Source organism: Saccostrea echinata, unplaced genomic scaffold (genome assembly GCF_033153115.1).
Source record: "Saccostrea echinata isolate AGI-Se365-2 ecotype Australia unplaced genomic scaffold, CSIRO_AGI_Sech_v1 ptg000027l, whole genome shotgun sequence".
In the NCBI taxonomy this organism is placed as follows: Eukaryota; Metazoa; Mollusca; class Bivalvia; order Ostreida; family Ostreidae; genus Saccostrea; species Saccostrea echinata.
The window spans coordinates 8,962,460-9,029,771 of record NW_026889776.1 but is presented as its reverse complement, the minus strand read 5'-3'; the positions used below and the strand labels follow the sequence as shown (position 1 = coordinate 9,029,771).

Below are 67,312 nucleotides of genomic sequence, written 5' to 3'. Positions count from 1 at the left end.
TTTGAAACCCCAAGCTCCAACTGTTCAGAAGTTATGGCAAGGTTAAAGTCTCATAAAATTTTGCAAAAGTGGGTCAAACTCCAAGGTCAAGGTCAAAAGGTCAAATATGATGGTACCCAAAGAAAGGTCTTGTCACAAGGAATACACATGTGAAATATGAAAGTCATAGCTCCAACCAATCAAAAGTTATGGGCAAGGTTAAAGTTGACAACAGACAGACAGACAAACGGACAAACAGACAAACAAACAGACAAACAGACAGACAGGATAAAAACAATATACCCCCGGGATCTTTCGATCCGGGGGCATAAAAAATCTTGATATAACTCATGTCAGGAGTGACATACCATAATGCCACAATTAGAATCTAGACCTTGATCTTTGACCTTAAAATTGGCAAAAGATATGCATTGACCTCATTAATAAGGCTGTTATACTGATTGTAATATTCCGTGTCTAGATAAAAATAATTAAGGATGGAGGTATTTAATTATAAGAGTAAATATCGCACCAAGCTTTGTTAATATCTTTTCTGATCATGCGCCACTTACTTTTTGTCAGAAAAAACTAATTTTTTAAATACAAGTGTCGTATACACTGAAAATATCCAAATATCAAACAGATCCAGGATTTTGTCTAAATCAGTCAAATAGAAGAAGGTTCTGAACTTGAAGCTATTAGTACAGTAAGAGAAAATCAGGATGTATTTCTGTCATATGTTCATAATTCATTTAATACACAAGAGGAGGTAGATATTTGTGTGGAAAATTTCAGTAAGATATTGTGTGATATTATGACCCCCTTTTGTAAGGTCACTGACGGTCTGATATATACAGAAAGGAAAATAAATTATGACAAACCCTGGTTTAATGATATCTGCAAGTCTAAATATCAAGATTACAAAGAAAGTCTACACATATTTAATACAAATAAATCTACTGTTAATAGAAACGCACTTTGTGACAAGAAATGTGATTACAAAAAATCCATAAAGAAGTTTAAGCACATTTATGAACGATACCAGAGAAATAACATGAAATATTTAAGAAAGTATAATCCAAGGCAATTCTTCAAGTTATTTAAGAATAAGAAAAAAAAATAGGTAATGATATAACAGCAGATCAATTTTTTGAACATTTTAAGAGTGTTTTTGAGAACAAGAACGAATCTAAAAATATTGATGACAGTGTTGAACAGCACGCAGTATCTTGCTATGAGGAATTAGATATTCGTATATCTGAATTAGAAGTAGAGAAAGCAATTTTGAAACTTAAGTGTAATAAGAGTAATGCAGATGATGGTGTAATTAACGAATTTTTTATTAAATGTAAAGAAGTTATGATTCCTATTCTATGTAAACTATTTAACAATATTTTTGATTCGGGTTTGTATCCAGATAGTTGGTCAAAGGGATGTATTGTACCAATCTTTAAAAAGGGCGAATTACATGACCCAAATAATTATAGAGGTATAACTTTGGTTAGTTGTTTAGCAAAATTGTTTACGTGTGTTCTGAATAAAAGATTGTTAGAATGGGACCAAAAATATAATATCATTACAGACGCTCAGTTTGGTTTTAAGCCAGGTGCAAGTACAATTGACGCTATATTTATTCTACAAAGTTTAATTAGCAGGACATTGAGAAACTAAAAGAGATTATACTGTTGCTTTGTAGATTATTCAAAGGCTTTTGATTTAATTGACAGATCTAAGTTATGGTACAAGATACAAACAGAGGGTATACAAGGAAAAATGTTATGTATTATTAAGTCTCTATATAAGAATGTTAGAGCCTGTATAAAACACCAAGGAATATTGACAGACACATTTTGTATTTCTGCCGGTGTTCTGCAAGGGGAAATATTATCACCTGTATTATTTTCCATGTATCTGAACGATTTTGAACGGCATTTTATTGAAAATAATTGTGCTTCAGTTGAACTCCAACTGATTAATTTGTTTCTAATTATGTACGCAGATGACACAGTCCTATAATAGCGGAATCAGTTGAAAGTTTACAAGAAATGTTAAACACTCTTTGTAGCTATACAAAAGAATGGAATTTAACTGTAAATGTACAAAAAACAAAAATTGTATTTTTTAGAAATGGAAAGTATGTAAAAAATGAAGAAAAATGGAAATATTATGGTAACAATGTGGAAGTTGTGAATCAATTTGACTATTTAGGAATGTTATTTAACTATAATGGTAAATTTTCATCCACACAGAAACATTGTGCAACACAAGGTAACAAGGCAATGTTTAGTATTTATAGTAAAATGAAAGATTTTAATTTCAATGTTGAGACTCAGATTAATGTGTTTGATACTTATGTTAAAAGTGTGTTATGTCATGGAGCTGAAATATGGGGGTTTCATAAAGGTCAAGATGTTGAAAGAGTGCATATTAATTTTTGTAAAAGAATACTTGGTGTAAGAAAAAATACTTGCAATAGTGCTGTTTATTATGAGTTAGGTAGAATACCACTAGATACATATAGAAAGCGCAGAATACTACAATATTGGTTAAAATTAAGAAAAAGTAATAATTGTATATTGAGTGCATGTTATCAAGATATGGAAAATAAAGACCCCTGGATTATGAGTATAAAAAATGAAATGTACACTCTAGGTTTGGGTGACTTGTACCATAGTAATCAAAAAGATAGTATTATATTAGACATAACATACATTAGAATGTGTGATGTTTTTAAAGAAAAAGCTGTATCTGATATATGTAGATCACCAAAATGCATGTTATATAAGCATTTAGTTGACTATTTTTGTTTGCAAGGTTATTTAAAGAAACCCATACATGTAAAATACAGAAAAGCAATTACATGTTTTAGACTCTCAGCACATAATTTAAAGATAGAAACGGGAAGGTATGATAAGTTAATAAGAAGTAATAGGAAATAAGATTTATGTAATTTAAATGATATTGAAGATGAATTTCATTTTTTATTCATTTGTCCAGTTTTTCATGATTTAAGAGACCAATTCATCAAACATTACTACTCCCGAAGACCAAGTGTCTTTAAACTAATACAACTATTTTGTAGTACAAATACCAAAGATGTAAATCAGTTAGGGAAATATATATATCATGCTAATAAATTACAATTAGAATGTTTAAAACAATTAGCTAAATAATAGAATGTATGTATCACAAGTTTGTAAGTGTATATCATGATATTGTACTATGTATGTAACTGATAAATATATTATATTGTACTGTAATGCCTATGGGATGTACGTCCCACGGAATAAAGAACTGAACTAGTCAAATGTTAAGGGGTAAAAATTTTAATTGTTTAATTATTTTTCTAAATTTTGACAAATTAAGTAAATAATTGACTCGAAAGTAGAATCAGTAACTTTTGGTTCTGTTGTCACTTTTGGGTTAATTGAGAAAAGATGTTACGGAATTTATATTTTTCTGTGGCTTGATATGATTCGTATGAAAAGGTTTATTTTCCCTTTAAAGAGTATATAGAAAAAAACAACATTTCAATAATCCATGCAATAAACTGGGATCTCCTATGAAAATTTAAAGGTTTGAATGCTATTAAACTTAATATATCAACAACATGTAGTTATTGTATACTTCTCACGTGTATGTATAAAGTGTGTATACCTCTAACTGGAAATTCCCATATGATAAGTCCTTTCCACGCATCACGATATGGCGGATACTTATATAATTAATTATGAAGAATTGCTACATAAAAATATTAACACCTTTATTCAATTCACGTTATTGACAATTACCATGTCGGCATACAGTCACGAACATTAATAATATAAAACAAATTAAAACGATTGATACATGCATGTACAAAGTGACAAATGTGAAGTAAACAAAATACTGTAGAGTATATTCACATATTTTTAAGTATTCATTGCTGACTTTTTTTGTGTGTTAAAACACTTTTTCAAGAAACAACGTATCCTTCTAGCAGTTGTAATATTTACAGGATTGACAATTTTTCTATAATGGGATTATCACTAGTATATGTGTTTACATTAAATATATCAGTATACTTGCGTCTATATTTGTCATACTTTGAACAGTATAGAACAAAATGTTTTAACACAGTAGAAACTTTAAATAGAAAATAAGAAGACAGAAAAAACCCATTTCGTTGAAGACATTCATTTCTAAGTGCCAGTCACACACTTTTTAAACATAATCCATACCAATTGTTAGGCCATTATTTATACACTGAACTGTCAACGGATTTCTCCGTTATTAACCGATCATGACAAGGAGCACACGGCGGGTGTGACCGGTCGGCAGGGGACGCTCGATCACTCCTCCATGGCACATGATCCCACCACTAAATTTTGAGGTCAGTGTTTGCTCTGCTTCAAATTTGTATCGTTTCATTGGACTTTCGAGATTGAATACTGTTCGTTATCTTCATATTTCATGCTATCGTGAAAGAATTATATTGAATATCTTACATAAACTCGCAAAATTGCTAAATTTTGCACAAAACAGAAAAGAAAAAAAAAAAATCTGCAGTGAAGCATGCGCGGATCTAGATGGAGGTGGAAAAGGGTGGGTACCGGACCCTCGGGTAAGATTTTCACATTTATAAAATTTGTGCAGTAAAGTACCAAAAAAGTCCATGGACACTCCCATCTCCAGAAAATATGAAAAGTAGCAACATTTCCTACAACGAAATTTAGATGATAAGAAACTGAAAGCAAACTCTCTACTGTCCACTACGTTCTTTCGGTTACAAAGGACAGAATAAAAGTTTTATTAAATTATTATTTTATTTTGTTTCTTTTAAAGAAACAACACAAACTATCATTTGATCTCGCATTCAATATATATTTACGGACATATTCTCCGTCTTTGTTTCAAGTTTTAATATTTTTTCACTTCCGGTTGTAAACAAAAGGCGGCTTGACAGAAGGAGTTTGAATGGAAATCATGTAACTTGGTATGCTTCATCATACGAAGATTTTGCAAGCTTGATAAACACTTTCATAAAGAAAATATCTTTGTAAAGAAATGTAAAAGAGTGCAATCCTCCATAAAGCACTAACCAGTCACAAAACATTTCACGTAATATTTTTTTCAACGAGCTCAGACATGATTTTGTGTCGGAATATTGTCAATGTAAATTTACACCTGTGTCTTCGTGAATAGTCGAGTTTGTGATTTATCCGTGTATTTAGGTTAACGGTACAAAGTTGCACGTACACTGTTTGCTTAAATGAAGGATTGAAGATTAATGCCACAGCAGTATCTAAACTCAAGAAATTAATAATATTATAGAGCCCCCATGATAATTTTGTTTCAGAAGAGCCTTTTTTGTCATGTGTGTAACTATATTAATTTTCATTCCCAGAGTTTTAAAATGTGTGAAATGAACAGATATAAAGAATTACATTTATAACACTTTAAAATTGTTGGTCCCTGGCCCCCTGCTATAAGTAGGGATGCACGATTTTATCGGTATACAGGGGTTCAAAATTTTTTTTATCATGGTCAAGTCCAGGACTTAAAGAGTAAATTTTAGGCAAGTCCGAGGAAGAAATTTCTGAGTCCATATTTTCATGATAGATAAAATTATATTTATTTAAACCATCATTAAATATCGGAAAACTTTGACAAAATGAACAAAACATCGTTTTCGTATCGTCATTGTAATCAAGCCACGGCCTATCATCATGCCAGTGGCTTTGGAATTCGTGAACTCTCTTCTTGTCATAGGTTCCGTCTTTGGAATTGTTATTTTGATCCCCATCTTCATGTTCCTCACGGGGTCTTTTATTTCTCGTTCCTTTACTGGTAAAACCAAAATTTAACAAACTCATGTCATATGGGAGGAAACATGAGAAATTGCGTAAAAGCAGGTGTCTAACCGCAACGGAACATAAAAAGACGGATTGTATTTTTGAGACGTTCGTAATGTTTTGTGGGTATATTAACGCCAAAAAATCCACATTTTCATTCAATACATTTGAGAATTTGCTTTAATTTTAATTTTACAAACTTTTTTCTTAACTTAAATAAAAGATAAACAAGAAACATTGCCAAGTCCCAGGACTTTTGGCGATTCTAAATGCCGAGTCCGGATCCGGAATTTGTTAGTCCGGGACGTCGGGCTTGAGGAATTTTGAACCCCTGGGTATACCAGTATATCATGATTTTTTATTGCGTGATACGTATCGTGATACGAAGACTAAAATACTGGTATTTGGTACATAACTATAAATATTCATTTGTTTGTTCAATCTATTGAACGACAATTACAGGAAGTGTAAAAACAGTTAAACAACTGCATCCAAACATTCTTTATATTAAATAAATAAATATTTAAACAGTAAAGTTATGTTTTTATAGCATATTTTTAGGAAATATTATGGAAATTCATATGAAATTGTAGTAAAAATTGTATGTAAAAATATCATGATTTATTCGTGATATTTTTGGGAAAAAATTGTGATATATCACGATACTAAATTTCAGCCGATACCCATCCCTAGTTATAAGCATGTTTTACTGTAGTATAGTTTTGATGTAGCAAAACGAAGTGGATCCACTCCAGCACAATTTCAGAGGAAACAAAGGGAGTTGCACTGAAAATAACCACTAAATTAATCAGTACAAACCCGTATGCCCTCTAATTCTGCCCCACTCCCTTTCAAATAATCCGTATGAAAAAATAAGCACATTTTCTTAACCTTTTTTTCTCACTTCCAATATTCACCCATTATGGATTCAGAACTAGTATACACATAAGTTAGAATTATCTACCCCTGTTTATTTTGCTACATTGCCAACACATGGAACAAATACTCTCATTAAACAGGGTCTGTAGAATAGTATCATTTTAACAATTGAATGCTCTAGCTGATGTATGGCCTTCCTATAAAGAAGTGATTTTCAAAAGGTGTTTTTTTTTTGTTGTTGTTGTTTTTTTTTTTGCTTATTTATGTTTTGTTTTAACCCAATTTTGATTTCTCTGAATCTAGTAGAACGTTCATGAATGCTGCAAATTAGGTGCTGCACAGGTAACAAGGCCTACTGTAACAACAGGAATACCTAAAATAATTGTACTTACAGAAACATTTGCAATAAGTCTTTTATTAGGTCACCTGAGTCACTCAGGTGACCTATTGCAATCCGTTTTCGCTCGTCATCGTGCATTAACATTTGAATATTTTTAGCTTCTTCTCTGAAACTGCTTGACCAAATTTTGCATATAGCATCTATGGGTGAAGGGGAACAAAAATTGTGAATTTGGTCCCTGCCCCCCCAGGGGCCTGAGGGGTGGGGCTAAAACCACCAAAATTAATGCAATCTTTTAAAAATCTTCTTCTTTACTCCTGGACATCAAGCAGTCAAACTGTTGGCATGATTGTAAGAAGCATTGAGCCCTTTACCAAAATTGTGAAATTCATGGCCCCAGGGTTAGGGGTTCTGGTCCTAGGGTGGGGCTATATAGATCATATAGTGAAAGTGCGTTATTCCTTTGAAAATCTTCTTCTCTGCTCCTGGGTATTAAATAAAGTAACTAAGTACATACTTATGATGAGCAAGAGTGCCTCTTCCAAAAATTGTGAATTTCATGGCCCCTGGGTCAGGGGTTCTGGTGTTAGGGTGGGGCTCTATTGATTATATAGTTAAAATGCATTAATTCATTGAAAATATTCTTCTCTGCTCCTGGGTATTAAATAAAGTAATTAAGTACATAGTTATGATGAACAAGAGTGCCTCTTCCAAAATTGTGAATTCCATGGCCCCTGGGTCAGGGGTTCTGGTGTTAGGGTGGGGCTCTATTGACTATATAGTGAAAATGCATTAATTCTTTGAAAATTTCTTCTCTGCTCTTGGGTATAAAATAAACTAACTAAGAACATAGTTATGATGAGCATGACTGCCTTTTCAGAAATTGTGTATTTTATGGCCCCTGGGTCAGGGGTTCAGGTTTTAGGGTGGGGCTCTATTGATTATATAGTAAAATTGCATTAATTCTTTGAAAATCTTCTTTTCTGCTCCTGGATATTAAATAAACTAAGTTCATAGTTATGATGAGCATGGTTGCCTCTTCCAAAATTGTGAAATTCATTGCCACTGGGTCAGGGGTTCTGGTGAAGTGGGGGGGGGGGGGGGGCTCTATTGATTATATAGTGAAAATGCATGATTTCTTTCAAAATATTTTTTCTACTACTGGTTATAAAGCAAAGAAACAAGTGTATAGTTATGATGAGCAAGGGTGCTTCTTCCAGAATTGTGAGTTCATGGCCAATGGGTCAGATGTTCTGGTGTAAGGGTGGGGCTTTATTTATTTAATAATATAGTGAAAACGCATTTCTTTGAAAATCTTCTATGCTTCTGGGCATATTCGAGGCAAACAGAGTAAAAGTTCTAATATGCAAAGGTATTTTTACCAGAATTTTGAACACCTGGACCATTTAGTCAAGTGTTCTGGTCCTGGCCAGGTATTAACTTGTATTCTGCTGAGGAGAGTTATTTCCCTTTACCATTCACCTTTGATAATTACTTAGTAATCACTGTAAACAATGTATTTGAAAGGTTAATAGAACAAGAGAAGTATGCAAGAATGTTTATTGTATAATACAAAAAGTACTTTCATAGTTATAATGATCAGGTAGACTTGGAAATAATAGCTGAATAAAAACAGGACAAAACTAACTTATCTTTTTAAATGTTCTTCAAAGGCCAAGAGAGGCCAATGTGAGAAGTAGTAATATGGGGTTAAAAAATAGACATTTTGTTAATAGTCTGCATGGTAATAGTGATAAGTGGGGGACAGATAGATACTAGACCAATTATTTTGTTGATGCTAATCATACTATTTTTCTTGATTTTGGGCAACAAAGCTTCATTTATCAATTTATGGATCCTCTAAATTGTTGTATTGTACTCAGGTGACTGTTAAGGCCCTTGGGTCTCTTGTTTCTATCACAGTGTTTTCCCTTTATTTCAAAGTAAAGGGTAGCAATCAATTGTAACAGGCTTTGGGTTGAGGTTTATGACAAATCTCTATGGACCCAACAACAATAAAATATTGATTTTTTTTTTAATTTCAAAGAGGCATTTTTATCAATTGAAGTGGTCAATTTGGCGGTAGCCAGTTCTTAGGGAAAACACTGTTATCAGATACAATTTTAATCATTAATACTTTCATTATAATTCGAGCAGGTGAATTTAAGAAATTAAAAAAAATCAAACAATGTTTTAAAGTTTAGTATATGTACAATTTTCAGGGTTATAAGCTTTGTCCAGTTTATGGTTCCACCATGGTGATAGAGAGTGTGCAGATACGGCAGCGTGGGGCATATGACTTTGAGAGTCACTATGACAACCTTTGTGCCATGCAGGACTCGTGTCCTCTTCCTGCTGTTAAAGCTCACCTGGCACAAGGTGTCCTTGACATAAATGGAGACAGGGTCAGGTTAGTACAAAGAGGTCATGTTTTGTTAACCTTTTCTGAAAGAGCAAGTAGGATAGTAACTTGTAACCTGGTAATGGTAATTTTAAAAGTTTTGAAGTTTCACTGTTTTAAGATAGAACAAAGGTCATGGTATGCATGTTAATTTTGAACATGTTGAAATAAGCATCACTTCATAGAGAGGTTTTTAATTATTTTATCATCCTGAAAATAATTTTTTGTGTGTCCCAATTCTTTCAGAAGAGAATTGTTAACCAAGTTTCTGGTAATGTTTTCATAGAAAATCTGACGTTATGGAAACACAAATATGTTACACACAATACAGTCATGTAGATTTGGAGATTTATACTACAAGGATGATTATGACATAATGATGTTTAAATTTTGTTCAGAGTGAATGACTGGGCTCCAATCTTGAATACAATAAAGATCAACAAAAGTCTGGAGTTTATCGCAATTCGGAGTTACTACACCCCACCATCAGAGGAGAATGGTTAGTGCTTATTGTGTACTGTAAGTCATATGTGACATGTGAAAGATACGAAATAATCTACAGAACTTCTGTACATTAAAATATAAAGTCAGGCAGTTCATGATAAAATTTATCTCCAAAAGTCAAGCTCACAACAGCCATGTTTTCTTGTTCCTACAGAGAAGAAAGCATTAATTGAGAAACGTAAGATGCCCTCCATCAGATCTAAGGAGATCACCTACAGACTGTGTAAGGCACTGAAGGAATGTCTGATGTGTACCCCTACCCTGGCCTGCCTGGAGCTTCAGGGACTGCCCCTCAGGGAACGGGATCTACAGACCCTCATCAAGGTAGGCCACTCTGTCCAAAATTACAAGGAAAAAAAATAGGTCTCTCTCTAAAACTACAAGAATTTCGCTTGGAAATTACACTCAGTAAACATAAAACAGTAAACGTAAAAATAGGTCTCTGTCTAAAATAAGGAGGATATTCCCCTAGGAATGTACACTCAGCAAACATTAAAAGATGTCTCTGTCTAAAATTACAAAGATTTTTCCCTAGGAATGTACACTCAGCAAGCATGAAAAATAGGTCTCTGTCTAAAATAACAGGTTTTTTTCTGAAGGAAAAACCTTGTTCCCAGACAGAGTGACTTAATATCTCCCATTTTCCTAGGGGAAATCTCTGTGAACAAAGTAAACAAAGACATCAATTCAGAATCTGTTTCTGATCACAGCTCCAATCCTCTAAAAACTCTGATGATCAGCAGTGAACAGTTTAAAGGGAAATAACTCTTGAGCTCTTCACAGTGTTTCATCTAGCAAGAAGATAAAAGAGTTTTACTGATACCAACATTGATATTGTTTTTTAGCTCACCTGAGCCGAAGGCTCAAGTGAGCTTTTCTGATCACATTTTGTCCGTCGTCCGTCCGTCCGTCTGTCTGTCCGTCTGTCTATCCGTCCGTCTGTAAACTTTTCACATTTTTGACTTCTCAAGAACCACTGGGCCAATTTTGACCAAACTTGGTACAAAGCATCCTTGGGTGAAGGGGAATTTAAATTGTTAAAATGAAGGGCCAAGTCCCCTCACAAGGGGAGATAATCAAGAGAAGACAAAAATAGGGTGGGGTCATTAAAAAATCTTCTTCTCAAGAACCACAGGGCCAGTAAAGCTGAAACTTATATGGAAGCATCCTGGGGTAGTGTAGATTCTAAATTGTTCAAATCATGACCCCCAGGGGTAGGGCGGGGCCACAATGTGGAATCAATGTTTTAAATAGAAATATATAGGAAAAATCTTTAAAAATCTTCTTCTCAAGAACCACTGGGCCAGAAAAGCTGAAACTTATGTGGAAGCATCCTGGGATAGTGTAGATTCTAAATTGTAAAAATCATGACCCCCGGGAGTAGGGCGGGGCCACAATAGGGAATCCAAGTTTTACATTGAAATATATAGGAAAAATCTTTAAAAATCTTCTTCGCAAGAACCACTGGGCCAGAAAAGCTGAAACTTATGTGGAAGCATCCTGGGGTAGTGTAGATTCTAAATTGTTCAAATCATGACCCCCGGGGGTAGGGCGGGGCCACAATAGGGAATCCAAGTTTTACATTGAAATATATAGGAAAAATCTTTAAAAATCTTCTTCTCAAGAACCACTAGGCCAGAAAAGCTGAAACTTATGTGGAAGCATCCTGGGGTAGTGTAGATTCTAAATTGTTCAAATCATGTCCCCTGAGGGTAGAGCGGGGCCACAATAGGGAATCCAAGTTTTACATTTAAATATATAGGAAAAATATTTAAAAATCTTCTTCTCAAGAACCACTGGGCCAGAAAAGCTGAAACTTATATGGAAGCATCCTGGGGTAGTGTAGATTCTAAATTGTTCAAATCATGGCCCCTGGGGGTAGGGCGGGGCCACAATAGGGAATCCAAGTTTTACATTGAAATATATATAGGAAAAATCTTTAAAAATCTTCTTCTCAAGAACCACTGGGCCAGAAAAGCTGAAACTTATGTGGAAGCATCCTGGGGTAGTGTAGATTCTAAATTGTTCAAATCATGGCCCCTGGGGGTAGGGCGGGGCCACAATAGGAAATACAAGTTTTACATTGAAATATATAGGAAAAATCTTTAAAAATCTTCTTCTCAAGAACCACTGGGCCAGAAAAGCTGAAACTTATGTGGAAGCATCCTGGGGTAGTGTAGATTCTAAATTGTTCAAATCATGACCCAGGGGATAGGGCGGGGCCACAATAGGGGGAATCCCAAGTTTTACATTGAAATATATAGGAAAAATCTTTAAAAATCTTCTCAAGAACCACTGGACCAGAAAAACTGAAACTTATGTGGAAGCATCCTGGGGTAGTGTAGATTCTAAATTGTTCAAATCATGGCCCCTGGGGGGAGGGTGGGGCCACAATAGGTATTACAAGGGGGGAGTCTGGTAATGAACAGCATGGCCAAAGTTACTCAGGTGAGCGATGTGGCCCATGGGCCTCTTGTTTTATTTATTTGATAATATCAGATCAAAGAATATTTGATTTTATAAAACAGGGCCTGGCGAAGAATGAGACAATGCATCACCTCTCTGTGGAATTCTGTAGGATCGGCGACGGGGGGCTAGAAGGTAAAGAGTGCTCATGTACTTAACTTTTACCATGTAACCTCTACATACTTTTATTATGAAAATGTTATTTTATTTATAATATTATAATTGATATGAAAGTTTTAAATGATACCACATTTCTGTTGAGCTGTGTATCAATTTACAAATGGCACAAACCTCTATATCTTCAATGAATTTTTGAATTAAATATATATACATTAACTTCACTTTATGAAAGTTAAGCATTAAACTGAATTTTAATAAAAATGAATGATTATAAGGGGAAGAAAGTCTAGAAAATTTAGCAATGGTAAATTTTGTTTTCTTCATAATTAGGATTGCAAATAACATTTAAACCTTAGGAGACATGTGGGCCCCCATCTTTACAAGTTTTACTAGCCCACATTGAAATTTGGTGCCCACAATTTCTATTCACGATTCTCGATCTTTTCTTATCATAATCTCGGAGAAATATACTTTGCTTTCCACAGTCTTTCATTTCAATTTTTCCTGCGGATTTGGACACCACTTGTTTGAAATTCCATGTTTTCATTCACTTCATGTATTTTGAATTATATGTTTCTATTGTAAAATTACAGAGAGTGTACTTTACTGACTTTAACAGTTCATAACATGAAATATTTTTCCCTATGGTAGTAGCCAAAAAAAAGAAATGTCTTCAACATACTTATTTCAAGAGAAAAATTTATGTCATTGAATATAAGTCTACTAATTGTGAATGATACACAGTGTGCATCTTAATGGGATTTTGACGAAAACCTGCTACCATTGAAACATGAAAGGAAAATTAAATGTTAAACTTAGAGGTACTTTTAAGGAGGCATTTGATTGGCACAGTAAATGCTTTATAGGTAAAAAACAGTGAAAACGAAAGTGCATTTAATAGTGGAAACAAACTATGATCAGGTTCTGGAAAAGGTCCAATAAAATTCTCACTCACCATGTGGGTGATAACAAAAGTTGAAATCATCAAGAGTTAAAAGCCAACAGGCAAAATTACTCGCTTTTGCGAGTGGGCGGGCAATTTGCAGCCATGATAATATTGCTATCAAAAGTTAAGTACTGTGTCTTTAAATTTTTTGTGATAGCATATTTTCATGGGAGTTATTTTTTATTTATAAGTGGGAAGAAATTTTCAGCATTATTATATGTAATCTTTAAAAAAACAAATATATGCAAGAATGAAACTTTTGCAAGCAGACTCTTACATGCAATTACTTGAAATTTTTTGTGAATAAAAAGTGATTTATAGTATGTTGCTGAAATTTTGAATGTAATTCTAGGCTCAAATTTGAATTTTTGGTTAAAATTATAACCTTGGCTTTATAAAATATTTAAATGATTTGAAAAAAAAATAATGTTAATGTGCAAAGGGTCATGTTTTTTGTAAAAAAAAAAAAAAAATCATATTCTTACTGTTAGACTTTTTGAATAAAAATGCAAAGTAAATTACAAAATATTGATCTTAAATTTTCAACATTGGTCTGTTCCATATGTGGACAATTATCAAAGAGACAACATTTTATACATCAGTGAACAGAAATATACAAATAATGACATGTGTCTATTGTAGACAGATAGAGTGACTGATACATGTGTCTATTGTAGACAGATAGAGTGACTGATACATGTGTCTATTGTAGACAGATAGAGTGATTGATACATTTGTCTATTGTACAGTAGACAGATAAAGTGAATGATGTGTCTATTGTAGTTCTGTGTAAAGGAATAAAGAACCAGACGTCCATTAGCTCCATCAACCTGACAGGCTGTAGTCTCTCCAGTAAAGGAGCTGATGCTCTAGCCAAGGTCATCAAGGTAGGTCAAGGCCATTACTAATAGGGTGAAAAAATTGTATAGCACAAGCTCCATGTATACACTGCTATAGCTTGGCATGATATAGTAGGCTTGTTTGATTCTTTCCTCATAAATACAGTTATCATTAGTAGGAACTTGCTTAGTCTGACCTTACTTTCTAACAATTTTTGATTGAGTTAATACTGAATAACATGGTGCAGCCTTGTTTTTAAACAAAGTGTTTATGTGTGTGTGTATATTTTTGTGAAATTCTTCAGTGCAGACATGTTTTATCTAATGAATACTTTACGATTGTGTCTTAAGCAGGATTCATATTTTTTTGACCACAGTTTCAGTAGCACTTAACTTTGTTCACTTCTAAATCATATATAAATTACATGTATATACTTCTCAGAGCTCAGTACTTCTCGACATTATTACTAATTCTATTTCTGTTCAATCCATGAAAGGTTCAAAGAAAATTCGTTCATAGATTTATCATGCTGTAGTAATAAGATTGTAGAGTTATGTCCCTTGAGACATATTAAGCCATGTGTATAATACACGTCAATTGTTCTTTGGCCTGTTATATCTGTGTTATTTAAGGGATTATGACATTGATTTATTCAGAGTTTGAGGAAGTTTATCACATGAAAAGTTTACTTAGGGATTGAGGGAATCATTAGTTTCAGCAGAATTAATAATGAGTTTTCTGTTATATGGCTCTGATTATCAATATTGATATCAATTTAACACAGTAGAAGGGGGAAAAGGTGTTCTGCTATGCACACTTTGCATAGCATAATGATAAAACTTGTTTGTGTTTTACAGCCTGAAAATATTCATAAAACCCTGAAGTATGATGAGATTGTGATGGAATTTTCTTTTCATGTATGAATTAACTACAGCTGAAACCTAGCTGTATGACAAGTTTAAGCTATTCAAGAACTTTGATATTTTCTTACATTTATTTAAAATAATGATCCATTTCTTTGGGCTAGTAGGAATCACTTTTTTGTGTGTGATATTTTTAAATCTGATTTGTAGAACATGAAGTAAGAAAATTATATACTCCATGAACAAATTAGAAAATTAGCTTTGAAAAAAAAAGGATAAAATTTTGAAATTCAAATTTGAATTAAGTATTGAATTCAGGGGTAAAATCTTAACAAGTACAATGAATATGTATAGGGATAACCCTAGCTATCCTGAAATCTTTCTAACTGTTAACATAGAGGTTTTTACTATGTGTTAATCTAGAATAATTTAATTGAACTATTTTGCCTCAATTACCCCCTTTCTATGCAGTATGAAGAACAATAAACACCCCCACCCACCAACAAAAAAACATAAGATCAATTTTTCACTCTGTCATTTAAGCCTCAGTTTTTGTCAAATGTTGTTCCCTACCAGCATGACTATCTACATATCAACATCATTTAAAGCCCAATCCTAGGTATTGACATAAAACCATATACTAGGCATATCATTCTTTTGCACTGAAGTCTAAAACCTCAAATTTTAGATATCTTGATTTCCATATTTCTGCTGATGCTGAAATTGCCTATAACTAACAATAAAACAAGGTTTCTGTACAATTTATAATGCCTTTTTTAGATGTTGTCAAGTCATTAAATGTGACACTTTATTGAAGTTGCTTGAGAAAGAGATAAACTACAGTTAAACCCGTTTGGTATGAACAGGGATATAGCGAATTCATGGATATAGCGAATTTTTCTTGGATCCCCAGCTATATAGATTTAATATTTCTTATACGGATATAATGAATTACGGATATAGCGAAGTAATTTCAAAGGTCTCAGTGACTTCGTTATAACCGAGTTCTTACTGTATTATACTTCATGGCCTTGTCAATAGATTCTTAAGATTAGTACTGCAAACGTGATTATATTGAAGGGTTGAACTTTTGATGATTTCGGTATATTAGAAATATGGTGAGTGGAAACTTTGATGATCAACTCGTATTTAAGGACATATGCAATGTAGTTTGAACTTTACTGTCTTTTTCCCTGGAGTTGAAGAGTTCCAATTCTTAAAGGAACTGTATGCTACATTTTAATGTCTATATATGCTGCTGTACACTTCTTCTAAAACAAGTTTGGATAAATAAAACATCTAGAATATATGTTTAGTATTTTTTGTATATTTTTCTTTTAATTATACAAGAATTTTCATCAATTGATATCTTCTCAAAACCCCTGGTGATACATGCTGACTTTTTGTCTATGAACATCTGATGGCACTTTAATCTTAAATTGAGAATATCTTGAAAAATTATCAGTAGGTAAGGTACGTTGCGTATGTCCTTAATAGTGTTTTTTTTTTTAACAAGAATGTGATAGTTGATGTGTGGAAACTTTGATAATTATTTGTAATTCTTCAATTTCATCAATGTTTCCATGTCATCAAAGTTTCCACTTTTACAGTGGTCGATTGCAATAGCTGACAATATATTAAAAAAGCTGTGCATTACCTTGATTCAACAAATTGTAAATAAAATCGACCAGTGAATCTTGTCGTCAGTGTAAACATAAACAAAAAAGTTTGACAGAAGCATTAATATTAACGTACAATACACCGGGTAGCCATCAGTGTAACACATTCTCCTAGGTCAGTGTAAATTACAACAGCTGAGCTGTATTATTATAATACTCTATACCCCTCTGTCCCAGTACAAATTAACCAAGGGACCATCCCTCCATATCACTGGATAAGGAAAATATTATTTGACAAGCCCATTATTAATTCATTGTCTCATGTGTATAGCAACCTTCCAAATTGAGGCACTTATTGGTATCATTGCTGCAATCCATGTGATAGTTTTCACTAGTATTTTTACATAACTTCTATTGATGGTTTTGCTTTGTAAAGGACTATTAGCTGCCACACGGACCCCAAAGCCTGGGTTAGAACAATATTTGGAACCCCCTTTACATGAAACAGAAATATTTGTAAATATGTCAATAAATAAAAAATGAAAATAAATGTCATGATCATAGAATGAACTTTTTATTTAAGAATTAAAATATAACATGCATAAGTGAATAAATATCAGAATGCTCGAAGCAAGGTTCTGGTATGATTCAGATTTTAAAAGTGGTAACTATGTGTTAAAAAAAATACAATTTTCTATAGACATTCAATAAAATTCCTCAAAGAGAGAGGAGTATTGCAATGAATGGCATCTTGGGAAAAAGAACATTGAACACATTGAACTACATTGACCCCTCCTTTCTTGGTGTCATTATAGTAATACATATATCATATATGAGGAGGACATACCGGAATATTTGCCCAAAGGTAACAGGAAAACCAAATGTTATGTCTAAGGCATAACACTCCAGGGCTTTCCTGTCACCGAGGGGCAAATATTCTGGTATAGCCGCCCTAGAAGCCATGTGTTATATGTAATATTTATAAATTAAATAATTTGATGTATTTCTCAACAGAATGTATATAGAGACAACCTGGACATTTATAGAGCCATATCAGCCTGCATTGTAAATGCCCAGGGACTACTTTAGTGTTTATATATATGTATACAATATATTTTCCTGTTTCTCCATTCTTAATGACATAAAATACATGTACATTTTACGTCACAGATATCCATTGAACTTGAAAAAATATATTAGTTTTAGAACATGTAATAAAGAGATTATTGACTGAATATTAGGAAATATGACCATCCTTGGTCTTTACACAGATGGGAACCTTACAAGCTAAGTCTGGTTTACTGCACAAAAACTTCGGACGGGCATATTTCCTGTTATTCAGTCAATCACCATCTTCGCTAGCCAAGGGTTTCTGATACGCTACTCTCCTCATAAACCCTTGGCATACGGTGCTGACAAATGACGGGATTGTTTTTGTTACGTGATCATGATTCTTACCAGGTACGCACAGATTGCGTCATCGACAGAAATAAAAAGCGTATTTAAAAAAAATTGTTTTTAAAGAATAATTAACAAGAAGGTATTGAGTTATGTTAATTTGTTATTTAAACATGTAAAAATGCAAATCTACATCTTCAGTATAGATTCTTAATCACATATTTTGCACGTAGCTTTAGATATTGGATGATACCGTATAGCTATTCATAGAATGGCATGTTATCTTACGGATCATTGTTTACTTGCGTTTTACATTACCGATATTAAAGAGTCAAGATATATCCCGAACACAAATATCGTCATTTACAAAAAACAATGGCTGATTGATCGAACGATGTTGATCAACTCCAATCATAACTTGGGAAAAAAATCCCAACTTTTTTTAACACCATATGCCAAGGGTTTATGAGGAGAGTAGCGTATCAGAAACCCTTGGCTAGCGAAGATGGTCAATCACATACTAAAAAAGAGCTAGGTTCACTTTTATGCACAAAGTGGCCATGTCCTTATACTAATTCATTGTCTCCTGCTGTCCCATTTCTAACATCAATATAAAGTAGAGACTTAGTGCTTTCATTTCCTATCACAAAGTTTCCTCTGAGATTCAAGGTATTAGAACATAGGGGCAGTGAAATTGCCATGCTCTTAAATTTTGCAGAAAACAGGTGTAATGGAGTATCTCTGGCAAATAATTAAAATAGGAGCACACTCTTTAATCCAAGAAATAAAACATTTCATAATCATCAGAAACTGTTCTTTCTTTATATAATTTCACAGAAGTTGTGCTCTATACGAAATATTGAAAAAAAGCTTAATTATTTTGATTTTGAAGGAATTTTCAGGATATGGAGAAAATGATGTATTTTATGACGTGATAATACATTGAAAATTACATCATTTTCAAAATATATATCTGCATTTACCAAGGGTCCAGCTGATATTTAATGCAATGTCAACTAAAACTGAGCAGTTTTGATTTTTTCAGAAATTCACAGAGAGCCAAAAAAGGCCCTAAGTGAACCTTGCTTTTTCTTTCATCTATAAGATTGTCTGAATCAAAAAAGTTCATAGGACACAAAGCAAAAATGGTTTCATGATATTTTGTATTGCAATCAAATACTTATATTTGCTTAGCATCATTGAATCTCTAACCAGAGCTATTAATATGTAGATTATAAATCATGCCAGGGTGATTAGGAGGGTGTGTTATCTGTTTCTGAAGGCTTTTTCAGCAAGTTTCATAACTGTCTCTTGCATGATCCAGGGTATATAGTGATACTTACATTTGAGACATAATGGGAAAACTTATTCAACAAAAATGTTTTATAAGTAAATGAAAGCATTGATACAGTGAAAACTGTCTAATCTGACACCTGTGAATTTGTTTCACTGTGAATTCCAACCTTTATTTCCATTCCAATTTTTCTAGTTTCAATATTCTTTACACAGTGTAATCTGACACCCTGTCTATTCCAATTTGTCTCCCAGTGCATGTCTGATTAGACAGGTTTCACTGTATCATAAAACATTACAGTAGTTTATGAGACATGGGAAGTAAAAATAGTGTAATTGTTTAATGCTGAAAAAGTAAAAAGGTACTGTAACTGTTATTAATAACATTGCTAAATTAGTCTCTATGTGAATAGCCTAAGATTAAAAATAGAAAAAAGCTGTTCTTTGCAGGACTTGTACATGTTCTCCCTCCATGCAAACTATTACCTTGCCCCTTTTGGGGGAAATAGGGCTTTAGAAAGTAAAAATTACAACTACTACAGTAAAACCAACAAATTCAGAAAAGTGTGCATGTATTAATACCTTAAAGAGGAGCTAAATCTGTATTAAATGTTGACAAAATTCAATTTATAATATAGGAGAAACAGTTGTTGGTTATACAAACTAGTGTGAATTTTAACAGAATAAAGCATCCATGTATGTGAAATGGAAATGGTTGCGTTTTTGTTAAAAAGACATAAAATTTAATCACTATCTTCCTGAGATATTATCCCCTTCAGTGGAAAAACGTACATCTGTTCTGTCTGTGAGTCTGTCTGTTTTATAGACTCTGTAATCCTGTTTGTCTGTTCACATAACTGGCACATTAAATTACCACTACATTTGTGGTTATTAACATCCTGCTGGAGCTCTTTGTTGCAGTCTTTTTGGCATGATAGGGGAGTGTAAGATGTTTTAATTCCCTCACAAGTCTCGGACTTTGTAGGTAAGTTCTGCAGTTGTTGGTATTCTTGGCAGGTATCAAAACTCACAGGCAAACTTGTGGACTGTTTCAGTGTGCTATTTTTAGCTAACAAAGCCTCATACTGACCCAGATCCTGTTGACTCGACTCACTGAAACTTTGTCTCACATCAGTGATCTCCAAAGTGAAACTCCCAAAATCATCTGAAATGTCTGTCTGGATATCCTCCAGTTCCAGATCCAGATCAGCATGCAGATCCGACTTCTGGAGGAGAAACACAGAATTTTTCTTCTTACAAAACACAATCACTGCTGCTGTCAGAGTCAGGGTTATGAACACAAAAATTCCCATCAAGGCAATTACTGTGGCTCGTTGAGTTTTATGGTGCAGTGAATCAGGATCATTTGGTATTTCTGGTTGAGACAAAAGATAACCAGGTGTCATATTGAGGCTATTGTTTGTGCTGGTGATATTATAGAAAGGAGGGTGGGCGCTCTGTCCTGATTCTCTTGTAGAGAAGTAAGCCATTAAATTCAGTAAAACCATCAAGCTGTAAAGCCCAAATTTTTCAACCCCTCCATTTCAATTTCCTCCCATTTCCGAAGATTTTTTTCCAACTGAGAACTGCGGGGATCTGCCATCTTGTCCAGGTATTGAATTGCTTGCCGCCAATTTATCTTCCATTTGTGAAAATAAACAAGTGATCACTTTTACTGGATCTTGCTTTTTCCATTGATTTTTACTGCGGAGGGTTTTTTATACAGACCAGTAATTGGTTGTCTGTCCTCTGCCTCACACTTCAAACTTATGAATATCTTCAAAAGAACAGTTGTGAGAGACCCTTGCTGTCATGTAGAGAAATACCTGTAATAAAAACAGAAATCAATGCCATTAAGTGGTACATAAAACAAACCAGAGACACCAATGTAACCTGTAATAGAGAGGATAAGTCACTTTAATGTGACCTCTGATATTTAAAGTTAAAATAATTTACTTTAATCATTATGTGACCTGTAATATTGTAAAGTTAGGATACATAATTCTAAAACTTTAAAATCATTTCCCAGTGAACATTAAATTGAAATCAATTTAATCCAAGCTTAGTGCTGTAAAATTAAAATCCCACACTTTAATCATTCATAATTAATAAACAAAGAATCTGCATTGCATTCAGTATCAATTATGTTAGGTAATGTTATGTAACTTGTCAACACTCACGTAATTTACCTCCTTAAAGTGCACAGAGAAGACAAAGATTTTTGTAATTAAGCTTGTTGCATGTTGATTGGCTATAGGAAATCAAAGACGGATATAGAGATAAATCTGACGGGAGTTAGGACAGAGACAATCCATTGGTCGCATTAGATTCAGTGTAATTTTTAACTGATGAATAATTCATGAATGAAATTACGTCAAAATCAAAGGCAGTTTGATTAGAGTTATTTGTTACTTTTTGGAGGGAGTTAAGAGTTTTTGTGTGTTAGACTATTAGTCATTCCAATATCGATATTTCTCTGTATTCTCTATAAGTTTTGGTTTAGATCTGTTAAATGTGTCCAGTAAATGGTAGCAATACTCCATACTTCAGAATTTATAGACAAATTGAACTTGATATGCTTTGAATGAAGAACAATTACAGTTCAGCCCTTCTCTTTGAATCTAGTTTGTGTAAATTTAAATTTTCTCTTTTGAAAGTTTTTAGGGCTTTAAAAGGTGATATGGTAATGTTTCAAATTAATACTACAAAAAGAAATAACTAATGATATACTGATATATGAATGATATCGATTATCAGCATTATAAACCTGCCGATTTCCATGATTAGTGCCAATTACTTATGGTCAGTCATCAAATATATATTAACTGCATGTTACACACAGCTCAATCAAGGTTCAAAATGGTCTACCGACTTGTTATTTATGAATAATGGTAAAATAGGTAGCAAAACCAGGCAGTGGGCTGGGATTTGATGATCATTAAAAGAAATTGTTTTCTTTGACCATGCTTTATCATTACAATGGTTTCAGATTATGTTTATGATAAATGTTGATAGGTATTTTAAAATAGAAATATGAAATGTGATGTTAATATGCATTGTTAAGCATTGAAATAATACAAACTTCAAGGTTTATAGGTTTATTGTCACAGGTATTGAAACTGCAGGTATAAAATGTCCTTCTGATGGTCTCTCAGCCCTACATGTATTTTACAACTGGGTAATAAAGAATCAACCAATATAACTATAATAAATATTTTCTACAATTAAAAAATATCAGTGCAATGCAAAATCCCGGGTATTCATCTTCTGGAAATTCTGGTCAGAAAAGTAACCAGTCACTGTTCTCCATCATTTGAAATTTTACTGTGTTGCAGCGTAAGCGAAACACTATTATTTGCGATTGTACATATTAAGAACAAATAAACTGATGGCTATTGAAAATAATTTGAATGTCTCTAATATATAATAATGTACAGTGTACATACCATAACACAATCTCACTTTAAACCCCCCCTCCCCCCCCCCCCCCCCACACACTCACACAACTGAAAAAAGTAAGTACAATTTTTAAAGAAAAAAATTATATTACAGTGTATATTCTTGTAACACTTTCTACAAGTTGTACGTGTATATTAAACCTTGATATTTTTGTATATAACTTTATATTTTACAAATGTACTGAAGAGCAGAGGAAATTCTGGTTGATACAATGGACCTACTTATCATCTTTAAAAGAAATTTGCATTGATTTTTGTCAGTTGATCAAATTACCAGTTAGCTTTTGAATTAAAAAAAAAAAAGAAACTTTAAAATAGTGAAATACTTTCAGGGGGTACTTTTAAATTCTTCAACAATTGAATATTTACATCATTTAAATGATTATGGGACAATAATGTTTGACTCACAGCGCCAACATAATACTAGCGGAGACATGGTTCTGAAATAAAGAAATACTATTATATTTGATTAATTTTTAAATGTTTAAATAATATTCAAAAATGCAACTAACAATTTTACGGTTACATAGAAGTGTGAAAACAAATAATTTGTCTTTACTTAAGGTGAAGCAAGACAATATGTCTTAATTGAGAGATAACTGAGTGCTTAAAATTTTTTACTGTGTCGCACACATAAAATCTGAATCGTTACTGTGTTGGGAAAAATTTCACTGTGTCGGGCCCGACACAGTAAAACATCTCATGGAGAACCCTGACCAGTCATGTATTTTTCAGGGATTTTCCTTTCTTAAGGACCCTCTATACACTAGAGGAAAATATTTTTTGGACATTGAGAAAATTATAGTGTGTAAAGGTGTAAGTATTAAGAGGCAGTCCACCGAAAAACCAGGCAATGGGTGGCACATCGCATGTCATGGATTTTAATTATTTTTTGCATGTAGACTTATTAAAGCAAGTGTTTACACATGACAACATTAAAAAAATTTTAGTGCTCCTCTAGCCCTATTTTTGGTAAATGCTTAATTTTAAGTGCAAAAAGGTCAACATAAGGGTAAAAAAAATTACTACGTTTTTATTTTGTTTTATATGTAACAGATACTCAAAAGCTGGATGTGTGGATGAATATTATTTATAGCATAGACTCTTATCTTTTATTTTATTAATGAATAAGACTCCAATTTATACTTCTTTAGAAAAAATTATATGGTCCAAATTTGAGTTAAGCAAGTAACTTTTTGAATTCAGTATCCAATTTTCATTACGTTATAAAACCCAATACATTACAAGGACAGATTTTTTTTCTTATGTTATTATGAATACAAAGTACAAACTTTTGAATCACTCAATAAAATCAGTGGGAACAGGTATATTGAAAGAAATAAAAGGAGTCAAATTTACCTTTTTTTTTTTTTTTTTTATAATTTTCCCAAATGAAACCGATCCCGACCGGAATTATATAAAGAAAAAAATACTATAATTGTAATGTTAAATTTGGCTCTTTTGTTGTAATATGAGTAAAAACTTACTTGATTTATTTTTTTTAACATGTTATATAGGTGGCAGGTGCCTTTAGTTTGATAACTTTGTTAATTTTTCATTATTTTCCATCGGATCGGGATCGGTTTTTACTGTAAATTTAGAAACATTTCCTAAATTTGGCTCTTCATTTTAATTTATCAGAAAAATATGCTTGTCTTTTATTTCTTTTCAGTCAGTTAACTGTTTTTAAATGAGTGTAACCATAGATTCAAATTTATATATTATTTAAATTACTAATGTCTTTTACGTACATGAAGATTACATGTAAAACATCTGATTGAATTCTTAATAGATACTCGGTATTTAAAAAAAAAAGTATTTGTACATGCATTATGCAACAAATGAGAGCAGACAGCTTTCTAGCTTTATTATTTATCTTATTTCCAAGTAAAATTTCTTTTTTTTTTATTTCCTCAGGAATTAAAGAGTAAATTCTATCAGTGGCGAAATTAAACTTGCCTAAATACAGGAAATATTTTTATGTGTACAGTCTCAACTTTATCCAAGTTTTTTCTTACCTGTCATCTGTAAAGCCTTTTCCTCTTTTACAAAATTTTATTTTATATAAATAAGAAAATAAGTTCTTTCATATATAGTATCATTATTCAAGAGCCGATAAATCGCAAGCAAAAAGCAGGGGGGGGGGGGGGGTGTCATGACATCATTATTTATAAAAATTGGTTTCATGAACGTGAAAACATTTTAGAATTGGCCTACATAGTCACATGTTTAAACTCCATATTAAATGTGAGTGTGTGATTGTTTCAATCGCCAAATTAAAAAAATAAATAAGTAAAAGAAAAAAAAAGAAATGTTTCACTAAACCATCTTCCGTTTTAGAGCCAAATTATAGTGGGGAGTTCAGCAGTAGTTTAACTCAATAAATATATTTTTATAACTTATTTTTTAGGGTTTTTTTTTCATTTTTAATCGTACTTCGGATTGTTTATTTTGATTTGACTGCATAGATTAATATATTTAAGTTTTTACAAATATCATGAAGTAAACATCTCAACTTCGTTGAATTAAGTGTTGCGTAAATCTAAAACATTCATCATTGATTCCCAATTCTATAAGAAATGTTCATGATAAACACTTCATTAATTATTTTTACGCATATCCTAGTAAATCAGTTGAAAATTATTAGTTCTCAGACATGTATAAAATTACTTATCAAAACGTCATCTAGCTGAGACGCCGCCCGTGTATAAAATACATTTTGATATTAAAATATTATTTAACATTTAGAATAATGCACTCTGAAGAGTAATTAAACAGAAAAAGAGAAATAATTTTTTTTAAAAATCTTTTTCTTTATACTTTTACGCAAAGAATTTACAAACTTCTCTGGAAACTTGTAACTATTTCATTGTGACGCAATATTAGTCAGGTATATGACGTCACTGATACATCAATGGAAACGTGGATTCAACCTGAATAATAGAGCCAATTTTAATCTAAATATTACGTCTGGAGGCGAAAATGAATTATATTTTGAAAATAAATTATTTAGTTTTTTGTTTAATTATTTTCTTTGGTGTATCGATTCTAAATATTTCACTAGGATTCCGATAAAAAGGTGTTGAGCAGATTTACCGATGCCACGGGAGATAACTCTTGCATCACAAAATTTCATAAAAACGTCCTTATATTTTGCCAGAAAACTACTATCAAAAGTGTTTTTCCCACCGATTTTATTTTTTAAACAAAAAGTTGAAATATTTCTAGATTTAGTTAAGTGTGAATTATAGTCCTGTTAAAAATGTATTAGAAATTACAGTTCTTTGTTTCTGACCTACATTCAATGGTTTATATAGGGGCATTCAAAAACACAAAACACAAGGATATTTTACTAAATAAGCAATTATCAAACAAATCTTCAATTACATTATTCCTTTTGGGCTACATTGATATTGTTTTTAATAAAATATCAAATATTCCTCACATTCGATGTGCCGCCTATTAATACAATACTGCCTGGTTTTTCGGTGGACTGCCTCTTAAGCTTATCTATCACATTTTCAACATAGGGTGCCTTGCATTTACCCCCAAGAAAAATGTTCAAAGACAATGAAGTTCTGATGAACATAAATCACTGTTGTTTACTTAAGTGGGCTAAAATATCTGCAAATGAAGTGTTCTATCTAATCATCCTGGCCTATTAAAGTGTTATGAATGCTTGATTTGATCACAAATTAAGTAATAAATTGTACATTTCAATTTATTTTATTCTTGATCAAAGGGCAGATCACTCTATTTGCATAAAAATACCACAAAATCAGAACTCTCTAGTGTGCAGTGTATAGAGGGCTCTTAAAATCTTATTCTAATGATTCCAAAGAAGAAAACCCAACATTGTACATAAACCAAGAAAATGTTGATTAGGGACCCACCTAAATTTACTGGAAAATATTGTAAATGGTGAAATGTACCAGCCAATTTAAAACCATTGCTGAAAATTATAACATTACCAGTTTAATAAGGAAGTTAGTGAAGTGAAAAATCAGTATTCGTTCAAGATCAATTTCAAGTCATGTTGTTGGGAACTGAATTTCACCTAATAAGATGATTTTGAGATCATTTTTTTACCCAACATGAATTCTGAATAGCATTTACCAAGCCATGTATGAGAAGATTAATATTGGATGTGAGAAGTAAAGAACTAGAGAGGAAAATTGTTACAAAGTGACCTGTGGCAAATCTCTAAAGTAAAAATTGAATTCAATAATTTACTGGAAACTGTAATTGTGAGGTTGACTTCACTTAATCGTATCACTGATGACTACAAAATAGTGCTCTATCATAAATAGTCTGGATTGAGGTCTGATCACAAGCCTAATGAAATCTCCAGCAAGTTTTATCTCCTAGGGATGGAATAGAATCGTAATGCTCCAGTAAACAACTTGACCAGGAATAGTTACAGAATGGGAGACTGTTAAATTAGATCTCCTTCTGTGGGATGGTATTCTAACTTCAACACAGGAGACCATTTTCTTCTATTGAAGAGGACATCTTTGCATGTATATCAAGAAATCTTCATTAATAAACACCATTTTTCAATTGGTTTTTTTTTATAAATCAGAAATATGACCTCTTGTGAGATAATTATAAAGGAATTTCATCAACATAATTTTTAAATGTGTTGGATTGAAAACATTTTTTTATGTCACCTTGCTATCTGTTTCAATTAAGGTCTTGCATAAAATTTTCAACTTTTACTATGAAGAACCACTGGGCAAATTTCATCTATACTTGCATCCTAGATTTATTCTAAATCAAATTTGGGAGACATTTTTAGCTCACCTGAGCCGAAGGCTCAAGTGAGCTTTTCTGATCACATATTGTATGTAGTCCGTCTGTCTGTCCGTCTGTAAACTTCTCACATTTTCGATTTCTTCTCCAGAACCACTGGGCCAATTTCAACCAAACTTGCCATAAAGTATCCTTGGGTAAAGGGGATTCAAGTTTGTTCAAATGAAGGGCCACGCCTTCTTCCAAGGGGAGATAATTATGAATTCGTGAAAAATTAATGGCATAATTAAAAAATCTTCTCAAGAACCACTGTGCTTGAAAATATGAAACTTATGTGGAAGCATCCTCAGGTAGTGTAGATTCAAGTTTATTCAAATCATGACCCCTTGGGGTAGGGTGGGGCCACAATGGGCGATCAAAGTTTTACATAGGAATATATAGGAAAAATGTTTAAAAATCTTCTTCTCAAGAACAGTAAAGCCATGATTGGTCATATTTACATGGAAGCATCCTCAGATACAAGCACAAACATTCAAGTTTGTTCAAATCATGACCCCTGGGGGTCTGGCGGGGCCACTATGGGCGATCAATGTTTTACATAGGAATATATAGGAAAAATCTTTAAAAATCTTCTTTTCAAGAACAGCAAAGCCATGATTGGTCATATTTACATGGAAGCATCCTCAGGTAGTGTAGATTCAAGTTTGTTCAAATCATGACCCCCGGGGGTCGGGTGGGGCCACAATGGGCGATCAAAGTTTTACATAGGAATGTATAGAAAAAATCTTTAAAAATCTTCTTCTCAAGAAGCAAACCATGATTGGTCATATTTAAATGGAAGCATCCTCAGGTAATGTAGATTCAAATTTGTTCAATTCATTAATACTTAATGTATAACTAAGATGAGCAAGCAGCTCTTACTGTTCAAGTGAGTGTGAATATCCATGGTATTCAAAATATCGATGTTGTGAGATTCTGAAGTACAAGCCTGTATGTGTAGTAATTTCTTAATGAGAATTTCTATAGACTATCATTTAGCCTTAGAGCTCTCCTTCTGTGAGATTTTGTTCACCTAAGGTGGGCTGTAATTGTTTTTTCTGTTCCCCGTAAAGAAGAGAGAGATATTGAGGCAGCATTGATCTGTGTACACTGCCTTCTACATTGATCTGTTGATTTTATGCTAATTCCCTCATCAGAGTGATTTGTCAGGCTCAGTCCCCACAGAGACCCTCAGCCAAAATCTCATCACATCAGAGAAAAACACCTCATCAATTTATACCATTAATCTTAGATGATTGAAAACTTTGGAAGTATTGAACAGGGGATCAGAAAAAGCATCCAACATTGAAGCTACAACACATTACTAGTATGTTTATCATCTACATTAATTGTATAATAGAGAGGGGTATATAGATGTCCCCAGGGAGGACCAGGGGGTGGGGTTCACTTCCTGTATATGGTAAAATATAGAGGGTCTAAAATGAGTCAAGTATATACATATCATTGAATGTAAATATCCAATAGCTTTGTAGACTTTTTGTTGGTATGATTGAATGATAGCCAGGGGATTTGCATCAAGTTGGCAGTATTTCAACCATTTTTCAATGAATGTCTTTTTAGCTCTTCAAAGCCAAAGGCTCAAAGAGCTAATGCTATGGCCATTTGTGCGGTGTGCGTAAACTTTTTAGAATATGGGCCATAACTCAAGAACCCCTTGGCCAATTATTGTCAAATTTGTCACAGGGTATCCTTGGCCCAAGGACTCCCGTTTATACTGGTTGTGACCCTTTAACAAGGGAAGATAATTAGGAAAATAGAAACAAAAGTACTGGTTGCTAAAAAATCTTCTTTTCAAGAACCACAGGGCAGATTTTCACCAAACTTACACAAAAGGATGAGGATATGTTGAAGGTTAAAAATTGTTCAAGGCATCACCCTGGGGCAAAGGGCGTGGTCTCAAGGTCACTTCAGAGTTGACCAAAAATTACATTTTATTAAAATGTTGATATTTTGCTTACTATAAGGACTAGGATCATCAAATATTGTCAGTTGATGCATCTAAGGACCTCATATCGTTGACTCAAAAGTAGGTCACGGTGACCTACCTTTGAAATTTTGGGGCCATTTTTTTTCAAAATGATTAAGAGGCATATTTTGAACAATTTAAGGCCTATGATCATCAAACTTTGTCAGTTGATGTATCTTGGGTTCTCGAAGTACGTCGACTAAAAAGTAGGTCACCTTGACCTACTTTTTGAATTTTATGGCTAATCTTTTTCAAAACAATTAAGGTCATTAATTTGAATACTGAGAGGTTTAGAATCATTAAATCTTGTAAGATGATGCATCTTGGGGCCATAAAACATATTTATTAAAAAGTAGGTCACCGTGACCTACTTTTTGAACTTTGCAGGCATTCGATTTCAAAGCGTTTTAGAAGCATAATTTGGACATTTTAAGGCTTAATATGATCATAAAACTTAGTAAGTTGATGCATCTTGGGTCCTCGAAAAACGTCAACTGAAAAGTAGGTCACTGTGACCTACTTTTCAATTTATATGACTATAATTAAATATTTCGGGTACTAACTTGCTTAGAATCATCAAACTTTGTCAGTTGATGCATCTTGGGTCTTCGGAGTAGGTCGACTGAAAAGTAGGTCACCTTGACCTACTTTTGAAAATTTATGGCTTTAATTAAATATTTCGGGCACTAATTGGCTTAGAATCATCAAACTTTGTCAGTTGATGCATCTTGGGTCCTCGGAGTACAACAAATGAAAAGTAGGTCACCCTGACCGAATTTCGAAAATTTTATGGCTGTATTTAATATTTTCAAGTACTATTTGGCTTAGAATCATCAAACTTTGTCAGTTGATGCATCTTGGGTCTGCAGAGTTAGTCGACTGATATGGAGGTCATTGTGACCTATTTTTGAAATTTTATGGCTTTATTTAAATATACCAGGTACTTATTGGCTTAGAATCATCAAACTTTGTCAGTTGATGCATCTTTGGTCCTCAAAATATGTCATCTGAAAAGTAGGTCACTGTAACCTACTTTTGCAATTTTATGGTTATAATTTTAAAAAATATTTTAGGTATTAAATGGCTTAGAATCATCAAACTTAGTTGATGCATCTTGGGTCCTCAGAGAATGATAAGTGATAAGTAGGTCATCATGACCTACTCCCAGGTACTAATTGGCTTAGAATCATCCTGGGTTCTCAGGGTGTTTTATTTAAAATGTAGGTCATGATGACCTACCTTTGGAATTTCAAGGCTATATCTAAATATACAGGATACTTAGAGGCTTCAAATAGAAGTGATAGGTTGTAAAGTTTATCAGAAGAGCGATTCAAGGCCCTTGGGCCTCTTGTTTGAAAATAATTTTAAATGGTTTTGATTTATAGATACCAATAATTGATAAGATCCAGAATCTTGATTGATTGTTTAAGTTTTACATCCATTGCACAGTTGTTTCCCTCATAGTGAGAGGGCACCAGATGCCAGTGAAGGGCTTCAAATTTAGACCTGCACTCAGTTCTCAGGGCCATTAAGCAGAGAGGATTCTTTAGCTTAATTGCCAGAGCCTGACATGAAAGGGGGAAAGGTTTTTTGAGGTCTCATCCAAAAGACCCACTACTTTCACTCAAAGTGTTGCGTGTTAGACAAAGGAACAGTACGATTTCTTTTTTATTGACTTAAGTTTGTTGTGGCCAGGGTGCGAAACCACAACCTACTGACTGAGCTACTACCTTGAGGATTCAAAATCTTTATTGATTAACAAATTACATACACTAATTATAAGTCACATATAACCAGAATATATCAAATATTAGCACTATATAATATTTCTTTTTTCTATTAGTAAAATATTTCTTGAAGATTTTTAGCAGAAGATTTAAAAATTATTAACAAATATTGTTTTTCAAATTCACAAATAATTTTTTATTAGAAAAAGTAAAATGTCTCTCTGACTCTTCTTTGCATGTTTTATTAATTTTTATATTGTGTGTTGATTATAAGCAAGTTTTAAGTTCCAAAATGTCTTCTTCACAAACAAAACAATTTTCTCCATTTTCCCTGAAAAAATACCCCCCCCCCCCTTTCAAAAAAATAATATGAAATAATTATGACCTTATATTGGTCTTGTAATGCTGAAATTATATGTCAAAAGAGAAGCTTTAAACATCCATTAAATAAACTGTTGGTGTGTTTGCAAAAGGAAAATATTAAAAATTCTATTTCCACGGAGACTTTTCATGGTCTCATCTGGCATCATTTTGGCAAATTTAGCAAAAAAAATGTTGGGCCTTTTGAAGGTGCTTTAGCAATGTCTGTGATGTTAATGAACTGTAAATCAACAACAATCAATGGATACTCCTCAAACTTTTTCAGACTTTTGTTATTGGATTTGCTCTACTGATGCTCCATGAAAGCCTTTAAATGTGGCCAAAGAATTTCTCTATGGTTTTACTTTTCAGATGGTATTATATGGCATCTAATAAGACCTGTATGATTTGTGAGCCATTCCAGGATTTTTCTTGGACAAACAACATGCTTAATGTGTCTTAATGAGATCTTCTCACACAAGCTGTGCTTGATTTCTATAAATACTTACACAATTTTCAGATATTCTAGGACTATAATTTACCACTGGGATGGTTTTTCTTGACTATTATTTTTGGGCCTTGGAGTTCTTTGTCATGCAGACTGGAGTCAGTGAGGTCTTTCATAACATGTAATTCAAAGAATTTCCTTGATTTATAAGTTTGGCTTATGCATTGCAAAGTGGCTTTTAAATTTTTTTCTTTCTTTTTCTTCTTCTTCTTTTTTTTTTTTTTGGCAATCTTATATTACAGTCTTCAGAGAGCACACTTCTGAGGACTTGGTTTTCAGACTGTTTTACTCCACAGCAATTTCAAATAAGAACCATTTTTAATGGGCTTAATTAATGAGGCTATCACACAGCTTCTGACAGGACCACAATGCAGACCCAACAGTAGCAAAATATATACCAGGATGTAGAAATACACATTAGGTATAATGTAGAAGCATTGGTTGCAAAAGCAATCATCACTAGCAAAAGTTTAAAACAATGATGTCTACATGGAATAAGAAATACAGGTAAAATCCAAATTAATGTGTGTTTGCAATTTAAAATGACTAACATGTTTAACAAATGTTAAACATATGAATTTCTGTTGTGTAATTACCGTATACTACAAACATAATTGTGTTCATCATATTGAACATTCATTTGATTTTCAGAACCTGAGGAACAGACTACCTTAAACTGAAAATGGTTTTAACAATTCTAATGTACACTATATATATTGACATTGTAAATGAAAATATTTACATTTGCAAATGTTTTCTTTTATATAACACTATTAAAAGCAATGCGTATCTATATCCCTATACACATGGGTTCATGTAATTTTTTTTTTTTGCATTTTTTGGAATTGAAAACAAAAATTTCATCAGGCACTATCAACTAGAAATTTTGTATTGAAATGCATGCAGTTTCCACTGGAATATGTAAGCAATGAATAACAACTATATTAGTTAAGGAGTTGACAAATTAATTGAATAGTCCTCAATTAAAGCCTAAAAAATAATTAATGAATCATGCTTGTTTTGGCATTCCTATTAAAAAGGTTGACCTTTCCATTAGCTAGTTAAAGGGAGTAAAAAATGTATGGATAGGATAAAAGTCAACTATTTTATTATGGCAAATCATAGTCCTGATATACCAGAATAATTCTAATGACCGAAAAATTAAGCTAAGTTGACAACTAGTTGACTGTAAAGTATTTTAGAAATATGAATAGAAGTTTTTTTTTTTCATTATCAAATTATTTTTTGTAATGATTTGATAACGTTTGTAAGAAACACAACATTATAAAATAAAAAAAAAATCTTGATGCCATTTTCAAATTAATTTATCTTGAGTCATAGTAAAGTCTATTATACTTACTTAGTTACTCAGAAAACACCTGTAACGATGATCCTTGTGTACAGTATTGATACTTCCATGTAGTGAATACAAGTCGCCTTTTATCGGTGACACAGAGTTGCTAGAGGTCTGAGACTTATATCATTGTGTGTTCAGTGGACAACTGACTCACTAGGTACTGAGTCGTAACTGAGTGTTCATACAACTGGACTTGGTAACAGACTGCTGATTAATTCTAACGAGGTCAGATATTGGTGCCTAGCTCTAGGAAGCAAGACATTCCTGTCAATATTGACCAGTCCCCATCAATACCCCAGCTCTATTAGCATTTAATATCATTTGTTTAACAGTATTTATTCACAGTGTAATTTGTATTTTGTTTTGTGCTACTTGGAGCTGTAAAAAGCTTAGCTTTGGTACTGAGCTAGCACTTATTCACACAACTGTTGACAATTGAAGAGAAGAAATTTTTTCTGATGAATACAGTCATATATTGTTTTTTTTTCTTTTTTTTTGCTAATGCTTTAAATCTTAAATTCAATTTCATACTACTTTACATTGCTAGCAGACTTTGCAGTTCAGAAATTTTATGAAAAATTTAACAAAAAATTGTTGTAAAAAAAATCTGGAAGTTGACTTTTCCAATGCAATTTGGAAAGAACAGACTCTTTTCTTACATTATCTAAATAGGGGTCTGTATTCTGTTGCTCTCCGCTCCTTTGACAAACGAGCATCTACTGACGACTATGATTAGACAGGCCAGGCTCCGTACTGATTAGGAAAACTCTTCATCTCTAACGAGCCGCAGTCTTCAAGCTTGACTTCTTCAGCAATTGATTTTTATTATTTTTCACAAGCTTCAATCCTCAGCAAATATTGACAAACAGGACAATTAATTTGATTAATTAGCAATTAGACAAGACTGATTTTCACTTATGCAGTCTTTTATATGCTACAATTTATACTGATAATTATGCTACATTTAGTTTTTTAATGACAAAGTTCAGGGTCAGAGAATGTAATAGAATTTCTTTGATCTGTAACTGATTGAATTATGTAAAGGAATATAGAGAGGCCCTTAGAGATAATGGACCATTTGATGGTAATAGATTATCTCAGATAGAAACATAGCTAGAGTAATTTGAAGTCTATGCAAAAAATGAAAAGGTCAAAGATTTCAAGCTCAATATCTTTATATGGAACCCAGTTTGCAGTTACAGTTGTACAGTGGCTTAGTTTGTAATTTACCTGCACAATGTCTGTATACACCTGCCATCTGTCAGTGATTGGGGTTTGGGGAGGGAGGGTGACTGGTTCCTTGGAGAGGGAACATATTAAATAAGCTTGCCCTTACATATTGTTGTGGTACCATTACTGGATTCTTTGAAAAGGAAGTGTAATTTGCTCGAGTTCCACAAAATCAAGAGATTTAGTGAGACGATTGGTAGGCTGTAATTAACCCTGATGTAATTGCTTCAGCTATAAATACTTTTTAACTTTTTTTCTCCAGACAATTCATTTTCTATATTTTCAAGGAGAACTATAAAACTTGCATCTTGTCTGATGTATTGTAGCAGACAGAGTAATTAGTTAGAGATCTGTGTGACAAATTTTTACTTATCCATTAAACTGGCTTCCTAATGTGTTCTGTAATGGTTGTAGACTGTTGTATGAGTACAGACTATTAACAGACAAATAGCTGGCACTGCCTGCATCACATGATGTCAGTTTCCTGTCTCTTTGAGGGCTTCAGACATTTTTATATCCTCTCTGTTCATTACTGTGTGAGACGAGGAGAGGAATTTCTAGCATTTGTTACGATATAAATTATTACTGAATTACATAATTCTTTACAGTGTTTTTTATTGTATAAATTTAATTCTTCCATATTGAAATTCATTTAAATTTAAACTTTATAACAAACACAAATATAGCGAGTTCCTGCTCACAATGTGATTTTTTCATGTTTTTGATTTTTTAATATCTGTACAAAGTCTATATGTTGCAATAGTGCCTCTTTTAGCTCTTCTAGTCCAGGAATGTCTGTCTGTCTGTATAAATAACAAAAAATTCAACATGCTAATCCTCCTACAATTTTGGTTTGAATTATTCAATAAAACTTGGTACACAAGTATACCACATTAAAAACCTATTTCTTTATATTGTGTTTCATTATGATGAATGTGATTGCTGACATGGTTAATGAAAGATAGAATTATTTTAAAGTTCCTTCCAAATGTTCTTCATCCTACAGTTTTGGTATGAAGTTGGAATCATTGTGAAAACAACAACAAAGAGACATAAAATTCATAAATAGACTCAAAATTCATTCAATGAAAAACTCATAAAAAGAAGTGTTACATGTCCAAATGTACCTTTTTTTCTTGCAATATATTTATGTAATTTAAAACCAGTAGAGCTACAGTCTCATTAAAGTTAGAATATTATATGCCCAACACATACTCTTACAGCATTCTTTATACAAATAACAACCAAAGTGTTTAAATAATGATTTCTGTTCTGTTCCAGCACCAGGCTATGAAGCGCCACAATGAGGCATGGAGAGACAGTCTTAGATACCGGCGACCAGACCTTGACAGGATGCCAGGGATCCGACGGATCACCATTAACAACAATCCAATGCTGGGGGACCAGGGGGCAGCACTGCTGGCCGAGGCTCTCAAAGATGATCTCTGGCTCAAAGGTGGGGAGTTTGTTGTCACAGATCGTTATCTGGTGTCGCTTACTCCAAACTGAAAATTAATGGTGTTCTGAGATACTACAAATTATAAGATAATAAAATGAGATTCCACGACTGATGCTTTTAAGTGATACTTATATTAGTAAAACATACTTATAACAAACACTCTTCAGGGATGGACGCTAAAACTTTTAGGCTTTAGTCCGGCTGGACTAGTGATTTTTACTTTTACTAGTTCGCATGCGATTTTATGAGTCTGTCCAAAAAGAAAACATTAATGTTTTGTATCGATTAATTTAAAAATAAGCATTACAATATGTAATTTTTTATATTTTTTGAAATAAAGCATTTACATGAAGTATTTTATTCCACAAAATTGTTGAAATCTCGCGAACAGGAAGTACGATCGATTTCCCAATCTTGTTCTTTTTTTCTCTTTACATTTCATCAAAATGCACCCAAAACATCCATCTTTATGTGTCATACTAAATCATGATCGCTAAAATGCTTTACTTCATATCAATCAATTGTAATATTAAGCACTGGATTGATTTGGAATTTCCTAACTACCCACTGAGAACCTAGAAAGCTAAATATACATGTGGGGGTTTCAAGTAAAAGTTGTACAGGATGGAACATTGGTAATTTATTCATTTTGTTTTCCACAGGTGCGTAGCTGCCTATACGCAAATACGCAAGTGCGTACACATCATTTTCAGAAAAAAAGATAAGACAAAAGAGAGAATTATTCGGAGAAAAAAAAATCTCAGTACCATCCAACAAATATTCGTGTTTCAAATTATTCTGTGTCATACAGTGTCGATTTAAATTTTAAATTATTATGGCTGTATGATAAAATTTGAAATCTTTTATTTAATAACTGCCAAATCCAAATAAATCATTCATTATTTTGTCATTGTTCTATCATACATTGATATTTTTTTTTAAAGATCTTTGAAAAATTAAATTTCAGCCACATCGTTGAATGCTATGATCTACCAATATGATTTACAATACGATATTTTTTTGTACACAATTAAAATTTCGTGTACGTGTTTTTAAATGTTAAGAATGATTATATGATACATGTACCAATTAATATTTCGGTTAAATTTTTAGCCTCAATTATATGTACAATAAGTTTCCATGGAATATTAATTTTCGGTAAAGCAATAAATATTACTATGTCTTTTATTTCCTAAACAAAAACTAAATGGCATAATTTTTATATTTCAAGAAAATGAATGAAATATTTGGTAAAACTCCGAGCTTCTGGGTCCTCAACAGCAGGCACGTAGTAGCAGGGGAGCTACTTATTCCCAAAACCTAACTTTTTACTATTGAAAATGTACATTGAAAATGTACATTTGAAACCCCCACTGTTGTTGCACCATTGTTAAATCATGGTAATTTAGTAATGTATTAATAAAAATTTGGTTTGTGAAAGATGGACACCCCCTCCCCCTTCAACAAACACACATACACAAGAAATAGGACTTCGAATTTTGACAATCTTCCTTTTTCTTGACAAAATTTTTAAAGTTGTAATTTTTTCCTGGCTGGAAAAAGCTATTTTACGTGCCTGACCAGAACCCTTAAACACTTGGGGGGGGGGGGGGGGGGGGCTCAAGACCGCCCCACCCAACCCCCTGCCGTTCTTTGCATATACATCATTTCTTTTCTGGCTACGCGCCTGTTCCATAATTTTTTTATTGGTCTGTTTGGACTTACTAGCCACAGATTTTATTAGTCCGAATGAAAATGTATTACTCTGAGACTCACAGTCAGGGTTGGGGTCAATTACTTTGAAATGTAATTAAATACTCTCAAATACATTGATAACTTTGTCAATTACTTGCAATTACAATTACATTGATTTTAACAAATGTAATTAATTGCTCTCAATTACTTTGAAGAATGTAATTATATACACATCAATTACTTTAGTTTTATTTCCAAAAATTTTGAAGAACATTTAAGGACATACGCAACGTACCTTACCTACTGATAATTTTTCAAGATATTCTTAATTTAAGATTATAATGCCATCAGATGTTCATAGACAAAAAATCAGCAAGCATTACCAGGGGTTTTGAAAAGATATCAATTGATGAAAATTCTTGTATAATTTAAAGAAAAATATACAAAAATTACTAAACATATATTCTAGATGTTTTGTTTATCAAAACTTGTTCAAGAAGAAGTGTACAACAGTATATATAGACATTAAAATGTAGCACACAGTTCCTTTAAGTATTGGAACTCTTCAACTCCAGGGAAAAAGACAATAAAGTTCAAACTACGTTGCGTATGTCCTTAATACATGAATATTTTGAAGAGCAATATTATTAAATTTGACCTCTCTTATTGCCCTGAGCAGTCTGTTTATGCTGTATAAACATATAACTAAAGGCATTTAGTTATTGAATAAAAACAAACTCATGTCAAACAGTACTGATATGCATCATGATAAAACACCTTTTTAGCTCACCTCAACGAAGTTGGGGGAGCTTATGTAATACCCTCGGCGTCAGCGTCCCAGGTTAAGGTTTTTGGAGCAGTTTTCTTTTCAAGTACTTCTATGGCCTATATTAGTCAGAGATGCATGGAGGATACTTCTAGTGTGTTTCATTGTACCAGTCAAGGTTTCAGATGCTGCAATTTCAGCTAAAGAATGACCATGTTAATGTTTTTGGAGCAGGTTAAAGTTTTTGGAGCAGGTCTCATTTCCGAGTAACTATAAGCCCTATATTGACCAAACTTGCATGGATGATACATCTAAGGATGCACACTACTGAACTTGCTTTGGATGCTGGATCTGACCTACATTTTCCGGATGAGTGACTAGGTTAAGGTTTTTGGAGTAGATCTCATTTCCAAGTAACTATAAGCCCTATATTGACCAAACTTGCATGGATGATACATTTAAGGATGCACACTACTGTACTTGCTTCGGATGCTGGATCTGACCTAAATTTTCTGGATGAGTGACCAGGTTAAAGTTTTTGGAGCAGATCTCATTTCCAAGTAACTAAAAGCCCTATATTGACCAAACTTGCATGGATGATACATTTAAGAATGCACACTACTGGACTTGCTTCGGATGCTGAATCTGACCTATATTTTCTGGATGAGTGACCAGGTTAAAGTTTTTGGAACAGATGTCATTTCCAAGTATCTATAAACCCAATATTGACCAAACTTGCATGGATGATACATCTAAGGATGCACACTACTGGACTTGCTTCGAATGCTGGATCTGACCTATATTTTCTTGATGAGTGACCAGGTTAAAGTTTTTTTCTAGCAGATGTCATTTCCAAGTAACTCTAAACCCTATATTGACCAAACTTGCATGGATGATACATCTAAGGATTCACACTACTGGACTTGCTTCGGATGCTGGATCTGACCTACATTTTCTGGATGAGTAACCAGATTAAAGTTTTTTGGAGCAGATCTCATTTCCAAGTAACTATAAGGCCTATCTGAACCAAACTTGCATGGATGATGCATCAAGGGACAAACAATCTCAAAACTTGCTTCGGATGCTGGATTTGACTTACATTTTCTGGATGAGTGACTAGTTTTAAGTTTTCAGATAAGTCTATTCCCAAGTAACTGCAAGCCCTATCAGACCAAAATTGCATAAATGTTGCATCTAGGGATGCACACTCCTAGATTATGAGTTTAGTGTGGGACTTTGCCTTACTTAAAGACAACATTCGTTGGGTGAGTTCTGTAATCTCTGATTACCTATGTTTTAATATGTAACTTTAAAAATAAAGTGTTTGAACTGTAATTGACATGTAATTGAAAAATACATGACATTTTTTGAATGTATTTAAATACATTCAATTACTTGTAATTGAAAACAAACTCAATTACAAATACATGTACTTTCAATTACTTTGAAAAAATGTATTTAAATACAGTAAATTACAATTACGTATTTCAATTACCCCAGCCCTGGTCACACTGATGGTTTTTCTCATTGATGATACTCTTTATCCAAGTTATAAGGTGATTATTTTTAAACTGAATCACAATTTCAATTTTGATTGGTTATAATTGTTGTTCCAGCCCTGGACCTGCAGAGCTGTGGGATTTCTACAGAGGGGGCTCGGCAGTTGCTGGATGTCCTTAAATACAACACAACCATTGTCGTGCTGGACGTCCGCAGAAACCCACTCATAGGTAAACACTACATTGTCACAGATGATAAAAACCCACTCATAGGTAAACACTCCACTGTCACAGATAATAAAAACCTACTTATAGGTAAACACTCCACTGTCACAGATAATAAAAACCCATTCATATGTAAACACTCCATAGTCACAGATAATAAAAGCCCACTCATAGGTAAGCACTCCATAGTCACAGATAATAATAAAAACCTACTTGTAGGTAAACACACCATAGTCACAGATAATAGAAAGCCACTTTTAGGTAAACACTCCACTGTCACAAATAATAATTAAAAGCCACTCATAGGAAAACACACCACTGTCACAAATAATAATAAAAACCTACTTTTAGGTAAACACTTTACTGTCACAGATAATAAAAACCTACTTATAGGTAAACACTCCATAGTCACAGATAATAAAAAACCACTTTTAGGTAAACACACCACTGACACAGATAATAATAAAAACCTACTCATAGTTAAACACTCCACTGTCACAGATAATAATAAAAACCTACTCATAGGTAAACATTCCACTGTCACAGACAAATACAAACTACTCATAGGTAAACATTCCACTGTCAAGGATAATAATAAAAACCCACTCATAGGTAAACACTCCACTGTCACAGATAATAAAAGCCTACTCATAGGTAAACACTCCACTGTCACAGATAATAGTAAAAACCCACTCATAGGTAAACACTCCACTGTCATAGATAATAATAAAAACTTACTTTTAGGTAAACACTCCACTGTCACAGATAATAATAAAAACCCACTCATAGGTAAACACTCCACTGTCACAGATAATAATAAAAACCCACTCATGGGGTAAACACTCCACTGTCACCGACAGATACAAACTACTCTTAGGTAAACATTCCACTGCCACAGATGATAATTAAAAAACACTTGTAGGGTTGTTCAAATCATGACCTCTGGGGTAGGATGGGGCCAGTGGGAGATTAAAGTATATAGGAAAAAATCTTTTAAAATCTTCTTCTCAAGAAATAGATTCATGTTTGTTCAAATCATGACCCCCAGAGTAGGTAAGGCACATCTTAAAAAAAATCTTTTTCTTATTGAAAAGAACAGCAAAACCACGATTAGTCATAATAAAGCATTAGATTCAAGTTTATTCTTATCATGACATTTGGGGGTAGAGTGGCATTACAACAGGGAACCAAAGTTTTAAATAGGAATTTATAGGAAAAAAATCTGTAGATGAAGGACAGCAGGGCCATACTGACTCAGGTGAACATTGTGGCCCATGGACCTCTTGTTCTGAAGTTTGACACAACAAGGTTTGACTATATTTCCCACTTCTTGTCTATCATCTCCTTACATAACCCAATTACATTCTTCTGTTTGCATATTTGTATATTCATGTATATTACATACATTAAAACTTATTTTATACAATCACAAATATATTAATCGAGTCCAGGATCCAGCAATTTTTGGGTGGAATCAATGTTTGTATAGGCAAGACATTTACTTGCGGTATCATGGCATTCAAATGAAACAAAATGCAAATACAACCTTTAGTGTAAAAAAACATTTATATTCTCTTTAATCTCTGTTTTATGTTTCAACTAAAATTATTTAAAAAAAGGAAGGCCTGGGCGAATGAACTAGAAAAATGTTCAGTTGCCCACTGACAGAGAAACATTTTTGCCAAGTTCTTATGACTGACTTTTATGTGACTTACTCTTCTGGGAGTCTTAATACTTTAAAAGTCAGCAAAAAAGAACCCCGAGTTGAATGCTCTGTATAATCCCCCTCCCTAATGAAGTCTAATACACTGTACTTTCATTAACTGATATTTATTTCAAATCCTTCCTTTCAAATAAGAAAGAAGCTGCTGTCTCTTCACTTTCCTCAATCTTAATTGCTGGAAGCCAGGGTTTTATTTTTAATTAGTGACTTTCTTAAGTAGAGGTATTGATCATACATCTAATTATAACCTTCCTTAATCTCTCTGTATTATACCAGCATATGCTAAAAAAAAAAAACCCATTAATATTTCTGAAGACGATTTGTGTGGAGGTTTTTGACTTTAGATCTTGATAATAAGGATTGGTGTTAGAGGATTACAACTTGTTCTGTTTTCTCATTACCTAACATTACAGAGGTATTGGAATTAGTGTTGTATTTAAAATGTCCAGATCAAACTACTTTTTAAAACCATCCCTCTACCTTATTCCCATACATTAAGAATTTACATTAAATTTGAGACTTGGTAGGAATATTAGAAAAACCATAATGTATAATTGGAAAGACAGTTGGTGAGTTTTATATATAGAAATAAATATCAGAATGTGGGAAAGTAATCAGAGAGATGATTGAAAAAAAAATTGAAAAGAAGACTTGTTTCCAACAAGAGACAAATCAGCATTTGATGATTTGGTAATGAAGTCCTAACGGTATCTTCTGACTGTGTCATACAAATTACACTGATGGATGATCTGAGAACCAATCTTGTGACAGCGGATTTCTGAGATGACAATCAGTGTTGAACATGAATTCTTGGAGGTATCCTCTGATGATGTTATACAAATCCACTGATTGACAGTGTGAGAACAAATATCATGCAGTGGATAGGAAGCAATTTCAGTTTTGGGGGGAGGGAAAAAAGAAACATTTTCAGTTTGGGGGCACTACCAAGCACAAAAGTAAAAAATTCCTTGACAGGTCTAAAAAAAGAATACAAAAAAAAAAAAAATACACAAAATACCAAAAAATACAGAAATTACATAGGAATATAGAAATAGAAATTTCTATTTTTGTCTGTGAACTGAAAAAATATATAAAGTTTGCATCATCAAAGAATGTCATATGAGACAATTTTTTTTTCGTATAATGTTAACTTGACTCTTTGAACTAAAGTGCAATCTCTGCATGATTGGAAGTTCTGTTCTAAAACAAAATCTTAAAGACAGTGCTGTACTTCACTTATAAGTGACTTATAAATGACTTGTACTTAATAAAGTATGAAGGGCTAATACTTGACTTATAAGTTTCTTATAGGTCAAGCACTTCATTTGCATATAAAATCCTAATGAGTCACTTATAAGTTAAATGTATCAGTGAAGTATAAGTCCAGAATAAAAACTTACAAGTAAAAGAATAAATCACTTATAAGTCACTAATCAAAAATTTCTGTAAGGGAATGGGTCTCTGAGAATGATTAGTGTTAAATTCTTGGAGGTATCTTCTGACTTTGTCATACAAATTACACTGATTGACAATGTGAGAACCAATCTTGTGACAGTGGATTTCTGAGGAGACAATTAGATAAGTGTTGTGCATTACAGGTTCACAATTACAGTTCACCCCCAAAGAATCAATGTCTGATTCAACTTAATTGTAAACAAACTATTCATCTCACAACGAATGGTAAGTTCCTAATTCGAGAAAGCTGGGAAAAATCGGAATTTTGCAGAATGTGTTTCTTAATTTAGATGGAATGAATGCAATTAAAGCATTGCATTCTTTTCTAATTCTTTTTGGGAGAGTGGTGGGCAATAAGTGCTTATAGTCCAAAATCTAACTGGTGAAAAACAATTTCAACATTTAAAAAAAAAACAAAGATGTTGAATTCTGATTGTTTAATTTGCTAGTGGCTAAAATAAATTGTAATTAGCCAAAGAAAAACAATATCAGTATTTTACTACCTTTTCAAGAAAATAATTTTTTATTGCACTTATAGATACTATTATAAATAACAGTAACTAATAACTCAAGCCAACATTGCAATTACCATCCTACAAACACGATAAAAATTCTTTTTAATGCAACCATTATTCAATAAAATATTTCAAGCTCTGAGAAGAATATGGTGGGTGTATTTTATTGGGAGAAAATATAGGTCTGACAAATCCCTGTTCTCTGTATATGCATGTCTTAGTGAAATAAAAACTAAATAATAAATTATTTATAATGTATGTATCTTTCTTCATTTGAACATTTCTCAATCTTGGCTTTTAATGGCTGTGATGATGAATATTTCAGTAGACTGACCAGAGAATGAGAAAAATATTCAATATTTGTGAAAATAAATAACTTCTATTCTAAATTAGAAAACGAAAACACCTACTCTCAGAATAAAATAATACAAATCATTTCAGATCGAGATGTGGTTCACTCCATCATGGAACAACTGATGATCAACTGTAATGGTCAGGATACAGAGGTGAGAGGTCAAGGTTATAATGATGTGAATGGAACTCACTGATGATCAGTTTGATTTCAATTTGCCATGTGTATATTAATCATGTGGTGTTTATAATGTCTTACTAAACTGAAGTTAATTCATACAAAATAAATTCTACAGTTTATGTCTAATCAGTCAAACCCATGAGAGAGGAAGGAGAAAAAGGAAACAAAGCTCAAACAAAATAATCACACTTTTAGTGTAAAAAAAAAAGCAACAAAAACAATAATAAGTAATATACAACTTGATGTTTAGAGGAATTCTGAAATATTTTACACATTTCATTTTGAAAAGGGTATACCATAATGAAATTCATAGTGTTACCCTCTCCTCTATCCATCTATTATTGAATAACTAAGATGAAAGAAAATCTTGCAATGACAAAAAGAAGGAAAAAAACAATAATGCATTTTCTGTACATTGAACAATTAACTATTTTCAATATTAAAGAAAATGAGGAATACATTCAATCTATGAATTTCTAAGTACTATGGTCTTAAAGTTTGCCAAAAGTATTGCATGTACATTTACTTGAATTTTTGTTATAGCCATAATACAATAAAAATAAAAACTACACAAAATAAAATATTGTCAGTGATTTATGAAAGAAAATTGATAATAAGTGAGTGTTAAGGTGGCTGATTCACTATATTGATTTCAGTATAAGTGGATCAAAGCAGAGGAAGCCTTAGACAGTGGTAAAAAGAAAAAGAGAAGAACAAAAACACTGAATAGCAGCTTTGGTCGAAAAACCACCATCAGGGTAAGTTACTTATAAGCCACTCTGTGAGTAAGTAACAGTAACTGAGTAAACCACCATTAGGGTAAGTTACTTATAAACCACTGTCTATGTAAGTAACAGTAACTGAGTAAACAACCATTAGGGTAAATTACTTTTAAACCACTGTTTGTGTAAGTAACAGTAACTTAGTAAACCACCATCAGGTAAGTTACTTATCAACCACTGTCTGTGTAAGTAACAGTAACTGAGTAAATCACCATTAGGGTAGGTTACTTACAAACAACTGTCTGAGTAAGTAACAGTAACTAAGTAAACTACAATTAGGGTACATTACTTATAAACCACTGTCTGAGTAAGTAACAGTAACTGAGTAATCTACCATTAGGGTAAGTTACTTATATACCACTTTCTGAGTAAGTTACAGTAACTAAGTAAACTATCATCAGGGTAAGTTACTTATAAACCACTCTCTGAGTAAGTAACAGTAACTGAGTAAACCACCATTAGGGTAAGTTACTTATAAACCACTGTCTGAGTAAGTAACAGTAACTAAGTAAACCACAGTTAGGGTAAGTTACTTATAAACCACTGTCTGTGTAAGTAACAGTAATTTAGTTAACCACCATCAGGGTAAGTTACTTATAAACCACTGTCTGTGTAAGTAACAGTAATTTAGTTAACCACCATTAGGGTAAGTTACTTATAAACCACTGTCTGTGTAAGTAACAGTAATTTAGTTAACCACCATCAGGGTAAGTTACTTATAAACCACTGTCTGTCTAAGTAACAGTAATTTAGTTAACCACCATCAGGGTAAGTTACTTATAAACCACTGTCTGTGTAAGTAACAGTAATTTAGTTAACCACCATCAGGATAAGTTACTTATAAACCACTGTCTGTGTAAGTAACAGTAATTTAGTTAACCAACATCAGGGTAAGTTACTTATAAGCCACTGTCTGTGTAAGTTACAGTAACTGAGTAAACCAACATCAGGGTAAGTTACTTATAAGCCACTGTCTGAGTAAGTAACCACAACTAAGTAAACCACCATTGAAGATAGAAAAATATTACTACCAAAAAAAAACTGTCAGTGTGTTTCTGCCACAAATCTTGAACAAAAAATTAGAACAAAGTTTATTTCAGTGTCTGAAATACACCTGTGTAAGTTTTATTGTTAGTGTTTATTATATAATTCAGACTAATAATATATAATACAATAGAAAAGACAGTACTTGCATATACTTATTTATGATTTTACTGTACAGATCAGAATCAGTATTTCTGAGGGGGAGAGTCTTGATGATTGCATAAACAAATGAACGTTCTTCATCCCTGTACATGGTGTTTACTTTGATTACGTATTCACAGCTTTTTAACCCTTCAGCTCAGGACAAACAAATCAAGCTCTGATGCCTTTTCTTACAAATTCTGTTTGTCACTCGAGTTGAGGCGGTAATCTCCCGAGTTTTTGTCATGTTGATGACCGTCGTCTTAAATAACAAAGCAAGTTATTCTCCCACAAGCCACTGCTCTAATTCCAACATCTGATCAATATCTGTTTTAGGAGGCTTCCATCATTACGTCTCCTGCTGGTATTTTGTTTCTCTCTGATGTTACTGTCACATCCATTTATGAATCAATAATGCAGGATATTACATCTAATGATAATGATTGTCCCATGGCAGTTATTGTTACATTAAGTTCTAAATATTGCTCTGACTTCTCAGGTGTCAGCTGGTGCTCAGAGAAGAAGAACCAAGTCGGCAAGTTCACTTGGGGTCACACACAAGATTCAGCCAATCAGCTCTGAGGGTGTGAAGTCTGGACCTGGAATGCCTTGGAGGACAGCAGCAAGGGCCAATAGATACAGGTATTAGGGTGGATACAGATATTAGGGTACACCTCTAATGATAAAGCTTTCCTACATATCTTTTATTCCCTGCATGCTCTCTATTTATACCATGATGTTTGGGTGTTTAACATGCAACTTCTTCTAAACCTTCAGCAAACATAAGTAAAGAACATCAAAATCTCTTTGATAATTTCCTGAATATGTACAAAAGGCAAAGCAGGTGGTATGAATATTTTCAAGAATTTTTTATACAAATTGGAGGACACATATTATATGCAGAAAAAAATTAAGTACAATTGCTGTTGATTGTAGGGGATTCCCCCCTGAACACATCCCTGGTAAGGCCAGTTTGTTTGAGAACAGTGAGGCATCCCCCACCTCCTCCCCCGACCACACCCAGTCTATCCTCATCAACGCTGAGGATGAGGAGCTGGACACACTCCGGGAACTTGAGAGACTCAAACTAGACGATAGTAATCTCGACACAGGAGTCGCAAATGTCAAAGAACTACAGGTAGAGTCAAAATATAGTTGTCTGATTAATGATGCAATGGTAGTAATGAACTTGTGGTTAAATCAACAGGATCCGGTTGCACGAACGTTAGTTAAATTAACTTCCAGTTAGTGTCGTAACTAACTGTTAAATTTTTAACAACGAGTTACATAACTGTCAGTTAAAAATTTGTTGTTCGAAAGTCTATTAAAAATAAATTAGCTAACTCACATTTAATTGATGTCTTATAGTTAACTATCTGTTAAAATCGTTCTACACGCGCATTTCCCTTACCTATGGTGAAATATTTCTGACGTCATAATCAAAATGATGTCAATTCATAAATATTTTAAATTTGCTAAGGTTATTTACATGTACTTTAAATATAGGATCTCCCATGATTTGTAGTTGGATATGATTTTTATCCAACAAGTTGTGTGTTTTTTATCCCTGAGCCTTGGCGAGGGGATAAAAACACACAACGAGTTGGATAAAAGTCATATCCAACTACAATTCATGGGAGATTCTTTTTATCCCATGTTTAATACTTCACAACCAATGTTTTACACTGTTTTATATAGGACTCCACTTTAATTTTACTTCATTACTCTAACACAAAAACCATTGTGACGTCACAACTGCACTTAACTGTGGATTATGAAAAAATTATCCAATGAGTCATATCCACGGGATAAAGGGGTAAACATGGGATAAATATTAATATTATATTGGTAAAATATATTTAATGTATTATTAAAGATAATTACTTCAAATATGAATTCTTACGTTGAAAGATAGTCATTTTACATGCAGTGTAAACAATGCAATTACAAAGTATGTATTCAGTATTAAGTTTTAACATTAGGCATTGATTTTTGGGAGAGAAATTGAAAATAATTTTAAAAAAAAAATCTCTTAAAAAGTGACAGGAACAACCCCCCCTCCTCGTTTTACATGCCTTAAGTTTTTCAGTAACTTGTCTGAGGTTAAGATTTTTTTAAAATGATGATCATTTTGATAAAATATAATAACATTTATTGTATGCATAATCAGATAAAAAAAAGTACCTACATCTCCACTCATATGGAATGATTTCGTCTTGTTGTTCTTTGCAGATTAATTAATTAAGATTAAGATTTGTGATATTTATCGCAACATATATCCGCAATATATACATGTATAATACAATCTTGCCTAAATCGAAATCGGGAATAAATTTGCATGTTGCTCTAGTCAGACATTTCTATCATCTCTGTATAAGTTCTTCCTTCCATGCAAACAAGTTTTGAAATGATAACAAGTCCGCGATTTTGATTTTAATGCTTAATTAAATATTTAATGTACCTAGGTAACCTCAGTTAAATCTGTTAGTTAAATCACAAAATTAATTAGGCTTTAATTGTAAGTTAACTTTTGTGCAACCGGTTTAACTCGCCGTTAAATTTAATGTCACGTTAACGCAAAGTTAACGGCCAGTTAAATTTAACTAACGTTCGTGCAACCGGATCCAGGTAATTTAAATTTCACATACAATTGTTTGATTCATTCAATATCCAACAGATCTGTCTATCCTGCTTTTGGTGTATTTCTTCCATATTTTATCACTAATTTAAGCCACACAAACCAATTTTAATGCTTTCTAAATTTTATGCTTGAATAATTGTGTAATTTAATATATCTTTTGAGTTCATGTACAACCTATATTTTCACTAATATGCAAAATCAATAAAACCCTTTATTTATGTCTACACTTATAAATTAAAGTTCTTCTAGAGAACAAAATATAGAATTTACTACCTAAATGCACAGCACACTCAGAATAAGATGTTGAAAAGACACTACGTTATTTGACAATTATAATCTGCCACACTGAAAGACTTTCAATAAATTGTGATATTCAAGCAATTGACAAATACTTCTTTTCCTGTAAGACTGGTGTTCAAATCTAAGTTTGACATGTTTGGATGATAGAATGCCATACTTTTACAACAATTCATTATGGAATTTATGTCGATAAAAAAATTGAAATAGCTTGTGCTTCATTTTTAATGAGATATACAATATATAGACTAATTTGAATTGTAAAGAATCAAAATAAGATATCAATATAGGAAAATATGAGGCATAACAATTTTGCCTCTGAAATTTCACTCAAATGAAGAGTTACTTAATGCCTCTGCAATAAAACAGATATTAGGCAGATTTTATGCAAGGACCATAATTAGGGTGAAAAGATTTATTCAGTTTTTTAAATCTTCAAGGTTTCTAGGGGTATGTCAGTGTAATTCTCAGACAAAGGATTTCCTTCATCAATTTATTAAGAAACTGGCATTTCAACTGGGATAATATTTCTAAAAAGAAATGCACCAAAATCAATAATTGAACCATTTATTGGTCATGTAAAGTCCCCAAATCATTCTACTACGGCACATGAACAAAGATTGACCAAATACAGAAGGAAGACAAAAAGGGATTACTACAATATTTAGAGATTGTAAATATACAAGTGTTATAAATGTAAAAGTAAATATTATGTCTATTTGTAGATTGAACTTATCCAAGTAAAGAGGAAGATGCAGCAGGAAAAGCTTGCTCGAGCACGTGCAGACAAAAGGGTCGTAGAGGTCAGTGTTATATAAAAACAACATTGGAGGCCTTATTATAATACCTTATTATGATAGACCTCCTGATATAATGAAAACCATTTCTTATGAATTCATATGCAGAATGAATTTTTTAATTTTTATTAAGACAGTTAAAAACTTTCCTGAAAACTGACCTACAGTCAAACCTTGTTATCTCGAACTCAAAGGGATTAGAAAAAACTTTGAGATATCCGAGGATTCCAGATATCAAGTGTAAAATACTTAAAGAATAAAAAGTTGGGACATGCAAATCACTTCGACATATCCATGGTATTCGAGATATCAGTGTTCGAGATAATGAAGTTCAACTGTAATGTATCAAATTTCATATTGTTTAGAACAATCAAATTTTAACTTTAAAAATAACTTTGAACTGCATTAATACTATATATGTAACAGGTCTCCTCTGTAGAGGGTTGGATATCATTTTTGTATGTAAATGTTTTGTAGTTGACCCTGGAGAACAAGCGACTAAGAGATGAAGTACTAAGACAGAAAGGTCAAGTGTCCGGCAGTGTGCTGGATGATGATAAGGTCCTAGATAGTATTGAGGCATCCTTCAAACAATTTCACCAGTTTCTGGATCTGTTAAGGGAAGCAGGGTAAGTGTCAAAACTCAAAAACAGGATCAGAATAGTGTTAACATAGGAGGCGATGATGGTTAAAATTTTTAAATGTGTCAAAAAATGATTCTGATAAACATTGAACTTTCCCAGAGCAGACTATGCTCTTTAATTGTAAAAGTTTTGATAAATGGTGAAAAAGATAAGACAGAAATATTCTTAGTCCATCAGCAATTAAAATTCATCTTGGATGTTATAATAATATATGTAATGTTTTTTTTTGTTTTTTTTGCCCCTTCATAGTATATATTTGTAGTAAAATTTGTTCTTTTTATTATTTTTGAGTTTTTTTTTCTTTTGGTTGAGATAAATATGTGAAGTAGCACAGAAATAAAGTTTTGGTGAAAAGAATAGAATATAGAGTATCTTGCAATGAATTTAATAATTAAACAAAAATGTACCTGGGTTGTCCGGCAAAATCGTGGACAAGTTGTCTAGATTGAAAAGTAATCGTCACTGCGTTCTAAAACTTTCACTACTTTATTAGTACATTTTTCATCAATATACATATCAAATTTCAAATAGATATCTGCTCAAATAAACAAAATGTGAGACTTTATGTTATGTGTGGTATCGCCTTACAGCGCATGGATGATAATGTCAAAGTGACTAAAGCAGCATCACATTTGCTCTTTGCTAAATAAAAGTTGGATAAGCCCCACTTAAATTTGGAAATTTCATTGATTCTTATACTTGATTTACCTATATTCCTCCATAAACAGTCGAGGAACCAATCTCGCACACACATGGGACCTTCTGAAGATTTATTAGTAAGTTATGGACAGTACTCTCACTATCATTCAACTAAATAGGCTATCTTATATTGACGGTCTACAGTGACAGCGTCCTTTGCTATTGCCATTATCTGTTTGTCCATATTTTTGTTCTACCCTGTGACCCGATCAAAGAGCTTCTGCTTAGAAAACTCCCATTTCACTTGTATACTAAAGATCTAGTGATATTTTTTTCTTCTGAAGTCATTTAAAGTTTCTTAGGGCGTCATTACTAATCTAAATCAAACTGAACTGCTCTCCGGTGTGCCGTAACGTCACCAAACGTCGCCATTTTTTGTGTGTTGCGTTTACCACTTTCCCAATTCAAATGCTCGGGAAACTGCCAAAAATTAAGCAATGGCCTTGATATTCAAAAGACAAAATAATAGATAGTGGATTAAAAAATGGATAATTTTATCCCAACCTTATCTATTTAATACTTTTATTTCAAAATAAAACTTGTGTATTTGCTAATGAAACCCTGGTTTTTTGATCGTGCGCCATAGGACCGTACCAAACATTCAAGCATAATAAAATCTTAATTTTTGTCTATATTTTATCAAAAAAATCAAGATGCACTTAAATTTAATGAATAAATATTTGCTGAAAATTTCAGCGCCCATTATTTTTTTAGAAAAATGCTTTGTCCAGCATTTTATTGGACAACCCTCGTATAACACATGCTGTAAAAAAATAAACAGACAAAAAAAAATCAGGACTAGAGAAAAACTGAAACTACTGAAAGAATTTTTCTGAATGATAATTATTTCTCTTTTTTAAGGCTGGGACAGCTGATCACCATGGCAGGCTTGGATCAGAAGGAATCCCCATTCTCTCAAGGCCTGGCTCAGGCCAAACAGACAAGTCAGAGGTCAAATAAACCCCTCTTCACCTCCAGCCCCTCCAAGATCCCTGTCAGACCCACCAAACCCACAATGAAGACCTCATACTTTGGAGACATATCAGCTGTAGGTAGGGTGGGCAGCTCTACCACGGGTCCCAAGGGGGGAGATAATGATGCAAACTTGTCTGCATTTGACAAGAAGTTTCGGGATTTCCATGACGGGTCCTTCATTGATGAGGAGAAATACATGAGGAATGTGGATCCCACAATGGAGGGCGAGTACCAGGACAGCAGTTATGATCGAGGACCAATGAGAAAGGATGACCTCTACGAGAGAATCTTACATGAGACGAGCGGCATGTTTTCTCACGTTAGACCAGACAATTCCACTGTGGCAGACATCTTACCAGCAAAAGACCTCAGTCAATCAGAGAAAATGGACTTCTCAACCAAAGGACGAGTTTCTCCAAAGGAAGAAAAGGAACCAGTTAAAAATGGAAAAAAACAAGGAGACATCAGGAAAGATAATAAATCTGATTTGTTTTCTGAGGACTATTCTCATGGATTACGAGAGGAAATCCTGCAGGACCTGCCAGACTTTGAGACCAGTGAGACCGAGGTATCCGAGTTACCCAGTCGACCGAAGCCTCAACCTCGAGGCAGAAAACTTAGTGATGATGAGAGCAAAGTTCGGTCAAAGCGAGACATTCAGAGTGAGAAAGAGTCACCAGAGCACAAGTCCAAGATGAGTGATTATAACTATAGCATGGAAAGCTTTGAACAGTCTTATATCAGTGAGAGAGGGGAACTTGTACAAGACCTGAATATGTTAGAAAGTGGGGCCTCACCCTCCCCTGAGTTTATTGATAGTGACAATGAAGACTTTTAATTGGGAGCATCTCACTTACCACTAATTGAGAACTAACTGAGAGCTAGAATGAAGGTGTGATAAGTTTTTAGACTGTACTAACAGAGTACTGGACTAAGCACAGAATAAATGATTCTCATGTGAAGTCCTTGCATAGCGTAACTCATAATGATACACGTATTATGGTTTAATACAAAATTTTTAACCTGATGTAATGCCATAAAGAAAAGAGAAGTTTTTCTGTGAATTGTAGAGAATAGTTTCTTCCCAATGCTATTATGTATATTTTTTATGAATGATGATGCTTTGCTGCCAAGTAGAGAGGAAAAAAAACTCAGTGGTACAGAAAAATATGTCGTACAGCCAAATAATAGTTTCTCCTGTGTTACAGCCCTTGTACAATGTAGATATTTTGAAGTACACGTACTGGTAACTTATTGATCATTTCTGTAGTTTTGTTATTGAACCCAAAATGTGAAATTGAATGATTATGTAGCAGATTTTAATGAAGCCAAAATGGAATGAAGCTAATGATGGGAGACAGCTCCATTAATTTTTTTTATTTCTTTTTTTTTGTATTACTTCTAGACATTATTCATACTTGTATGATCCGTCAATTCTTTAAAACAAACAAACAAACAAAGTAAATGTATAAATGATTTGTATTTTGAAAGTAATTTCAATTTCTTTGTTACTTTTTTGTAGCTAAGAATGTAGATTGTAAGAGTTTATTTGCTTTGTAACAAGAATCTATCTTTGTTTGTTATAGTGATGGCTTTGATACAAATCTTGCCTGCTTTTGAAGATCTGTGTAACTTCTGACTATGTAACCCATCAAGGCTTTTTATTATGTATCTATTTATTCCTTCCTATTTATTTTCATTAATTTATTCACTGCAATTTTCCTTGCATTTACTCTGATTCAAGCTGTAGCTTATTGTAGATATGTTATGCAATAAAAGATTTGAACCAAGATTCTTTTAATCGTCAATATATGTTACTGTAGGGACCTATGGTAGGTGCCTAGGATGCTCACACAGTTGTGAAAGAGGGGTATATATTAAATGGAATATAGATGAGGTAAAGATTAGATGAATGAATATATCAACACATTGAGGAGTACTTTTATTCCCTTGTAATTATAACTTGCAGGCATGTGCATGTTTCCTTCTCAGGTCTATAGCAGTTGTTTCAAAAGGGGGCATGTTCAAAAAAAAAAAAAAATCTGACAAGCCAAAATAAGAAAACCCAACTGACCAAAGAGTACTGGCGGGGTGGGACCTTCCCAATATAATCTGACAAGCCAAAAAAAACCAATCTAATGAACTGGAATTTGCCTGTGCTAGACTTACGGCAACAAAAAGTGGGGGGGGGGGAGCAAAATACTATACTCAGAAAAAGTGCCCCCCCCTTCTTGTTCTAAGGGCCTGCTCCTGCCCCAAACAATTTTGTAGATACAACATTGATTCATGATCAAGCCAGAAATATACAGATTGCTAATCTGACCAAATTGAGACTAGAATGTTGTTATTTTTTTGTTAAGATGTTAAAATAGACTCGCTTAATTTGCCTAAGACTAATGATTGTCCTGTGCCAGCAGGCTGTAAATAAATCTAAATATAATTAAAAATTACAAAAAAGAAACAGTATTTCTAAGGAGTAAGAATTAGCCAGGTATGTTGTTGCTTCGACCTCATTACTTGTAAACAAAAAAATTAGAATATTTACAAATTAAAATTAAGAAAAACTTATAGTAAATTAAATGAAATTAATGTATACCATATGAAAATTTTTAAAACATATAAATATTAAGTATGGGACATGTCAAGGAGGACAACTCCTAAATCACTTGACCCAATCGGATCACCTCGCCCTTTTCCGTCGCACGCTAGAAAAAAGACACTTGACCCTCAGGTAACTATGCAGGTAAACGAGGAAGTTATAACCCACAACAACAACAACAAAACGACTGAATCAAAAGGAAATTACTTCACACACATCAAGTTTGTGAATATTTGTTCACGTTGTTAAACAATACTTGAAAGTTCTAAGGGTAATGCATTTTTTGTAAGCTTTTAAGGATGTTAGATATAATGCATTCAAAAGTAACAGGTTATAATTCTCGACATTGCATTGCGCAACAAGAAAAATAATTTCAATTGAACCATGGAATTTTTAGTTTGACGATTTTAATAGCTTTGGGCTTGTTTTTTAAAAAACAGAAATTCTTACATTTAACTGAAATATTAATATGAGTATGAATCCAGTAAAACATTATTTGTTTACCTGTCGCCAAAAAAAAAAATCAATTTAAACTACTCTTATTTATTTTTATTTGAAAATATTTTACATTTGCAAATGTTTTTCCTTATATAACACTATTTGAACAAGGTGTTTTTACACTTGTGTAAAACAAGCTTAAGTTTGTCATGTGACCATAAATTGATTGTTAAGTCATAAACGATCTACGTAATTTCATAGTGACGTCATAAGTGATCAACGTGTTCAACTGTTGAGTTTCGAAAAAAATAAATCATTTATGGGTTCAAAACTTTAGTACCTAACTATTTGTAATAAATCAGTCACAAGTGTAAAAATAAGAAATAAGGTATCATTTTAAAAGTTTTATCGGGATGTAAATACGGGTTAGCATGTGATCAAATCTACCATAAAGCCCTTTGGGCTTTATGAGATTTGATCACATGACCAACCCATATTTACATCCCGATAAAACTTTTAAAATGATACCTTATTTCTTAAATAAATATGTATATGAATATAATAAAATCAGTATGCAGCAGTCTAAAAGCTAATCATAATATAATCCTGTCGTAAAAGACTTTTCTAGATTTGTATATATCTTGAATTCATGAATTTTAGATTTGATATGGCAATGCATCCCAGCACTAATACCCAGGATGTGATGCGATGTGACCTGTGTAAGACTGCAGTGGTACAGATGCACTGTGAAACATGCCTTGTCAATCTGTGTAAGGCCTGTGTAGGAGAACACTCAATGTCTGATAAATCTAGAAAAAAACATGAAATTGTTCAATTCAAATATCGAAAATCAATTCCTCTTTACCCTAGATGTACCTCTCATGTCAAAGAACGATGTGATATGTACTGTAACCAATGTGATGTTCCTATTTGCAAGGCTTGCATTGCCTCTAAAATGCATTCAGGTCATAACATTTGTCAAATACTGACATTTTACAACTCTGTGAAAAGGGAAATTGAGAGAGAAAGTGAAGAAATTAAGATGAGCATTTACCCAACCTATCAGGACATAGCCTATGATGTACAAAACAGAATGAACCAGCTTGAAAAGGAATATGGAGATCTCTCCGCAGCAATAGGGGTACATGGAGATGAATGGCACAGAATGATTGACGAACTTGTAAAAAGCCTCAGAGCTGAAGTTGACACCATGAAATCTAGACATTTTGACATTATGAAGAAACAATTAGCTGAAATAAATCAGAGAATTTCAGAAATAGAAGACGAAATCCAAGCCTCCTCCAAAATACTGGAATCAAATGACATCTCTCTTCTTCTTCAATTTAATAGAAAAATATCAGAACTCAGGAAACTCCCCACTAAACTAGAAGTACCAAGTCCACAATTTACTCCAATGAGATGTCAACAAAAAGAATTTCTGAAACAGTTTGGAAAACTATCAACCCTAACTCTTTTTCCTGATGAAAATTGCTATAGCAATAAGACAGCACAGAAATCACCAGAAGAAATTAGTCCACAAGTAAAGCAGCTGCTTAAGAAACCAAAGATTGTTAGCACCATTAAAACTGGGAACAGTGGTACAATGTACGATAGCCTATATGATGTGGCCTGTCTGAGTGATGAAGAAATTTGGATGAGTGGACTTGTAAACACAGTGAAACTATTTAGCATCAATCAAGGCTCACTACTCAAGTCAATCAAAACCAAGTCAGGAAACATCCCCTTCAATATAGCAGTAACAAAACATGGCCATCTTGTTTATACTGATCCCAATGATGGATCTGTTAACATTATAAAGAATGAAGAGATTGAGACTGTGATCAGACTACAGAAATGGAAACCTTACAATGTCTGCGGCACCTTCTCTGGTGACCTCCTGGTTGTCATGGACAGTGATGATGGCAAACAATCGAAGATTGTACGTTACTCTGGCTCCGAAGAGAAGCAGATAATTCAGTTTGATGATAAAGGTCAACATCTTTATTCTTCTGGTAAAAGTAAATGCATCAAAGAGAACAGGAACCTGGATATCTGTGTGGCTGATTATGCAGGTAATGCAGTAGTGGTGGTCACTCAGGCTGGGAAGTTGAAATTCAGGTACACTGGACATACTCCTGATCCAAAAGACAAACCATTCAATCCAACAGGAATCACCACAGACAGTCAAAGTCACATCCTCACAGCTGATTTTAACAATAATTGTGTTCACATCATAGATCAGAATGGACAGTTCCTTGCTTTCATAGATTGTGAACTGAGTAGTCCTTGGGGATTATCTTCAGATACAAATGACAATCTGTTTGTTGGCCAATGGATAAAAGATAAAATAAAGAAAATAAAATATCAAATGTCAAAATGATTAAAATAATTGCTAGTTTAGTTATATACGGTAAAGGCATATCCACCCCCCCCCCCCTCTCTCTCTCTCTTGAAATGTGCACAATCGCATATATATCTATGTAATAAAATTTGAATTCACAGAAAGTATTATTATACCCCATGCAACAAGTTGCGTGAGGTATAATGTTTTTGACCCGTCCGTCAGTCAGTCAATGTGTCAGTTAGTCAGTCAGTCAGTCCTGTTTTTTTGTCAGCGCAACTCCTCATAAACCGCTGCACAGAATTTCGTCAAACTTTGCAGATATTTAGGACACAGAGTGTAGATGTGCATATTACCAGTAAATTCTGATTCCTTTATTTTTCTGGGAATTTCGGCACTTTTCAACTTAGATTTTTGGCCATATCTTGAAAGTTTATGATTTTGAAAATAGGAAATATTTAGAATTAAGTATACCTGCTAAATAAATAAATTAGTTTAATTTGTTCGGATTAACATTCACGCATAGGTTCTCTTTATTTCTTGATCAAGAAATAAAGAGAACCTATGCGTGAATGTTAATCCGGACAAATTAAACTATTTATTTAGCAGGTATACTTAATTCTAAATATTTCCTATTTTCAAAATCATAAACTTTTAAATAAAAATTGCTTATAATTTAGCTAGAAGAATAAAATAAATATTGATTATCATTGATTTATATAAAATTACGTCAGAATTCAAAAACATTAAAATGTGCACCGTCACACGGTTATTATAATACGTATTTGAACAAAATGTTATAGAAGGAAAATAGAACACTATACTTAACTTTAATAATAATGCGGCGAAGTACGATATTTATTTCCTGACTTAGTTAACCTTTTAAAGGAATTCATACCTAATAATATGATGACCAATAATTAATCTTTTTACAGTAAATATGTATATCCTAACTTTAATTCACAATTAATAATTCTAACTGTTAATTTAGAACAAAACTGAATTCATTACTAAGAATGCTAAATATTTGTTATAAATATAAATAAGTAAATGTTTCAATACTGACCTTTAAAATACGACAAGGTTGAGGTTATACAATGTTTATTGTCTCGTGTCCCGAGCGTAAGTGACGGGAGGGAGACGGGAGAACAAACTTCAGTATATAAACAAATTCATATGACTACATCATCATTTTGTTTCCATTTTGTTTCCATCAATTATTTAGATGTGTAAATTGTCATGTGTTGGACATGGACTTACACTCATTAACAAATCGAAATAACTGATGAATTTAAAGAACAGTTTGACAGCATAACTCCTGCACTGAATTTCCTGAAACTTTGTAGGTTTTTCAGACATAATGGATAGATTTGTATATTACCAAGAAATTTTGACTCCATTATTTATCTAGAGACTTCAGCCCAATTAAATTTGTAACATACAAAGATTTGAATGTCCTTATATGCAAGAAGTTTTGATGTGATGATTTTTTGCAAGTAATGCCCCTTTTTGAATTATACTGTGTATTTAAAATGCATTGTGCCATTCATTACGTGTTGCATTGTCGAGTTTTGGGGGAGCGTGGGGTACATGTATGTGAGCTTGATCACTTTTTCTTTCATTGATTTGGTAGAAAATATTGGCATTTTTGTCTTTGTAATGTCGCAAATAAGATTCCCCGATATTTTATAAAAAGAGCAGAAAAGGCACAAACGTTGTTCAATTTTAACTATACTATAGTTTAAATAGAGCGCAAACTTTCTTAGGAACCATTTTTTAAGTTTGAGAAATATCTTTAACATTATTCATTATTTAGCTTAAACTTAAAAATCCGGATAATTTTTTTGCATGGTTTAACATAAATGTTAATTACAGAATATTTGAGAGAACTTCAAGGTCTTATTGGTTAGGATTTATAGCACTGTGTAACTATCTTGTTTGTCCTAGCTTGTGTCCATCTTGCAAATTTATATATATATATATATATATATATATATATATATATATATATATATATATATATATATATATATATATATATATATATATATATATATATATATATATATATTTGAAGCAATATGTTCTGGGAGAAAAAAAAAAAAGTTTTTTAAAGTCAAATTTTGAAGCCTATAAGTCATGAGGTAAAATGTCATAATTCATTCAGAAATATCTTGTGACAAGTAATGCACATGTGTAAAAATTAAGAGAGCCCGTCTCCTCAGCTGAAAGAGGTACGGCCATTTTTATAAGTAGCCCAAACATTAAGGTTATGAGGTCAAAAATTGATCATACTCCTTCAAAATATGAAAGTCCAATCTTCTCTCACTCAAAAGTCATTATCAATGTTAAAAGTTTTGAAACACACGATTTCTTGAAGAGTCAGGTTTCGTTGCCTGGAATTTCTAAAGGTGTGAATGGACATTTTAGCAGGGACTTTTGTGGACATTTTAGCGAAGAAAAACTGGTTACCTGTAGAAATTGAATGGGCATTTTATCGTATTCAGTGCATGGCGGATTAAAGGGGGCGCACCCGGCGCGCGCGCCCCCTAAAATTGTCAAAATAAGTGCAAATCATAGTTTTGTCGAGAAATGTAAAAATGTCTACTCGGTAGACCTCATTTTTACCCTACAAAATCTCTAGAATCCAGGAGCTTCCTGGGGCTTCGCCCCCTAGGCCTCCACCAGGGCTTCGCCCTGGACCCACTGGGGGCCTCAAGGCGGCTCCCAGACCCCCTGCCTACTTCTTGCGCCCCCCCAACTTCAATTTCTGGATCCGCGCCTGGTATTTTTTCACAGATAATTTCAATTCTTCTATTCACTGTAAAGTCTCAAAAATGGCCAATGGTCAGCAGGTTAATGACTAAGTTTCCAAATCTTACGGAGGTCTCGATGATAAAATATTCACTTGAACAGTATGGAGGTTTATCGAAGGAAAGTTATCATTTATGAAAGGTTTCGGTATAGCATTGATGAATTACTAAAATCTGGCCCCTGGATCATGAAACATTTTATTTTAAAGCTGAGGTAAAAAAAAAAAATTAATATCGCGTTGAAATTACTTAGAAATCAAACAGTCCAAAATTAAAATGCTATTTCACTTTGCATCATTAAACTGCTGTTGTGACATGACCCGGCGAGATTTCCTTTGAAGTCAGCCGTACAATAACTGCGATACAGAACACTTTTAGTGGGCGTTTCTTATGCAAATGAGCAGAAACTGTACTGTATCTGAAAAATATCATCGATACAGTACGGTTTATATTTAGCGATGACGGAAAACTGAATCCGTATCTTAAGGACATACGCAAGGTACCTCACCTGCTGCTAATTTTTCAAGATATTCTTAATTTAAGATTATGGTGCCATCAGATGTTCATAGACAAAAAAGCAGCATGCATTACCAGGGGTTTTGAAAAGATATCAATTGATGAAATTTCTTGTATAATTCAAAGAAAAATATACAAAAATTACTAAACATATACTCTAGATAAAAGTTAAACGCCATCAATGAAGAGCAACAGCGAAGCGGGAAGCTACAGAACACATTGTCCCCAAACCATACATGTGAATCAGACGCGCTTAAAGGACTTATCGCATGATCTTTCAAAAATCGTAATTTTATGAAAAATATTATCTATAACCTTATTTATTAAAATACTGAATACAATAAACGTTGTTGAAAGCATATTTTAAGAGATATGGAGAGTTGAAATTCAAATACGGCAATATGCATATTTCAGTCGGATTTCGCCGAAATACTGCTCTGACGTCATAGGCGACAATTCGGTGATAGAGAGATGAGAATATGCACACTATTTACGGAGTTATCAACGACAAATGCAGCTTAATTACGAAAAATGCTGAAAAAATTAATTCCTTATATGCTTTTCAATTACAATCGAACATTAATTTGTTCTAAGGTATAAGGCTTTTAAGATATTTTCGTTTTTTATTCAAAACATTTAGAACCTGTAGCTCTAATTACAGCAATGTTTCGAGATCGGGAAATTATTTTTCAAGATCGCCATCCTTTAAAAAACATATGAAGACTTGCATAAATTAATGTTATATACAAAACGAAGAATAACAAAGTTATATAATGTTAATTTGTGAATCAAATAAGTTAATACATGTGATAAGATGACAAATCAAATTGCATTGTTATGGCGAGTTTCTTCGTCTTCGCTGCGTCTCCCTCGCTATCGTCGCTGCTATTTTTACAAAGTTAACAGATTTTTCAGATTTTTTCTTGCTGACAATTCTAACATATAAGATTGAATATTTAATTTATATCGATAAAATAAGTGATTTGGTCTCCACAACGCAGAAAATTCAGGTTGTATCGCGTATATTTTAGTAAGATTAATGAAGAGCTGATCAGCCATTGTCGCCTTTGACGTCACAGGGTCACGTGATCGCTATCTAATTAACTTAGATTTTTAATTCAGGGGTTTTCATTTGAGTCAATAATTGGTTAATTACCGCGATTTATCCACAGTAAAAACACAGAATTTATAAATTGTGGTCATAAGGAACGTAATACGCTTTTAATTTCAAATAATTTAGAAACATGCGATAAGTCCTTTAACGAGATCACCTGCATGGAAGAAGAACGGCAACAAATTGACTTTAACTAAACGTTTTGCCAAAAGGAAAGACATACTGCGGTATTCTTATTTGGAGAGCAGGTCTTCCAACAAACTGTTGGAATTGCGATGGGCATTAACTGTGCTCCTTTATTAGCCGACCTGTTTTTATAATTCCTTTGAAGCAGAATTTGTTCAAAAACTTCTACATGGGAAAAAGAAAACACTGGCCTTCAACTCGACATTCAGATATATCGACAACGTGTTATCAATTAACAATAGTTAATTCCATTCATATGTTAACTCGATATATTGCAGTGTACTCGAAAAAAAAAAAAGCCACCACAAAGTCTGCCACATCTGTTTCATATTTGAATACAGACAATAGACGATAATGGCAAACTGAAAACTAAATCTGAGTTACCCATAAACCAACTATCAGAATACATCAGAAACCACCTAAATGGTACCATTTATTAACCTTTTCTGTCTTACTCTTAGGAAATGTAGTGACGTCTCAGACCCGCTCTCCCCCGTACCCTGGTGACACCCCTGGTCGGTGGGTCCACTGTAGTTTATATTGATGCACTCCTGGCGCGAATATACTTGTAGAGAAGTAGAATAAATTAACTCCCAAATAACAGATTACTACATTCCTGCATTAGATAAACCCCCTATTCAAACACTTAATTAAAAAGAGGGGGCGGGGATGCCCCCCTCCCTACCTTTTTTTTCTGAAGAAAGACTTTAGACGCTAAGAATTTGAGGGGATAAGACGAGCCGTGTGTCCATGGCCATTTTTCGGCTATGCAAGAATATTTATTGGAAAAAAATCTCTCAATTGTTCTAATTTACGTAAGCATTTTTTAGTGTACAATAGTTTTCAAAATGATATTTATATTCCAAACAAGCTAAACAGTTGTCTAACATGGGTAGGGACTTCTATTATTTAACTCTGCATTTTGAGTGTTAACACTTATTGTGGAGATATCATAAAAGTGTCATTGTATATAATGATAGAGGTGATCTAGAAGCGCTTGTAGTAAAAAGAAATAAAAACGGGTTTTGTTTGTTTGTTGTTTAACGTCCCTCTCGAGAATTTTTCACTCAGATGGAGACATCACCACTTGCCGATGGAGAGCTGCAAATTTTGTCCTATACTCGGCACTTACTGCCATTGAGCAGTGAGGGATCTTTTTCGTGCCAACACCTACTGCGACACGGGACCTCGGTTTATAAAACGGGAATAAAAGTATTCATATATCTATTATAATTTTTATCCTGCATTTTAAATAATTTACTGTAAATGAGTTCATTACTACATACATATTTTTTTTTTATTTCCAGTGAAAACTATGTTATTCCTATAGACAATTTATATAAAGTAAAACAAATTTACCCCCCCCCCCCCTTAAAAACACACACACACACACACACAAATCAGAGCATGATTCGAACACTTTCCTCAATAAACGTCCCTTCAAAGAGCACTTCGCTAACTACTAGCCCACGGAGTCACACATACATGCCCATTTAAATAGCATACGGTTCTCTATATTTAGCAAGCGTATTTGGACTTAGAATTTTTTTAAGACATTAGAGTAAGTTAACTTAATTTTTTATGTAGAGTGGGTCTTCATACCAATTTTTTGCAAGTGTAAAAAGCAACATCTTTCCATTGCCTTTCATTAATCGTTCTCAAAAAATTGACCCATTCTATTTAAAAAATGTAAATATGTCATTAGTCTGGTTCCCGCCCCCGCCACTCCGTTTTCACTTCGTTTTGGGGACCCCAAAACGAAGTGAAAACGGAGTGGCGGGGGCGGGAACCAGACTAATATGTCATCCAATTTATGTCAGTTTTTGTGAAAATTGAGCGTGATGCCAATTTGTTGTGTTAATCAGAATCATTTTCGCTGTTACAGTATTCAGGTTTTGTGAAATTTGTATGCAAATGGTAATAAGCATTACATTAATTCAACAAAAAGTGAAAATTTTGCAAAATGAATTTATTGATTTTTTATCGATCGTTATGTAGGCATATGGCTCGGTTTATCCCCCCAGTTTCTTTCATATGTATATTCAGGGACGTACATGTAGCATCGTTTTTGAAAGGGGGGCAGTACAGAAAAAAATTTCAACTTACCTGATAAAACTTGACAAGCAAAAAAAAGGGGGTTGTCCAAACTCGAAAATCCTAATTCGTGTGGTGTGGTTGGGGGTGGGGATATGTAACTTCTATCAGTACCAAATTTTTTCATACACTACTTCATTACCCTTATTTCACTATACTGCGACAAAAAGGGGGGGGGGGAACCACCCTTTCAACTGTTCAATGAACATTTTCAATAGTCCGTTCGCGCAGGGTCCCCCCCCCCCCCCCCCCCCCCCCCGATTTAAGAAAAACTAATTCTTTTTTTTAAAATGTTGATTGTATTTCTGGCTCCTCCCTTTTGAAAATCGATGCTTTGTGATTACTATTAAACAAAAATATTGTGATTACTATTAAACAAAAATATAGATCACTCTAGCCACTGCTAGCCGACACGTGCTATCCCGAAGCCTGTCTGACTCCAAACGAAATGGGCCGAGTTTGCGCCGTGGAAACACAACCCGGCAAACTTCGGTTATTTGCGCGCGAAGGTAGGAGAGAGAATGGTCGCTGTTGACAATTTGACCGTACAAGACAGTTTTAACAGTTAAAACAGAAGAGCAGTGTTGGTAAGCATGTACATGTGCATCTATTTCTGAACATATGTTCTAACAAGCATTTTGGGTTACAACTGTGGAACCTTACATGTAAAAAATTCTCGGTTTTAGGGGTGCGATGGGCTGTGACCGAGTAAAAGACTTGCAAACCTCAAGCAAAACAACTTAATTATCACTGATTATATGATATTTTGTCCTGATCTGCTGATAGCACAGGTAGAAAAGGTGTTATATGTATGCGGATTAAATCTATACAGCTATAGACCATGTAGACAAAAGATTTATAATAAAACGTCCAAAATTGGAGTTATTCCTAGTTAAAAAAGAAAAATAACAAAATATGTGAATATATTCACTCTTTAGCATTTCACTTTTTCTTTAGACTAAGTCAAACTAAGGAAAATTTTACATTGAACAATGTAAATACCCTTAGAAGAATCCCTCCCATGGTTCAGAGTAGAAGTGAATATCCCTAGCCTATTGTTATTATCTTCTTGATTTATTTTTAGCCTTGGCCTACTTATTTTGGGGTGTATGGAACACTGCTAGTGACACAAAGTGAATGTAAATTACAATTTTTTTTTCATCAGTAGCTTTATCAAATGTCACTGAGTCATTAACATTATAAGAATAGCTGTATGTTATCGTATCATTTTGCATTGTTTCTCTGACGATTTGAAACATTTCAGATAGGTCAATAATCCGTGAAAAGAAATGGATTCATTTAAACATTTTTAATTTTTTTATTATTATTATTATTTTTTTTTTTTGCTCGGGAGGTTAATGCGAGAATAAACAGATGCAGTCTTTATGATTTTTATGATGTGAAAGGGGTATTTAAAAAAGTTCTGTTAACTGCATGTTCAATAAAATGGTAACTTTCATGTTTTATTAGGAAATAAAATAGGAAATATTCAATGGATGTAAATGTACTGTCTCACAATTAATCTTGCTCATAATTAACCTCTCATTGTCACCAGTATGACACGCACTTGAAACTCCAAAGGAGCGGCATTTTGTTTGTTTATCAATTAGCACCTTAATTATATGTCTTCTCATTCCTTGATTATAGTCAAAATGCTCATGGTTCAAAGGTTTTTTTATAATCTAAAAAAAAAAAATGATCGCATATTCGATTAATTTTTTCAGTCAATATTTTAGTTATGTCGCAAACTGGAAATATAATATACTTTGTAATGAAATTTTGCTTGGGCCGAGGTGTCTTATAGATGGGCTGACCTGTCTTAAATCTTGGGCCGACCTGTCTTAGCCTAGGTGTCATTGGGCCGAGATGTCAATGGGCCGAGGTGTCATTGGGCCGAGGTGTCTGACATTCTATAAATCAATACTAAAAAAAGTCTAACATTTCCAATGTTTAACTGAGCAGGCATAAAAAAATCTATGTTTGACCGCGGAGTGAGATATTAGACCTGGCGATGAGATGTTGGACCACTTACGTCACACAATGGGTGGGGTCAACTAAATCTCATTTGCATTCATTGGTGTTCGACATACATGTACATCAAAAAATAGTAATAAAATAAATAAATAAAAGGTATAACAAAACATTTATTGACTGTGTTTTCCGGCAAAATGCATTTTGTCGGACCCAAGAACCAAACTGTTTGCCTTCGGCCTAACGGCCTCAGGCAAACAGTTTGGTTCTTGGGTCCGACAAAATGCATGTTGCCCCTGAACCCAGTCAATAAATGTATAATAGTAGTAAAACAGTTGCTGGTGTTTCAGTGTAGAACAGAAATCTCAGCATTGAAAATGGAGTGGAATTTACGCAAAAATGTATCGGTGCTTTGATCAAAGTACTGCCCTAGCTGGTGATGCCTCATCAG

General features: G+C 33.3%; 2 protein-coding genes across 2 annotated transcripts; one reads left to right on the top strand and one right to left on the bottom strand.

Annotated features, from left to right (window-relative positions):
• Nucleotides 1-9,260: 9,260 nt before the first annotated feature.
• On the top strand, nt 9,261-54,575 carry LOC133193478 (centrosomal protein of 78 kDa-like). Its single transcript, XM_061329443.1, has 14 exons — nt 9,261-9,442; nt 9,832-9,932; nt 10,092-10,261; nt 12,466-12,538; nt 14,253-14,356; nt 36,182-36,356; nt 40,437-40,550; nt 44,679-44,743; nt 45,426-45,527; nt 47,236-47,378; nt 47,673-47,874; nt 50,400-50,477; nt 50,949-51,100; nt 52,676-54,575. Exons 1-14 carry the CDS (start codon nt 9,288-9,290, stop codon nt 53,625-53,627), a joined length of 2,586 nt encoding a protein of 861 aa, XP_061185427.1. The 5' UTR covers nt 9,261-9,287; the 3' UTR covers nt 53,628-54,575.
• Nucleotides 20,053-21,295, bottom strand: LOC133193353 (uncharacterized). Its single transcript, XM_061329294.1, has one exon. The coding sequence runs from the start codon at nt 20,988-20,990 to the stop codon at nt 20,226-20,228; it is 765 nt and encodes a 254-aa protein (XP_061185278.1). The 5' UTR covers nt 20,991-21,295; the 3' UTR covers nt 20,053-20,225.
• Nucleotides 54,576-67,312: the final 12,737 nt, after the last annotated feature.

Excerpts from the sequence above, each read along its gene's own strand:
- LOC133193478 (XM_061329443.1), top strand. The coding sequence starts at position 9,288 with ATGGTGATAGAGAGTGTGCAGATACGGCAGCGTGGGGCATATGACTTT. Across the intron at positions 40,551-44,678 it reads CCGCAGAAACCCACTCATAG|ATCGAGATGTGGTTCACTCC; the intron begins GTAAACACTACA and ends AAATCATTTCAG. Across the intron at positions 45,528-47,235 it reads GTCGAAAAACCACCATCAGG|GTGTCAGCTGGTGCTCAGAG; the intron begins GTAAGTTACTTA and ends CTGACTTCTCAG.
- LOC133193353 (XM_061329294.1), bottom strand. The coding sequence starts at position 20,990 with ATGGTTTTACTGAATTTAATGGCTTACTTCTCTACAAGAGAATCAGGA.